We start from the raw sequence: 72089 nt of genomic DNA, 5'->3' as shown, positions 1-72089 counted from the left end.
ATTTTTGGTATCTAAGTCATATAGCTTTGTAGAAGAAATAGAAAATCTTCACATATTTTCTATGTTCTGTACCAGTCTAGCACACAAATTAATATGTTCTTTATACTTTAAAGGTTGTTTAAAACATAAAAAAAGGCCCTGGCCGGTTGGCTCAGCCTGGTGTGCGGGGGACCCGGGTTCGATTCCCGGCCAGGGCACATAGGAGAAGCGCCCATTTGCTTCTCTCCCCCCCCTCCTTCCTCTCTGTCTCTCTCTTCCCCTCCCGCAGCCAAGGCTCCATTGGAGCAGAGACGGCCCGGGCACTGGGGATGGCTCCTTGGCCTCTGCCCCAGGCGCTAGAGTGGCTCTGGTCGAGGTGGAGCGACGCCCCGGAGGGGCAGAGCATCGCCCCCTGGTGGGCAGAGCATGGCCCCTGGTGGGCGTGCCGGGTGGATCCCGGTTGGGTGAATGCGGGAGTCTGTCTGACTATCTCTCCCCGTTTCCAGCTTCAGAAAAATACAAAAAAAAAAAATACATAAAAAAAAATGTAGTGCTTAGCCAGACCCCGGGGCCAGGTGTTTTACTGAGGGGTGGGCGGTGGGAGGATCTGTGACTATCTTTTCCATTTTCTTTTCCTGTAGTTACTGGTTCCTTCAGCTTTCTGCTTCTTAGTGACTCATCTTAGTTTATACGTTCCTAGAAAATCATTTTATTTCTATGTTCAATTTTTCTTTTCAAGTTTATTGGAATTTGCATATGTTCTCTAATAATTTTGAAGTCACATCCACGCCTGTAGTTACAGCCTCTTTATTATTCCTAATTTTATTTATCTTTTTTTTTATTAGACTGTTCTCTTTTATTGGCCTTTAAACATCTTTTGGCTATAATGATCAAACTGACTTGTTTTTGTTGCATTCGTTCCTGTTGTTATCTTTACTGATACGCTTTCTTCGTCTTTTTAAAAAAATCTTTTTGAGATCATTGTTTACTGCACTTTCTGTCTTTGTCTTCCAAGTACACGTTGAACTTGGCGTCGCTCTTGGATGCACCCCGTAGGTTAGGAGCCAAGTGCGCTCATCATCACCCATTGCTTATACCGGCTCTAATTTCAGCTTTGGTTTTCTTTCATAAATTACTCTCGGGTCAGAGTTCCAAGTGACCTGTACTGTTTCTCTTTTGAGTGTTTTATTGAGGTTTTATCTGTGGCCACATACTTGCTCAAATTTTTTTTAAAGTGTTACTTGGAAATGAATTTAAATCTGAAATTCATCTAGCTTGATTATATATTCAAATGATCTATATTCTTACCTAGTTTTCTCTCTGTCAATTTCTGAGAAAGATGAGCTAAAATTTCCCACTATGACCATGAAGAGTTTCTGCTTGCATTTCTAACACTTGTTTTATTGTTTGTGTCGTTGTGGTGCAGTGAAATATAATTTGTGACTATTATCTTGTAGATTGTATCTTTAATCCAATATAAACTGTCCCCTTGCCTTTGGCCTTGAATTTCATGTTATTAATACTGCATTTTTTGCTTTCTTTTTGATAACTTACTAGGTTTAAGTTTTGTAGATACACAGCTCAGTTCTTTCCCATCCGAAAGTCTCTTTTTATAGGAGAATTAAACTGTCGGTATTTGTCATAAATATTGCTATGTTTGGACTTACCTCTGTCATTTATTTTCATTTTCTACCCTACATGGTCCTTATTTCTCTCCCTGGCTCCCTTTGCTTTAGTGCTGCACTCACGGGTTTTTCTCCCCTTTGCTGCTTTGGAAATGCTACATCCAGTTCATCTTTAGTTGTTAAAGCAAAGCATTCATTCTCATCGCTGACAGGGAAATCAGTCAACTTGGAATTTGTGACCTGTTCTCCCCACAAGACACACTTCCAGGACCTCGTTCTTGTTCTGTGAATGCGTCGTTTTCACAATAGCCCGGTCTTGCTTTCTCAGTGCAGTAACCCCCTGAAGATAGCAAGTGTGTGTGTCCGTGTGTAAGTTCTGGGCTCTGCACTGGGGTCCAGTTCGGGATGTTTTTATCTTTCTCGATTGTGCAGATTATTCCCCCAAACGTCTCCTCATCCTTGTGTGTCCACTTACATATTAAGATACAGACGTGTGTGGATTGGAGTCGGTGGCTGCCATGTGGTTCCCACTGCAGCCCTCTCTTCTGAATGGGACAGATAGATGGCCGAGAACCATGTCAGTTAGTGGGTGGCCTGACAGCAGATTTCCCTTCAGGCCTGCGGAGGACCCGCGGGGGGCCCCTCCCGGAGGGGAGCTCTGCCCTGAGCTGGAGCAGTCTGCCCTCCCCCCCCCTCCCTTCCTCTCTGTCTGTGGGGGCGCCTGTGCTCTGCTCTGAGGTTCTGTAGGAGCCACGCCCACAGCACTCCTGGCCCCAGGCATGGAGATTTATAACTGACCTCCCCTCACAAGTGCCCCATGGTTGCTCTCTCTGCAAGTTCGGGGTTTTTGCAGCACACCAGAGGGAAGACTCTCGGACCTCTGCCAAGCCCCCTGCCAGGCCAGCTCTGGTCGCAGTGTCCACTATCCCGGTGTTTCTGTCAAGCCGTCCCGCCTGCGTTCTGCCTCCCAGACATTCATCAGTATGATGGTGCTCTTTCAATGCTGTCAAGGATTTCTTTTCTTTCTTGGTGAGAAGAAAACACATGTGCTTGATCTGCCATCTTGAACCAGAAGTCAGAGAGAGGGTTTTAGGGTGTCCCAAACGGGTAGCTTTTTGAATGAGGAAAACAAATCACTACACTGTTTTTTCTATAAATAAATCCAAAAGAGACATCCCTTTTCCTGTGCATGGAAGCCGAATGAAATGGACGGGTATGAGACATGTTGTCTGCCGCTAGAGGGAAGTGGGCGCTCTGCTGCCCACAGAGGCTGGTGTTGGGCTGTGTCTGTGTGGCCTGCCCTGGTCATGCCCGTAGCTGCCTCTATTAAAATGTAACTATTAGCAAATGAAATTAAATTACTTCAGTTGCCTAGTAACTAATCCAATCTGAGAATGAAGCAAAAATAGAATCCATAAATTTAGAAGTTTTAGGCCACTTGCCAAACAAAAGATTCTTGCTTGTATCCTTTTGATTGTCTGCCATTCGAATGGAAGAAAGAGTATGACACCGTCAAAGAGGCAGCGTTTGTGTTGACACTGCTGGCTAAAAGGGAAGACCCCCTGATGACTGGGCATTATGAGGGATAAGCAGGCTGCCCAAGAGCCTCTAGCCACACCAACCCCCAAACTGCCAACTAGGGGCAGGGCCAGGAAGGGGCTCTGCTTAACTACTAGGAATTTATTTTTCTGACTTAATTAAAAAGACAAAGGGCATGATAGGATTTAAGCCATGTTATTCTTTTGGAAGAAAAGTATAAATCGTCTGTTTTACCCATTTTCATATAAAATAAAAAGTTTTCCCTTCCCAAAGCAGCTTTTCAGCAAGACTCAGAAAACTAGAGATCAGTTTAAGATTATGTAGCACACGAAGTTATTACTGGGATCACATAATATTGGAATTTAAAAGAAATACCACAATAAGTTGACATTAAATGTGATATCAGTTACTTCAAATATTACTTTTTCTACATACTTTTAAAAATGAGGAAAAAACACAATTGCATGTATCTACAATGACACATTTCAAAATAGAAAGTAAAAAAGAAATTATCCCCCTCCCCCCAATAAAATAATTTCAAACTTGGAAGATTTTTAAGACTAGCACAGTGGATGACTATACACTCTGGACCCAGATTAATTGCCTTATCACTTCTCTCCCTCTCTTTCATACAAACATATATATATACACACACACACACACACACACTCTAACACATTTTTTGCTGAGCCATTTGAGAGTTAATCTTTATTTCAGCTTGTATATCCAGAACACATAACCAAATGCAATTATCCAATTCAGGAGATTCAGCATTCTTATATTATATTGATACAATTATTAGTAGTGCTATGTTGACTGTATTGATACAGTATCACAATCCCTATTCAAATTTTGCCATTTGTCTCAGTGATACTTGAAAGTAAGTCCTTTCTCCCTCGGTCAGGGATGCAGCCCTGCAGTGCAGCATTGGCTGCATGAGGTTACATCGCTTTGATTCTCTGTAATCTGAAACAGTGCCTCCGCCTCTCTTGTCTTTCCTGACATTTACACTCTATAAGGGAACAGAGAATGTCCTTCGTGATTAGGTGAAGACACATTTTTCAGTCATTAATGACAATATCGTTTTGGGTGATATTTGTTCTTAGGATTGTCCAGCAGTGGGCAGCTAGCAGGCTCAGAGCCCTGTCACCCCAAAGTGTGTCTGGGTCAGGTGTGGCCCAGGTCCCGGGTGCCAAGGGCTCCGGCCTCCATTCCCACTTGACACAGAGTGGGCATTTTCTAACAAAGTACACAGTTACTCATTCCAAACAGGAAAGCAGCCATTTCAGCCTGAAACCCACTTTCCTCCTCCTCCCCCCTTTCAGTGTTTTAGATGTAAAAGCTCGTGAAAGAAAAGGCCACACACGTTAGCAGAAATATTTAGGCTCTCTAAATAATGAGGCTAAGAAATGCCTTTGTGGGAAACGTGTGTGCGTCAGAGTTTATGTTTACGTATGGTGGAATGTGGAAGAAGAAATATTCAAAGAGCTCTTTCTTGTCCTTGGAACTGAAGAGGTCCATGCCCGTCTTCCAGGGCCCCAGTCTTCCGCCGGCCGGGGCCAGTTCACCCACAGCGCAGCGCGTGCTCGTTACGAAGCCTGCACAGCGCTGCAGTTCTGCCACGTGTGTGAGCTGCTCCCTGCCCACCTTGGCTCCTCTCTGCAGCCCCTTCCTTCTCCCCTTCCTGCTTTTCTAGTGATTTCCAGTCTTAGACACGCAGACCAGAAACAGCCAGCAATTGTGTCCAGGCTATAATGCCAGGGTCTCGGGGCTTTTAATCACCTACTTAGTGCATCCTTCCGACTGATAGCTCCTACCGTAGCCAGACTTCTGAGCTTAGGTTCTCACGTGCGTGCCGTCATCTTCCATGAGACTCCTGAACTGCTTCCTCACTCCCCTGCTCTGTGCAAAGCCCGGGGCATCCCACAGAACAAGGGGAGGGTGGGCAACCCTCTGAGGAACAAAGATGTTGCTTCTCATTCACTCATTCGTTCAACAAGCAGGTGCTGAGCGTCTAGGACAGGCCAGAGCTAGAGCCACGGAGGTGGATGGGTCAGCCAGATGCCCCCGCCTCAAGAAGCTTTTGTAGAAAGCCTTGTGATATGTCAGTGAAGTAAAGCCAGAAGGACATAGTTCCAGGTGACAGTAAGCGTCATGAGGAGAATCAAGCAGGCTCAAGGGGGGGACAGTGGGAAATGGTTGGGACGCTCAGGCCGGCTCCCCCAGTTTGCCGTCTCAGCTGGCTGATGACCGGGACCGTGGGTTTTGCCCTGTTCCAGGATGTGCACGTGGGGAGATGGGAGCAGGCCCAGGAGCTCCTGGCTGATGGTCTATGTCGTTTGGGGTTTCTGGGAGAAAAAACAGGGTTGTGTCCCTCATACAGGCCAAACCTGGGGTCAAGGAACTGAAGGAGCGTCCGTATGATAATCTGAGAAATTATTTCCTAAAGAAATTTGTTTGTTCAAGGGGGAGCTTAATAGGACTTCAGCATTTGTTTAACCGAACTTTTATATGAAAAACATCTGAAGTATGTACAACCAATTTAGAATAGGTATCATCTTGCATATGCTTTCTAGACATGATGGGACTGGACCGTGCAGTTAATTCAAAATGATTTTCTGTAACTCTTGACAGGTCATTTCCATTCACCTTTGCCCCTAAAATCAGGCCACATGCAATTATCCCTTATAGACTGTATCTTTCCATTCAAACAGTACCAGATTGAAATTATTGCTTAACAGAACAGGGTAGGTGTTATCTTTTTTACATCTTTTCAAAAGGTCTTGGGGCTACAGGGTGTGATTTCCGGCTCGCACTAAGGGGGCCTGGTTGGGCTTGAGAGGCAGGAGGAGCCGGACCTGCCCAGGGCTCAGTTGGTCGTGAGCCCTCGTGCCGGCAGAACGCCGTCCTCCCCGGTGCGGGCCGGAGCGAGCTGCAGTGTGAGTCTGGTTGTGAGCAGTGTTGTGTCGTGTGCCTCAGCAACGTGTGCACACGCCCTCCAGTAAGTGTATACACTTCCACCAACACCTGACCTTGAGGCACTCCTAGAGGGTGAGGAAGGGGTGGGTCCGATGCCTGGGATGGGGACAGCCAGGCCACCAGCTGTCACTGATGGTGGAGGCTTCTCCCTCACTCTGAAGTAGGTTCCCCGAGGCCCTCCCCCACATGAACCTCAGGATTCCTGTGGCCTTTTCCCTGTCACAGGAATTGTGGGCAGCCCTGGCCAGATGCCCCCAGCGGGGGAGCCCCCCCCACCACCCTCGTGGGAGTGCTGGTCAGACTGATGTGGGCACCTCACTGGGGAGAAGACCCCAAGCACCTCTCTCTTTTCCTTCCCTCCACTCAGCTCGTTCCAGAACTCCTGGAAACAGCACAAAAGCCCACAGAAAGGACTGAAATGAACAGTTGTTTTGTATCTCCCGCCAAGGTGGGGGACAACAGAGGCCTTCCCAGAGAGGCTGTGGCCCATATGACCCTAACCAAGTTCAACAGAGCAAGGCCATATATTCAGACCTCCTACATTCTGGGGCTCATGATACTTGAAAGCCTAGAAAGAGAACGTTCACCAAGAAGCAGAACTCTTGAATGGCCCAGTGCACAGATTTTGTCACAACACAAGACCTGACAGGACTGCTCAACCCCACTCACACTCAGAGGCACCAGTGAGCAACATCAAAGGGTTCCTAAGCAAAGGAACCGCCAAACAAGCAAAGCCCAAGTGTCCCTGTGATGCCCCAGGGATCGGTAATCGCTTCCCTCCCCGTACTCTCCTCCCACAGCCCCCCCCCCCCCCCCCGCCACTCTCCTCCTCCATCGCCGTCCCCACACTTGGCCAGATGCAGCACAGACAGCGTGGCCCGTGCGCACTGTGCCTCCCTGCTCTCTGGGGCAGCCTCCTGATTCACCACAGACCGGGAGGCGAAAACAATCTCCCCTCTGTGATGAGCTCCTTCATCCGTTTTACTTTCTGAGACAATGCAAAAGTAACCTGAAAGGTAAAAGTATAAACTTGAAGATCCAAAGGAAAACAAAAAATCCTAGTGGTGACCACTGCATGTCCAGGATTGCACTCGGAGACTGTCAGAGTGCAGCAGCAGGCAGAGTCACTGTCCCTCGGTAATTATGTGCATTCATTAGCGTGGCATCCATTTTTTTTGTCAGAGCCTTTGGTGACAGTCTCTCTCTGGAGAAGCACACACTCACGTGGCCTGAACTTAAGTGGCCACCACGTACCTCTCCAAGGGAGACCCCACCAATAACACCAAAGTAAAGGCAGAGCTTACTGGGGGGGGGGGGGTGTTTCGTTTGGTTTTAGATCTCAGGTGCTGGTGCAGGGGCCCAGGGTGTTTATTACAGTATAATGTTATAGACGCTGCTGACAAAGCTTCACGCGGAGGAAAAGGCAGTGTTACTGAACTCCGTGGATGGTGGTGGGGGGGCATGGCTGGGAAGCTGCAGAAGGTTGGGAAGAAGAGGGAAAGTGTCATTTTCTTTCTTTAGGAAAGAAAAATATGGGGCAAGCCATAAACATAAGCCTTATTCCCAAGCCAGCAATTCTTACCCTTAATATGTTTTGTCAGGCAAGTCTTCAATACAGATTAAAATGAAATGCCAAGTAATTCCCACCTCTCAGCCGCTGGTGTCTGCGAACAATGGAGAGTGTTTTGATGAATGTCAGTTAATGGCACTCGCACGCTTGTAGACTTAGTCCTAGCCTCGAAGACTGAGGTGGGGGAGGCGGTATCCATGTGTGGAGAGGAGGGGTGGGGAGGGGAGATTGCTTCGTAATAACCCAAACTGAAAGCCAACCAGCAACAAAATCAGGATGGCAAGATAAAATGACCCTTTGTTGTTAATTAGGCTGAAAGCATATAACATGATTCCCAAGGGCTGAGTCCGCTGAGAGGAGGCGTTTTCTGTGTTTAAGCTGCGTTGCTGGGCAGATGCTATTTCTGTGGAAGGAAAGGGGGCAGCGCTGTTGCTGGGGTCCGAGCCTCTGGTTCAGCTGGGATGGTCCCAGCAAAGTCTCCACAGTTGCCGTCTGTCCCCTCTCCCCCGGTTCCATTCTGACAGACAGCAGACACTGTGGACCCCACGTGATCTCATTCCCCACACATCACTGCCTTTGCAACTTTGTATTAATCGAAGAGTATGATAACAACGGCTATGCCGGAGGAATCCTGCCACGCCAGGATTTAAATCCTCTCCTTCCCAGTACTGGCAGGTGCCCCGTCCTCATTTGCTCATCCTGTTCTGAAGCGTGGGTGGGGGAATGTGCTTTTCACTTACTCGCTGTATTGTTTGTAGGAGCTTTTACTGGGAGTTGCGGGCTAATTTTACGGTCGAGTAGGCAGCAGTTAACACTTCTGTGCAGGAATCATTGTGAAGGAAGTCGCCGTGTTTAAAGTCTAGTTGGTTAAATTGGTCTTCTCTTTAGAGTAGCAAGGATCGGCCTGTTAACTTGACTTTGGTGCTTATGTGGTTTTGTGTTTCGAGCCGGGGTTACCAGATTTTGTAGTGTCCAACTCGGTTTTCTTAGATGTTGAATCAGAAATTCTTGTACAAGTGCTTCGGACATGGAAAAAGTCTCTTCCTGTGACTAGAATGAGCGGTTTAAGGGTGAGGAGAATAAAACTGAGGTGTGTCAAGCTCAGCTGTCCTCACAATGGTTAATAGCATCTGTGCCTGTGATCATCTGATTGTGTGTGTGACAGAGAGGGGGACAGACAGGAAGGGAGAGAGATGAGAAGCATCAATTCTTCATTGCGGCTCCTTAGTTGTTCATTGATTGCTTTCTCATATGTGCCTTGACTGGTGGTCTACAGCAGAACAAGAGACCCCTTTGCTCAAGCCAGGGACCTTTGGGCTCAAGCCAGCACTGTGGAATCATGTCTATGATCCCACGCTCAAGCCAGCGACTTTGGGTTTCAAACCTGGGTCCTCTGTGTCCCAGTCCGACGCTCTATCTAATGTGCCACCACCTGGTCAGGCTGTGATCACCTGATTTGACCCCCACAGCGACTCTCAGAGGGGGTAACTGTCCCCGATTTGCCCTGAGGAGCCTGAGCCCACGTGGCTTTCCCAAGACCCCCCAGAGTCAGGAAGCTGTCCTAGAGGTCTTGAACTTTGCACACTCTGGGTCAGTCATTAGTCTCCGAGCACCAAACATGATTTCTAAGAGCTGAATCTATACGGCAGGAATGCTCTGCGTTTAGGAATCCTGCACTTTCTCACGTACCTTTCAGAAGCAGCGTGTTTGAATCCTCAGATAATCTGAAACATCCATTTTGCTGCCAATTCCAGGCTTTCTGATACTCAGGTTTAAGGAGATGCTAGAAGCATCTTTAGAAAAAGGGGAAAATGGAATGGCTTGGTTGGCCTCCCTTCTGCACCCAGGGGATTCGGGAAAGCAGTAGAGTGGGCAGCCTGCCACCCTGGGAAGAAAGGAAGGGCTCCCTGGTGATGCCTGTGGCCAGAGCTCGAGTCGCATCGCTGGTGACTGACTAGAGTCCCACTTTCCCTCCCCCCTCACAGCCCCTCCGTGACCCAGAGGCTGCCTCATCTCCTGTGTGGGGGAAAACAAAACCTCCCTTGTTACCACTCCCACGAGGGGCACACAGGTGAGGCTGAGTCTAGACTTCCTCACCCATAAAAGGGGCAGTGACACCCACCTCACTGAGGCTTGGAAAGAGGGTGCGGGGCACCTGGACCACTTTGCACAGTCAGGCTTGGTGAAAGGCGGTAACTGCAGTAGAGGTGTTCCAGAAGCTTCCAGCTTGTCCAGACATCTCTATCCCTCCTGAGCAGACCCCATCTCACAGTCTATCTTTGATAACAATTCAGACTTCTGGCAGTTGGAGGGGGTGTAAAGGTGGGAGTCCCCTGTCCAGGTGAATACAGCCCCTGCCTGCAAAGATGATTAGAGAGGCAGCGGGTCAGACCCCAGGGCATGTCCTCAGGCCCATTCTACGGGGACACTTGCCTGATCAGGATTCCTCAGTTTCAAAACCAAAGGAGAATCTCAGCAAAACCCCACAGCAGAGCTGAGCAGCTCTCAGCAAATTTCACTTCCCAAAGAATTGTTTCCACCAGTGAAATCACTGGAGGTAACTCGGGGGGAAAGATTTGGGGCCCTGAGTTCTGCCTTAGCCTGGACCCCTCCCCCTGGGTGGACTGGGTGGCAGCTAGTCCTCGGGTCCAGAAGTGGGGAGCGCCAGGAGGGGCATTACTCCAGAAGGATTGTAATGTCTTGCTAATTTATACTGGTCAAAACCTAAGGGATGCCTGTAAGAATGGGCGTGGAGAACATCAGTCCAAGGAAGATGAGCTAGATCTCAGCAGCTGGCAGAGGCTCTGAGAGACTGCTTTGCTGGTCGGCTGCAGCTGGGCTCAGCGGTCCTGCGTTCATAGACAGGGGTTCTAGGACTTCCCGGGCGTGAGGCGGAGGGAAGGAATCAGAGGCTTAGGGAGGCTGGGCTGCTGGAGCGGATTTATCACGTGCGCCCGCACACCTATGCCCTCACCCTGTCCCCAGAGCAGGCTCAGGACAGTCCCTGCTGAGACCCTGAGAAGTATGTCAGGGAGGGGGCAGCAGCCACCGTGAGGAGCTCTGGTGGCTGAACTCTGTAGCTGGGCATGCTGGGAGGACGGACTCTGCCATTAAGATGGGCTCACTGCATGGCGGAGCCAGGGACCGGGTGGTGGTGACAGGGTTACCTACTGGGCCTCAGAACGTTTTCCCGCTATTGCTGTCCAGCTCCCAGCAGAGCGGGTTGTATGTATCCTTTCGTCGTGGCTTTTTCTTGCTTTCACTGTGCACACCTAAACACTGTGCATCGACTTTTCTACTGTGACCCTCTGTTTCTTTCCCTAATCTCTGATACTGGAGAACACCGCTTCCGGTAACAGAGTGGGTTCCACCAACATGTCCTTTGGTAAAATGAAGTCTGAGCCCAGAGATGTTATTTAGAAGGAATGTTCCAAGTAGGTACCACTTCTCCAGGACTCCCGAGACACCCACTCTGGTATTTGGGGCACCTACTGGTGAGCCGCCAGTGGTGGCTGTGACTGTTGATTAAGCCCAGGGATTCTCTCTGTTACTCCCTGTAATAGCCAAGGAGGATACGAGGTGCTGTCTGTCCCCAGTGAGGGGACTGTCAGCTGGGCAGTGGCAGGCTGTCTCTCTGACCCTGACCCTCCCGCCGCAGGCACCCAGGCTGTCTCCGTGGGAGTCCGCTCAGACCTTCGCACAGAAAGCTCTTGCCAACTCCCTCTGGTGAGTACTAGGTGCTCAGACCCTCAGAACCAGCCACGAAAGGTGAGCAGTGTTTCACAGCTTGTCAGGGGGTGGGGAGAGCACGACAAAACCTTACAGGGACAGATCGTCCTGTTCAGTGAGAATAACCCAGGTCCCTGTTCTACGTGACGCAGCTGGAGGTTGGGGTAGATGAGTGAGTGGCCCTGTCACACAGGGCTCCCCAAGGAGAAGCCAGGTCATGCGCTCATGTACTTCCCTCAGCTGCCCTCGGTCCTGTGAACCGGGGGTTCAGACTGAACCAGGCAGCCGAGGTAGGGTTTGGAAGTGTCTCAGGGTACTCTGGGTACTGCTGTGATGAACCCTCCCTCCAAGTCCTCCTGGTCTGCAGCCTGCTCACCTGAGCTTTCTGCCAACTCAGTCTGAATAAACGTGGGCCAGCTGCCTCTTCCTTTATCACCTCTTCATCACATTGCTGGTCTGAACCCATTAGAGGAATAAAGAAAATGAAAGGCATTAACTAGGAAACATTCAAAACATTAAAGACCTTTGCAAAATACGTATGGCCCCTATCAGCCTGCGACTTTCATAAAGGTTAACAGGCCGCTCCCAGAATAGTTTGCTCTAAGCCCCACTGCCTCAATTTTTCCCGTCTGCAAAATGGGGACAAAACTGTGGCCTGTTCCCTATCTTCTCACATCCCATGCTAGTGCTTGTGAATGACAAGGGGGACAGAGGCCAGGTGTATCTTCAGCTGAGAAGATAAGCTTTGCAGGGGGTCTTCTCATGTCCCCCTCCCCTGCAAGTCCCCCCTTCTCCTGAGCCCCCGGATCTGAAGCTGTTGCCTCTGAGACTGAGGGGACAAAGGAGTGACATCAGCTAGGTTACAGGCTCAAGAGTACTGCATCTTTGTGCCACTTCGGGTATTTTTTTGTTTGTTTTCTTCCTTTCTGAGGCTGTGGAGTGGGGGTGAGGAGGGAGGGCGAGCGCACTCAACCCCAAAACAGGAAACGTCATTGTTTGGCCACCTGTGCTTAAGACCCATCAAAGCGTGTCACTAGAAGCACTGCGTCAAACAAGAGCGAAGAGGCACTGAAGGGTGCTGTGACGGTCTTAGCTGTGCCGGGTCACTCTGCACTACACAAGTGCAGGAGAGAATGCAGTGAGGGGCCCAGGCTGGGGGAACCCCCACCGAGCTGCCCCCCACCCCACCCCCACCAAAGACGTCCAGCCCAGAGTTAAAACAACACGTCACGGATAAGGTGGACCTCCTTTGAGCCAGAATGGCCTCATGAAATTCTGCTGAGTCTGAAATTAGAGTGACTGTTTTCCGGAACTTTCTCGCAGAATGAAGAATGAGGCTGCACGCTCTGCTTTGTGTCGAGAACACGGATGGAGAGGCTCTGCAGGACCCGCAGGTACAGTAGGCCCCTTTCTGCGCCATGTGTTCTGAGCTGGCTGCAGCGTGAGCAGGGCAGGGGACTTTAAGGCCCAAGGGTGGTGTTGTTTCCACTTCTGCAGTCAGGACACCGAGGCACAGAGTGACGGGAGCATGTGGACGGCTCTGCCAGGCTGGATGGGGATGGGGTTCCAGCCCTGGGGGTGGAGCTTGTCTGTCTCCGTGCTGGTCTCTGCCCTCCACAGCATCCACAGCCACCTGGGGTGTTTGTCTAAGGAGTCCTCATTTAATTTTATCAATAAAACATGACAGGCCCTGGCCGGTTGGCTCAGCGGTAGAGCGTCGGCCTAGCGTGCGGAGGACCCGGGTTCGATTCCCGGCCAGGGCACACAGGAGAAGCGCCCATTTGCTTCTCCACCCCTCCGCCGCGCTTTCCTCTCTGTCTCTCTCTTCCCCTCCCACAGCCAAGGCTCCATTGGAGCAAAGATGGCCCGGGCGCTGGGGATGGCTCTGTGGCCTCTGCCTCAGGCGCTAGAGTGGCTCTGGTCGCAACATGGCGACGCCCAGGATGGGCAGAGCATCGCCCCCTGGTGGGCAGAGCGTCGCCCCTGGTGGGCGTGCCAGGTGGATCCCGGTCGGGCGCATGCGGGAGTCTGTCTGACTGTCTCTCCCTGTTTCCAGCTTCAGAAAAATGAAAAAAAAAAATAAATAAATAAATAAATAAAATAAAAATAAAAATAAAACATGACAAAGAATTTCCCAAGAAACACAGTGTTTCCAAGGGAGTGGCATGGACCCCCGAATTCTCCTTTCTGCGTTGGTCCGTCCCACCTTCCTGGTCCTCCATCCACGCCGCTGACCAGCCCGCTGCCCCCAGGACTCAGGCACCGTCGAGGGGCACACAGAGCCAGGGCTCCAGAGGAGTCACTTGCTCCAGCTGACCCAGGTCTCCTTGGGGGCTAACCGCGGTGAATGCTGAGCTGCTCCATAAGGGTGTTCTGTAAGAGGCATGTCAGCGATGTGCCTACATCTCAAGACTGGGGAGAGTGCCCTCCATGAGCTGATGGCTCCCAGCCCCAGAAGCTGGTTCATAACCACAGAAAAGTGCAGACTTATGATCTGTCCCTCAGCCTTGCTAGGGATATCTAGTCGGCCATGAGGATGAGACCGCAGTAGGCCATGAGTACAGGAGTGTGACGGCCGGTATCTCCCCCAACACGGCGCCTCAAGAGTGAGAGGAGCGGTGATTCCTCCATTCTCGGATGCCTGCTCCCCATTACTTTTCTCTGAGGATTTTGTGGGGCAGTAACTTACGCTGTTCAGAAGCAGAGCCTCCCCTTGCTAATGTGCTAAATCATGTTTCTTTGATTTTCTTCCTCTAAGAGTACATTAGTGGCTTTTTTATTAAGGTAGTATTTTGGGAGAAATCCTGGAAAGAGGAGGGTGCAAACCTGTGGTGACAGGGGCCTTTGAACCTCACAGGGTAAATTCCCCAGGGCTCCACGCCAGGAATTGTGGGAGGGAGCAGACCTTTCCATAAAGAAAAAGTAGGTCTCTGCTGAGAACCCCAAATGCCCGGCCAGGCCTCTGTTGTTTGAAAACAACTTTTCTTCCCTGAGAAAAACTGCTTGGTCAGACTTCCCCAGTGAACATTTTGTCCTCTGGCAGCGGAAGCGCCAGGAACCAAAGTGGTGGAGGTATGCCTGTGGGAAGGGCGAGCGGCTCACCTGCCCTGGTGGTGGAGCGGGGGCTACGCCCGTGGGAAGGGCGAGCGGCTCACCTGCCCTGGTGGAGCGAGTGCTGTGCCCGTGGGAAGGGCGAGCGGCTCACCTGCCCTGGTGGAGCGAGTGCTGTGCCCGTAGGAAGGGCGAGCGGCTCACCTGCCCTGGTGGCGGAGCGGGGGCCGTGCCCGTAGGAAGGGCGAGCGGCTCACCTGCCCTGGTGGCGGAGCGGGGGCCGTGCCCGTAGGAAGGGCGAGCGGCTCGCCTGCCCCGGTGGCGGAGCGGGGGCCGTGCCCGTAGGAAGGGCGAGCGGCTCACCTGCCCTGGTGGCGGAGCGGGGGCCGTGCCCGTAGGAAGGGCGAGCCGCTCACCTGCCCTGGTGGCGGAGCGGGGGCCGTGCCCGTAGGAAGGGCGAGCGGCTCACCTGCCCTGGTGGCGGAGCGGGGGCCGTGCCCGTAGGAAGGGCGAGCGGCTCACCTGCCCTGGTGGTGGAGCGGGGGCCGTGCCCGTAGGAAGGGCGAGCCGCTCACCTGCCCTGGTGGTGGAGCGGGGGCTGTGCCCTTAGGAAGGACGAGCGGCTCACCTGCCCTGGTGGTGAAGCGGGGGCTGTGCCCTTAGGAAGGATGAGCGGCTCACCTGCCCTGGTGGTGGAGCGGGGTTTGTGCCCGTAGGAAGGACGAGCGGCTCACCTGCCCTGGTGGCGGAGCGGGGGCTGTGCCCGTAGGAAGGACGAGCGGCTCACCTGCCCTGGTGGTGGAGCGGGGCTTCTCCTAAGGCCCTGGGCAGGCCACCCGACAGGAGAGGTCAGTCACCTCAGGGACCCCTCCGTTCCATCAGTGGGCTTTCTGTTTGAGAGGAAAATGGAGACTGGACTATCTCATTCACTGGTCACACACCAAGTTATCAATCCTTCTGTTGTCACTGTGTCTTCTGGGGCTTGAGGGTTAAGACGGGGCTTTCTCAAAAGAAGTCCCTTTTCAGAGAGAAATGGAGAGGCGCCTCTATACAACGGGCACATCCCTGAAATGAAGTATGTCTCCTGTCATATTCAAGGTATTGAGCCAACTTGCTCCTTAACAGCGTCCTAGATCTCCTGACGAAGCCCTCCTTAGTTTGTATCAGCAGAGGCTCCCATGTATTGAATTTCTTTAAAGCAAGGTTTTCCTGCATCTTGTTTGGTTCTTAAAATAGTAACAGAATTATTCAGAAGCGGCAAGGAGCTGACAGCCCGTGAGAAAGCGCTTAGCGCCTCAGGTCTTAGCCACTGCCGATGAACACGGGTGGGATTTTTGCTTCCCTGTGATCACCCCTCCCACACACACCCCTCCCGCAAACCTAGTCACCGAGATGACCACAGTAAGAGAAAAAAGAAAATTCAACAAGCTTCAAGCATTTTCACATTCAGTAAAGAATCCGAGTACTGAGAGCAAAGTCAGAAGCAGGTCTCTCTCTTTCCACTGTATGAAACTGTCAGTCACATCCTTTTGAGAAACCCAAACACTTTCTGTCCCTCTGACAGGACACGAGTGCTGAGCACATACATCTCTAGAACCACCAAAGAGGCTGGATTTAGCCCACTTTGATTTGGCTGAAAAAGAACAGAGAGAAAACATAAAAAAAACTAAGGCATCCAATTCACACCATAGAAAAGACAAAATCATAAACTCCCTCCATGAGGATCAAGTAGCATTTGTGGCAAAAGCGCATTTTCTGACGGTGAATCAACCACTAGAAAAGCTCTCTGCAGCACCCGGCACAGAGCAGACTGTCAGACCCCCATGCCTGGGATTCTGCTCCCAGCCTTTCTCCTCCTCCCATCCACCCCCGAAGGCTGCACTCAGATCCAGCAATCCATGGCAAGGAGGAGCTTCGCCCGTGCGAGATTAATCACAGGCAGGGCCGAGCTCCAGGCTGGGCTGTGGGATTGAGCCTGCTGGAGGAAGTGCAGCGGAAGGCTAATGCCGCCTTTTATCCAGAAGGCAAAGTTCAGAGATGTTTGCATTCTGCTAGGTAAGCATGGATCTCTCAGGACCCAGCCTAGACAGATTGCCTCTCAGCAGGAATTCTCACCAAGCAGCACACAGGTGTGCCTCGGTGGACGCACCAGAGCCACGGAGGCCAGAGCATCGGAACTGCTCATTCGTCAAATAACTTGATTTTTATTTCATCCTTTTTTTTTTTTTTAAGTGAGAGCAGGATAGATAGAGAGACACACTCCCCACCCCGACCGAGATCCACTTGGCAACCTCCAACTAGGGAGGATGCTTGAATCAACCAAGCTCTCCTCAGTGCCTGGGGCTGATGCCTGAACCAATCGAGCTGCTGGCTGCAGGAGGGGCAGAGAAGCAGATGGCCGCTTCTTCTGTGTGCCCTGACCGGGAATTGAACCTGGAACATCCACACGCCAGGCTGATGCTCTGTCCACTGAGCAACCGGCCAGGGCCTTCAAGTCTTAATTAGCATGAAGTATTGGCTTCAGACCACACCAGAGCACCACCCAACGAGCTCCACAAACAACATACTTAAAGGGCACACTCGATTGGCACCAGAGCCCTGGTAAAAAGCAACTCATGCTCTGTGGGATCAGCTTGTCTGGTGTAGTCACAGCCAGTCAGTGGGTGAACCCCACCCACTGTCCTGCCAGCAGCAGTCAAGACTAATGCAACAAGGGGGCACATAGACCTGAACACTCAGCTCAGGTGACCAGAGAGACTGAACCTCTGGGCCCCACAGAGCACCTGTATTAGGTCATAGCAGACCTATCTGATACATAGAAACAAATACTGGAAGGCAGCCAAAACAAGGAAACAAAAAAGCATGTCCCAAATGAACAGGACAGAACCCCAGAAAAAAAACTAAACAAAATGGAGGCAAACAATCTACTAGATGCCAAAGTTCAAAACACTGGTTAGGCTGCTCAAAGAACTTATATAAAGAGATAGAAACCATAAAAAGAAAAGAAAGAAATGAAGAAGACAGTAACTGAAATGAAGAGCACCTTAATCAGGAATTTTCAGTTGAACCACACTGATGCTGTATGAAGATTATAGACCCAATGATTATAGACTCTGTAGTCTTCACTCAACATCAGGGAGGTTAACTCTTCTGTGACCAGCATGAAATTTCTGGTAGGCTGGCACCAGTGCCATGGACCAGCAGTTGAAAAACACTGCCTTAGATGGAATCAACAGCAGATTAGATGAAGCAGAGGATCAAGTCAGCGATTTGGTACATGAGGTGGTAGAAACACCCAAACAGAACAGGAAAAAAAAATTTTTTAATGAGGATAGTTTAAGGAGTCTCTGGGACAACATCAGGTATAACAACATTCACATCATAGCAGTACTGGAGGGCAAAGAGAGAGAGCAAGGGGTTGAAAACCTATCTGAAGAAATAATGACAAAATTTTCCTAGCCTGGTGAAGGAAATAGACATACAAATCCAGGAAATGCAAAGTCCCAAACAAGATGAGCCCAAAGAGGCCCACACCAAGACACATCATAATTAAAATGCCAAAGATTGCTTGACCTGTGGCGGCACAGTGGATCAAGTGTCGACCTGTAATGCTGAGGTTGCCAGTTCAACACCCTGGGTTTGCCTGGTCAAGGCACATATGGGAGTTGATGCTTCCTGCTTCTCCCTCTGTTCTCTCTATCTCTTTCCTCGCTCTCTCTCTAAAAATGAATAAATAAAATCTAAAAAAAAGTTAAAAAAATAATAATAAAATGCCAAAGGTTAAAGACAAAGAAGGAACCTTAAGAGCAGCCAGAGGAAAGCAGTTACAAGGAAGCTCTCATAAGACTGGCAGCTCGTTTCCCAACAGGAACTTTGCAGGCCAGAAAGGATTGGCATGAACTATTCAAAGGGATGAAAAGCAAGATCACTCTATTCAGCGAGGCTATCATTTAGAGTCAATGAAGAAATAGTTTCTCATACAAGAAAAACTAAAAGGAGTTCACCTCTAAACCAGTATAATAAGAAATCTTAAAGGGACTTCTATAAGAATAAAAGAAAAAAATCAAAAATAGGAATAAAAAATAAAGAAAAGAAACAAATTCTCACTGACAAAGGCAGACACTTAGTGAAAGCAGTGGATCCACCAACTATAAAGTTAGTGAAAAGGTTAAAAGGCCAAAGTAGGAGGATCCTGTGTCATTTACAACAATAAATTAAGGGATACACACAAAAGAAGTAAAAGAATGAGCAAAATATCAACATGGAGGGGGGGGTCAGTAAAAATTGTAGTGGTTTTAGATTGAAGGTCACTTAAGTTGAAACACAAACTAAAAGAGAGTGCAATGAGTATAGTTTACATGTGAAGCACATGGTAACCACAAACCAAAAATCTAGAAGAGATATATAAGAAATAAAGATAATGGAATCAGAACACTACAGAAAATCATCAACATGCAAGAAGAGAAAAAGAGAGCAAAAGAGAACTACAAAGACAAGCAGAAAACAATGAATAAAATGGCAACAACTACATATCGATCAATAATTAAATGTGAATGGATTAAATGTTCCAATCACAAGACATAGGGTGGCTGAATAGATCTTTAAAAAAAAAAAAAAAAAAGGCCCGTACATATGCTGCCTACAAGAGACCCACTAGGGTAGCAATACTATTTTCAGACAAAATAGACTTTAAAACAAAGGTTACAGCAAGAGACAAAGAAAGGTATTTCATAATGATCAAGGGCTCAATCCAACAGGAGGATGTAACTCTTGCAAACACTATGCACCAATAAGAGATTAATGTATAAAATATATAAGGAACTCATACAACTAAACATTAGAAAAACAATTCCATTAATAAATGGGCAGAGGAGCTAAATAGACATTTCTCCAAAGAGGACCTACAGATAGCCAATAGATGTATTTAAAAAAAAATGCTCAGCATCACTAATCATCAAGGAAATGCAAGTTAAAACTACAATGAGATATCACCTCACACCTGTCAGAATGGCACTCATCAATAAATCAACAGACAAGTGTTGCCTAGGATGTGGAGAAAAGGAAATCCTCGTGCTCTGTTGATGGGATAGTAAATTGGTGCAGCCACTATGGAAAACAATATGGAGCTTCCTCAAACTGTTAAAAATAGAACTACCATAGGATTCAGAAATTCCACTTCTGGGTATTTATCTAAGTAAATCCAAAACACTAACTCAAAAAGATATGTACACCCCTACGTTCATTGCAGCATTATTTACATAGCCAAGATACGGAAGCCACCCATGTGCCAAATCAATAAAGATGTGGTACGAACATACAATGGAATATTATTCAGCCATAAAAAGAATGAAATCTTACTATTTGCAACAGCATGGATGGACCTAGGAGGTTATTATGCTAAGTGAAATAAGGCACAGAGAAAGACAAATACCATATCATTTCACTTAAAGATCAGAGTGAACAGAACACACTCATAGACTCAGAACAAACTGATGGTTGACAGATGCGAAGGAGTGAGGGGGGACAGGTGAGAGAGGTGAAGGGATTAAGAAATACAAATTGCCAGTTGTAAAAATAGGGATATAAAGTGCAGCATAGGAAATATAGTCTATAATATTGTAATAACCAAGTATGTGTTCTGTGGGTACTAGAATTATTCGGGTGATCATAAGCTATATAAATGTCTAATAACTATGTTGTGTACCTGAAACTAATGCACTGTATGTCGACAGTAATTGAAAAAAAAAGTTAAAAGACAAGATCTAGCAGGATCCAGAAGTAGGTGGTGGTGGGTGGGTTGCCAGGGAAGCACACAGCTCTTCCCAGCAGCAAATATATTCTCCCTGCATCAAGGGCAAAAATCCTGTCCTGACACATCCAATACCAAATAGCTTGACTCCTCCACCATCAAGGTTATCAGTAAAAATGTCTAAGTGCTCAGGTCAGAATGTACATTCATGGCCCTGGCCGGTTGGCTCAGTGGTAGAGCGTCGGCCTGGCGTGCAGAAGTCCCGGGTTCGATTCCCAGCCAGGGCACACAGGAGAAGCGCCCATCTGCTTCTCCACCCCTCCCCCTCTCCTTCCTCTCTGTCTCTCTCTTCCCCTCCCGCAGCTGAGGCTCCAATGGAGCAAAGATGGCCCGGGCGCTGGGGATGGCTCCATGGCCTCTGCCTCAGGCACTAGAGTGGCTCTGGTCGCAACAGAGCAACACCCTGGATGGGCAGAGCATCACCCCCTGGTGGGCGTGCTGGGTGGATTCCAGTCGGGCGCATGCGGGAAGTCTGTCTGACTGCCTCCCAGTTTCCAGCTTCAGAAAAATACAAAAAAAAAAGTACATTCAGCTCATATTCAAACACAGGCACAGTTTCACATCTACACGTGCACAAGATCATTTAAAGACCACTCGCAGGTCTTAGCCGGGCTCAGACTTAGACGACGCTACTGCTCAGACTAATGCAAAGAGGATTGTATGACACTGAGGACGTCTGGGGTAGGAAATGAGCCAGGTGAATCATGGTTTAACAGCAGTGAGCATGGCTCCATCTCCGGAGCCTGTGCTGGACGCCAGGCCCTGTGCCAGTGGCTTCCCTACATGACCGCACATAACTCTCGCCATCTCCCGTCAAGCTGTGGGGAGATTAGGAGGCAGATGGATGGTGGATGGAGGATTGGCGAGGGAAGCCCTGGTACCTTACAGGAGATCCCATAGCCATAACAGCCATTACTTACCAGGCAATTCCTGTGCTCTCAGCAGCGTGCCAAGGTCCTCAGGTGTGCTTTTCCACTTATAACTCTCATCGATCCTGCAATGCGGAACCAAGTCCCATTTACAACGTCAGGATTCGAAGAGTCTCAGAGGTTGAGTACCTTGCCCAGAGTCAGGTAGTAAAGGCCCAAGACTCAGTCCTGGGCAATCAGGCCCACCCTGGAATGCTTCTCACACCCACAGAAGGCTGCCGGGGGTGACTCAAGATACCAGTGGTAGAGGGACCAGACAGGGCTCCTCAGAGCCACATTTCTATAATCAACAGGAAAAAGTGAAATTTACACTAAAAGATATGTCCATATGTCACTTTACCATGACTTTGCATATGTACTCGGGTAAGCTGCAAACGGCAGTGAGTTTTACGAGTTTCACAATCTGTGCTAATATTAGCCACATCTACCCAGGGCCTGCTATATGCGGACCAGCCCTGTTCCGAATGATTAACACACGCTAACTCACTGAATCCTCGCAGCAATCCCATGTGGTGGCAGGTGCTGTGGTTATGCCCATTTTACAGATGAGGAAAGCAAGGCCAGAGAGGTAAAGCAAGTTGCCTGAGGTCACAGAGGTAGAAAGTAGTCCAGCTGAGATTTGAACCTGGAGGTTCAAGGCTTATGCTTTTAACCCCGCCCGGCCACAAACTAGAAGAGCAGTACACTGTGGGTCCTGGAGACACTTTCCACCCAGTGTCTCGTAGATACCTGGCAAGGTGATTACAGAAAGAAACACTCCTCTTCCAATAACTCGGATTCATGAGTCTCCTAAACTGGAAGGAGATGGGCAGCAAAGATCAAGGGTGATACACATGCCACCCATTCCGTCATCATCAAGCCCTTAGTGTACGGAGAGCCTAAGAGAAAGAAGTTTAGTGGATTTTCCTGTTAACCCTTCCCACTTAAGCACATTTGACTGATGGCCGGTGAGGCTGTTGGAAAGGGTCTGGAGGCCTGCTGAGAGCCCTGACATTTTTTTTCTGAAAGATATTGGCATTGGCAGCTGTCCAAACACTGTGGCTGATTTTCAAACCACTTAATTGAAACCATACTGAAAAAGAAGAAGAAGGCATGGCACCAGAGTAGGAAGAAGAAGGTCTTGGCAAAAACCATACAGGCACTTTTCCGCCATCGGATTGACCAGACGGGGCCACAAAGCTGATACAACAGGATTAGCAAAATTGCATTGTTGGACATAGGCACAGCATGACACGTGCTACCGCGGAGGCGTCTGGCAGGATTAACCTGCCACGGATAAAGACGTAGCAGACAAGGGGCTGAATTAATGGGCTGGCATGAGCGAGGCGGGGAAATCTGTTTGCATGTGACGTTAACTGTGCTGATAAACTCTGGGCAGGGTCTGCCGAGCCAGGCCGCCCCGTCGGAACCAGGAGTGTTTATTTTAAAGCCTACCTGGAAGGGATCGGCCAAGATGGGATAAAGTGCCTTTGGGTTTATTTTGTCACCATCCTAGAGTTACATGTGACAGCACATGTGACTTACTGACTGTGCAGAATGATCCTAATATCTCCGTTTTGGTGCCAAAAGGTCTTCCATTTGGGGGGGAGATATTGTCTTGTGAAAAAGCAATGAAGAAACCGAGGTCAACACACTTTAGAACAGTGTTTTTCAACAGCTGGTCCGCAGACCAGTGCCAATCAGCCACAAATTTTGTGCTCTTCCACAAAAGGGTTAACCCGTCCTGATGTTGTAGGAAGATTATAGACCCACAGACCTGTAATTTTCATTCAACATCAGGGTGGTTGACTCTTTCATGACCAGCATGAAATTTCTGGACAAATGGTACCAGTCTGTGAGCCAGTAGTTGGAAAACACTGGTTTAGAAAATACTTCCTTGCCATCAATGGGTTGTTTTGCCTGAGTTGTGTATTCTGATTTCCCGAAAGTCAGGGCAGGACCAGCGTGAGCAAGCAAGACAGCCCAGAATGCAAAACTGCAGGAGGTGGTCACAGTCCTGCAGGTGCAAAAGCAGGTCACCATCTGAGAGTGAGGGGCTTGCTCCCCTCACCCAGGTCACCCCTACTGAAAGTGACCACAGGAACTTAAGACCCACCCATCCAAAGCATGGGTACACTTGAATACACTTAACACAGCCACTGCTGCACAGCTGAGCGTTAGAGCCGGGTCCAGAAGAAAGCACTGGGCGAAACTGGGGCAGGGACCCAATGATGATGGTGTTACCCACCAGCTCACTGCTGTGCGTGAGAGGGACCTCTGCGAGCCTATGTGGGGCCAGAGGGGGGTATTTGTCCACCAACTCCAGTGCGTCACTGGTGAGCGCTGCCCCAGGGTGTTAATTCCCTGGCCCCCAGTCTGACCACACTCCCGCTCCCAGTCCTGGTCCAGGGAAGCCCCGGGCTGAGGTTATCCTGTGCACCGGAACAGCGGTGCTGAACACCAACAGTGCCTGCCACACGGGCAGTATTTCATTTTCCTCTGAAGATGTTGAAGCCATATCAGACTCCCACTGTGCCGAGGCTCATTAGGAACCTGGGTTTTTAACACAGTCTAGATTTAGAGCAGCAGTTCCCAACTCAGAATCCTTGGGGGTGGGGGGTAGATTGCTGGCTTCACTTCCAAACCAACTGAAGCAGGATCTTGGAGTAGGGGTGGAGCCTGAATCCTCCCTTCCCTGTCCCCCTATCCTGAGCCAGACTGGGGCAGATGTCCAGCACCCAGTGGAATCTGCATTGACCCATGGTCGACCTGGGAGGTGGTCACTGAGGAAACCAACCTGCATCTCTGTTGCCGTCACCTTTTTCCAGAGGTAACCAGCAGAAAAACGGTTTGATTTGAGACCTCTAATGTTATAAACTCAGATAAATGCCATGTCCCTTGGGATTGCCTACACCAAGTGATCATTGTGACATTAAAAAAAAATAATAAAAGAAAGCCCTGGCTGGTTGGCTCAGCGGTAGAGCGTCAGCCTGGCGTGCGGGGGACCCAGGTTCGATTCCCGCCCAGGGCACATAGGAGAACCGCCCATGTGCTTCTCCACCCCCCCCCCCTCCTTCCTCTCTGTCTCTCTCTTCCCCTCCCGCAGCCAAGGCTCCATTGGAGCAAAGATGGCCCGGGCGCTGGGGATGGCTCCTTAGCCTCTGCCCCAGGCGCTAGAGTGGCTCTGGTCTCGGCAGAGCGACGCCCGGAGGGGCAGAGCATCGCCCCCTGGTGGGCGTGCCGGGTGGATCCTGGTCAGGCGCATGTGGGAGTCTGTCTGACTGTCTCTCCCTGTTTCCAGCTTCAGAAAAATACAAAAAAAAAAAAAAAAGAAAAACGCAGAATTAGCGAGCTGACCCTACTAAGCAAGTAGTGAAGAAGGACTAACATAAGCAGGGCAAAGTGAAAAATGAAGAGATGAAAGGCTTTGGTGAAAATTGGTGCAGAATTTTGGAACAGCGGAAATCTTACATTCTCTTTTTTTCCTTTTTATTAAGTGAGAGGCAGGGAGGCAGAGAAACAGACTCCTACATGCACCCTGACCGGGATCCACCCCCCACCCCACACCACTCTGGCAAGCCCACCAGGGGGCGATGCTTTGCCACAGCTCCACTGCTCAGCAACTGAGCCACTCTAGCGCCTGAGGCTGAGGGCTTGGAGCCATCCTCAGCACCCAGGGCCAACTCGCTGGAAGCAATCAAGCCATGGCTGTGGGAGAGGGGAGAGGGAGGGAGAAGCAGATGGTTGCTTCTCCTGTGTGCCCTGACTGGGAATCAAACCCAGGACTTCCACTTGCTGGGCCGAATGGCCAGAGCCTTACATTCTCTTACAATGACCCAGGGATAGCTATGGCCCTCAGGGAGGTAGCTGCCGTCTTAGGAAGGCAACAGCAGCTTAGAAGGCCCTGAAGTGGGAGGGAACAAGGTGTATTCTGGCAGGGCCACTCCATGTGGCTGACACTTCTACCTGCTTCCAAAGGCCCACTGCTCAACCACAGTGCCACACAACCACCCTCTGGTCCACAGCGCGTTCCAGAGAACCGGTTCCCTGCCTGCAGCACTGCAGGCACCTAGAGATGCCTAGAGACGGGCTGCGGGTCCCCACTTCCACCAATGAGGAGTCTGACTAGAGAGAGGCACCCAGACTCAGCTGAGTCCGCTCAGGGAAGTTGGCGGCTGAGCCAGAGCTGAAGCTGGGTGACCTCCACCCTGTCTCCTCCCCCTGTTCCTTGACCACACGAGTCCTTCATCTCACTGAACCTCATTGCTGCCAAGTGGCCACAGTGACAGATCATGACCCTCACAGTATGACATGCCTAGAACAGCGCCTGGCCCGGATGTCCGCATCCTTCATTCCCAGCATGCAGTGAGTGCACAGCTGGCCCGTGTCCTGCCTGGGAGGCAGCCACCCACACATGGCAGCAGTCCCCAGCTTGGCATGGCGGCGCTGTGGACCGCAGAGGCCCCAGTGCAGAGATTACGGCCTAATGTCCCTGCAGGGATTCATTGATTGTAGCTATAAAGAAACAAACAAACAGACGTTTCTGCACTCCAAGGCTGTGATGGATGAATTACTCAAAGTTTCTGCCTCCCCAGACTCCAGCAAGAACTTGGGCAGAACTTGTGCCACATCCAGTAAGAAGAGGAACTTGCCAGCTTTGCATCCTTAAAATAAAGCAGGTTCCAAGATAGATGGCAGAAAGTGGAAATACAGTTTTTCTTGATTGGGTAACTTAGATCAACACAGCAGGCGGGAGCCATTTGGGGCCAAAGAGCTGTTCATTTAAAACAGTTTATCGACCCCTGGAAATAGGGATTAAACGTCAAATGCTACATTCATGTCAGTTTGCATTATGTTATTTCATAATGGTGATAAAATCCAGGCAGACAGCAAGAGGACAGTTCCAGTGTCGTTTCAGTGCCGAGTTTCTCCAGCATAGACACTCCTTCCCTCCCAGCTGAAACTCGAAGAGGACGAGCCCAGCAGGTCCTGTGAAAGTCAGGCACGGTGACGTTTAATTGCTGACACACTGACCACCTTGTTTCTTTTCAGCAGAACTGTCTATGCTGGTGTGCGTGACTGCCCGGATCCTCAGTGACTGGCCGTGTTTTGTGATTGGAACGTGTTTCCAGCCTTTGGAGCGCCGTGCTCAGGAGCTCCTCTCCACCCTTGGAGGAGTCCATTTGGACTCAGGTTATCTTTAGTAGACATGGGAGCTACTCAACAGGGCCTCCAAGGTCTGGGGACCCTGGACAGGCTGACATCTTGAGAGGGAGGGGGTCTGGGCAGTTACTCAGAACAGGAGGTGAGAAGGGTGACAGAGGCCATAGGTGTCCTTGTGTTCCTGTTCCTGTCCCTCCCACACAAGTATCAGTGAGGAAATCCATATTAAGTGGGTCTTTGAAATCCTTGGTTATTATGACACCTGCCAGGGTAGGGATCTGGAAGCTGTAGAGGCTTGCCTTCCCCTGTGAGGACATGTTGAAGGCAGTAGACCCTTCCTAAAGAAGCATTAACACACAGGTAAGTTGTCCAGGGTCCCGGGCTCCTTGGAGCCACTGACACCCACCCATGACCCCAGGGATACAAAGGCTGGCAAAGGACACAACCAGAAAGAGAAGTCGATCGGATGGAAATAGGGAGATGAAATGTGGCATCTGCTTGCATTCGGTTCTAACCCATAGCGGCTCTCTCTCCCTCTCCACCTCCAGAACCAGCACCGAGGAAGTGAGCCCACGACCACCAGCCGCCCCGGGACCTCCCCAACACGGTGCGGTGGGGCAGCTGGTGTTGTGAATCAGGCCGTTGCCAATCAGAGAACGGCTACTTCACAACACCAGGGTCACACCCCACCACGGGCAGCGCTCCAGCCCAGCCCCCCACCACGGCTCATCGTCGCTGCGCCGCCACCACGCCCTCCGGAGCCCGGCAGGAGGTTTGTCCCACTGTGGGAGATCCACACAGGTGCCCCGAGGCGGAAGACCCCCAGCACAAACAGCCTCCCTATTAGTGGAAAAGCCACTCCTGGCAGCATTTAGAGAAACTGGTGCCACCAGCAAAATGGTGTTAGGGGCCCTCAGAAGGGTTAAGTGCCACTACCTTAAACACTTCCTCCGAGGTGCTGGGGCCTCTGCTTTGATGATTGGTGGTGGTAGCTTTGAATAGAGCAGAGTGGAGGGGAGGGAGGCCCTGGTGACAGGCTGGTGGCCAGGGGAGGACAGTCAGTCCTGGAGAGAGGACGGCCGTCGGCAGGCCGTAGACAGAGGACACTGTCTCCTGGGGTCCTGAGAGGAAACGCCTTTCTCTGAGTGTGGGAGTTCCACGGCTCTGCCTCAGTGTGTCCCGCCGGGTGCGGCCGAGAGGACCCTTCCTAGGCCCGTCTGTCACACTCCCAGGCCAGGCAATGCTGCCTGTCACCTGTGCTGACAGGTGGCTTCCTTTCCATGGGGCCTTCTAGCCAGGGCCCTGTCAGAGTTAGGAAACTAGCAGGTCTCAAGAGTCCAGATGTTTCCGTGCCTCACTTAACTCGTGTGTGACACTGCCACAGTGCAGAGCTGAGGGCGGGGTTTACAGACAGAGTGGCTGGGCTGACCAGTGTCCTTTCGGAGACACTGAGAAAAAGGGAGCTGTCCATCTGTCTGGCTTTCTGTGGGACAGAGAGACCCAGGGCCACTCTGATAACCCAGGTTCTGTTACCTCAGTGCTGTGCCACTGTCCCATTGAAAGACAGAGGGGTAGACAAAATCAAGTCTGGAGCAAACACTGCACATCAAGGTCACACAGAGGGAGGGAGCCTGGGTTAGACGGAGTGGCCCTGGTGCTCTGTCACCTTGGAGTTCCGGGAGGTGAATGTTCTTCTGTGAAGCTCTTCTCACCTCATCCCCAAATCGCTAAGGCATCTCTGAAATTTATACCAACTTATGCTTGGGGATAAATATCTTCAGGCTAAAGAGAGTTCCAGTTTTTCAGAAAGGTCAAAATGTATAAGCCGCACATTCCAGAATCCATCCACTTAATCAACTCCCCTGCCACCAACAGAGCCCACGCTAGTGGCACTAGTGTGGTCCGTGGTGGCAGCATCAGCGCGTTGGAAATGCAGGGTCCCGGGCCCCCCGCACTCCTGCCACATGGGGAGGGCTGAAGACCAGGCTGGTGGACTGGGTGTTAACAGGCTCTCCAGGAAAGTCTTCAGAATTTCAGCCCCACCCCATTGGTCTCCCCACCCCCTCTCCTGCTTCGTTCCAGCCCATCTCTTCTGCATGTAACAGCCAGAATGACTTTTTCCAAAATGCACACTAACATCATGTGAATCCCTCCACCACCCCCACAGTAAAAGCGCTTCAAGAGTCGGCCTCAGCCTGGCTGCCCTGGGAGGTGTCGCCAGCATGCCCAGCCACCTCTCTCAGTCTAGCCCTGAGCCACTGCCTGCTGCTGAGGAGCCGGGCGAAGGGAACCGAGCTGGAGTGGAAGCCTCCAGGGCTTGCTCCCCCGGACCCAGCACCCCTCTCCGCTGCTCCCCAAGCTGGGCCAGGCACTACAGCACTCCCCCTTATCCACAGTTCCGCTTCCTGCATGGGTTTCAGTTACCCACAGTCCAACAATATTAAGTAGAAAACTCCAGAAATCGACAATTCCTAAGTCTTCAGTTGCACACCAGTCTGAGGAGGGTGAGGTCTCGTGCTGTGCCCCTCCCCCATGCCACTTAGTTCTCAGACGGACCGGTGCAGGGCGTGTGTGCAGGGAACCCTCGCCGACTGAATACCACGTCCTTCACTCCCTGTCACCACGTGGGCACTGCATCACCTCACATCATCACGGGAGGGGTGAGTGAGAGACCGTATTTATATAACAACTCTTCTGTCTTATTATTACTACTGTTGATCTCTTACTGGGCCTGACTTATAAATTAAACTTTATCATAGGTACGTACAGAGAAAGCTAGTATTTGGGGTTCGGAACCACTGCGGTTTCAGGCATCCACAGGTGTCTTAAACGCTGTCCCGCATGAACAAGGGGACTACTGTGTTCTCCCTGTTTGTGCCTTCCTAAACGGCCAGATTTTTAAGCTTGCTTAAAACCCTTCATCATGGATTCTGATTAAAAACCTAATAAAATTTTTAAATGGGGTCACAACTCCAGAGAGAATGAGAGAGGAACTATTTAAGGACCCGAGGAAGTGCTACTTAATTTTGTTGTTAAGCTGGTGAATTCACTCGAGGTTTGCACAGTTCCCTTCAGAGGCCCAAGGCTGCAAGGGCAGACATGTACCCGCCCCCAGAACCGCGTGCTGCCGAGAGCCAGCCCGGCGAGCGTAGCTGTGCCTGCCTTCCCACTCCTTAACCACAGCCCTCCGCCTGGTCGGCACACCTCTGCCCACCGTGTGGCTGCTCTTCCAGAATGCACCCTGCCTCACTGAGGGCAGCCTCCCTCCTCCGGAACATTCTAGACTTGTTGCCACCTGACCAGAGAAATATTAGCGTGTCTACCCCCACCCCTTTTCCAAAACCTCGATTTAGCAAAGATTCCGAAGCTTTTAGACTGTGATTTCCCGGGGGTCCTGCATTGGCAGCCAGCCACACTCCAAGTTCCAGGACTCTCAGGAAGCCCCAGTGCAGACAGCCAGGAGCTGCAGGGACCTTGTCAGACCTCATGCTGTCTGTCCCACGCATCCACACTGTACTCTCCCACCCACTAGCCATCTGCCCCCCAGTCCTGGCAAACTGGTCCCCATCAGCTGGCTCCCCCAGGTCAGCCCCTCTGAGGAAAGCTGGCTTTGGAAAGGAAGTTTCCTGAGTAAACATTTAATATCAGCTAGAGCAGCGTTTCTCAGAGTGTGGTCCCCATACCGTCAGCATCACCTGGGAACTTATGAGAGAGGCAGAGCCTCCAGGTCACCCCCTGACGCTCAGTCAGAAACTCGGGGCCGAGACCCAGGAACCTGCATGCTGACAAGACCTGCAGAAGAGTCTGAGGTGCCTCAAGGGTGAGAACTACTGAAATAGAGAAAAAGATGGGAAACACCAAGAGCAGGTCCGGGCCCAGGAGAGCCCGCGCAGGGCGCCTGCTGGCCGTCCTCAGGGTCTCAGGTGAATGGAACCAAGGCGAGGGCACTGGGGATGGGAGAGCTGCTGTCGTGCTGTGAAGGACACTGTGACCTGCTGTGGGAATGCCTAGTCCCGGCCCTGACCCATTGCAACTCCATTCCCGGTTGAAGTTGCTGCTCGGGGAGACTGAGGAGCCTGCCCTGCACCTCCCGAGCCCTGGTCTCTGTGCTCCGGAAGGAAGACGGTAACCCCACCTCCCCGCTGGTATCTACCAAGTGCCAGGCGCTTGGCCTTACCGTCTCGTTTAGGCACAGAGCCACCCTGGGAAGGGAAGCAATGTTGTCATTCCCCCTTTTTAGATGGAGAGCAGGCTCTAAAGATGTCTGCTTCTGGCCCGCTGAGTGGCTTCAGCCTCCCTCCTCCCGCGCAGCTCTCCCCACACCCACCAGTGGGCAACACGGGTGTGACTGACACCTGCCTTTGGCTTGAAACAGTCACTTGTGAGAGAAACACCAAAAGTGGGGGGAGGGGACAGCCATTTTCTCATGGAGCGTGAGAGTGAGGACCGGAGGGTGTGAGTGTGTCATTTATGACAGTGAAACTCGGTCAGTTCTCTTCTGCCTCTGCCCGCTCAGTTTCTTGTCCATTGCCTAGAGGAGTACCTGCAGTCTTTAGAAGCACAAAACAACAAACACTGTCCAAGGACCAAACTGTTCAAGTCAAAAGGACTACAGATGTGTAGGACAGAATGTGAAAGTACCTTATTATCCTATCCCAGGGATAACCGCTCTTCAATGATAGGGTTTTTGTACGTGTGATAACAAAGGCCATACACCTTTTATACATCAGAACAAATTGAAAGAAAATAAGTGTTTCCTTGGCAGGCACAGGGTCTGAGACCATGTCCATCAGTGCAGCTCGCCGTGTGGGTTACAGGCCTCCTGACCACTGACCCCGTGGTTTTTGATTCGGATTAAACAGAATGGGTAAGGGCTGACCTGCCATCCTTTTGAAACACAAGTCAGATTATAGGGCTCTGGCTTCCCTCCCCGTGGCCCCCCGGGATCCAGCCCTGCCCCCAGCCACACCTCACCTTCCTGCTGATCCTCACCGGGATCCAGCCCTGCCCCAGCCACACCTCACCTTCCTGCTGATCCTCACCGGGATCCGGGCCTGCCCCAGCCACACCTCACCTTCCTGCTGATCCTCACCGGGATCCAGCCCTGCTCCAGCCACACCTCACCTTCCTGCTGATCCTCACCGGGATCCAGCCCTGCCCCAGCCACACCTCACCTTCCTGCTGATCCTCACCGGGATCCAGCCCTGCCCCAGCCACACCCCACCTTCCTGCTGATCCTCACCGGGATCCAGCCCTGCCCCAGCCACACCCCACCTTCCTGCTGATCCTCACCGGATCCGGGCCTGCCCCAGCCACTCCTCACCTTCCTGCTGATCCTCACCGGGATCCAGCCCTGCCCCCAGCCACACCTCACCTTCCTGCTGATCCTCACCGGGATCCAGCCCTGCCCCCAGCCACACCTCACCTTCCTGCTGATCCTCACCGGGATCCAGCCCTGCCCCAGCCACACCTCACCTTCCTGCTGATCCTCACCGGGATCCGGGCCTGCCCCAGCCACTCCTCACCTTCCTGCTGATCCTCACCGGGATCCAGCCCTGCCCCCAGCCACACCTCACCTTCCTGCTGACCCTCACCAGGCCTGCTCCAGCTGCCTTCACACACACTGTCCCCTGCAGAGACTTCCCAGGTGTCAGCTCAGCTCCCTCCCTCCCCTCAGTGAGAGCCACCCCGACCTCACTGTGTGCCACTGTCCACAGCACCAGCCCCCCTGCCCTGGTCAGCCTTGTGTTCACGGCACGCACCACCTTGAGACTGCTCCATAATTTACCTGTGAGCTGGTCTTCTCCCACTAGGCCATGGCCCCCAAGGGGAGGGATCACCGTCCGCTTTGATCACCAATACCTCCCCAGTACCCAGGAGAATGTTTGGCACACAGTATTCCATACATGTTTGTTGAATGATCACAAGATGGACCCATCTTGGCCAAGGCTGGGCAGGAAACCCTATGAGCTCCCAGCGTCAGCACGCCAGCCTGCGTCCCCACTGTTCTTGAGGGTAGCTTTCTCTCAGCTGCGTTTGTGTCATGTAAGCTCTGGGAGGCTAAAAGTCTGAGTCCAGTCTCCTCATTTGACTGATTCAGACAGTAAAGCCCCCAGGCAAGGGCTTCTGCCAAAGGGAAGAATGCCTTCCGTGGGGCACCATCGCCAGAGGCTGTCACAGACATGCCCAGGAATTCTGGATGCATCTTGCCGAGCTCAAGGACACAGAACAGTGCCTGACCTGTGGTGGCACAGTGGATAAAGTGTCGACCTGGAAATGCTGAGGTCGCAGGTTCGAAACCCTGGGCTTGCCTGGTCAAGGCACATATGGGAGTTGATGCTTCCTGCTCCTCCCCCCTTCTCTCTCTATCTCTCTCTTCTCTCTCTCTCTCCCTCTCTCTCTCCTTTGTAAAATGAATAAATAAAATTAAAATAAAATTTAAAAAAAAAAAAAAAGACAGAACAGAGCTGCCTTCCCTGAGCTCCGGACCAGGTCAGGATCCCCATTACTTCAAGTACCCTGTACTCTCTCAGAATTGAGCAAAGAACGGACTATGTCTTTGCAGTGCCCTATTTCTCCCTCCAGCAACAGGCCTCGGAAGCACGGGGCCGGGTGTGTTTGGCTCGTTGGCCTTGCAGCACCTGGCAGAGTGCCTAGCACATAGGCCTTGTTTTGAGGGAGAGCTGACTTGCTGCCTCATACAGTGCCCTGCTCCCTTCTGGCACACGGGGATACTTAACATTCCCCGTCCTGCAAAAGACTCGGTGCCCCTCTTCCAGAGCATCAGAACAAATTCAGAGACTAATGCCAAACAGTTGGCACCACCAGCTTGGGAAGAGAATGTCTTGGTGAAAGTGCCCCCTCTTTCAATCCACAGGGTCAGTGTGGAGTGGCAAGAGTGATCTGGGGTCTAGAGGAAAGCCCAAAACATGGATAACTAGACTAACCAGGATTACTATATATCTGAAGTATTACCCCTAACAGGAAGCCTGGTAGTGGGGATTCCAGGATTGCTGCAGTCCAAAAAACCAGGCTTTACCTTTCTGCTCCCCCATCTCTATGACCTCACGCTCACAAGAGGGCTGCTGCTGTTCAAGCCATCGCCTCTACATTCCAGGAAGAAGAGAGGCCAGTAAGATTCTCTCCTTTTATCAAGAAACAGGGCTTTCCCAGAAAACTCCATCTCTACCCGGGCAGTCAGGGAAGCTAGAAAGGTGAGGATTCAACCATGTAGTGAAGAAAGTTGAAGCAGCAAGGGAGGAGTGGATCAGTAACAGCTGTAGAATTAGCCGGCAGCATCTGCCAACACTGTGCAAGGTATTGTTCAATATCACCATCTTTCATGGGTTTTCTTATTATGAACACAATGAATATACATTGTTCCTTTAGAAAATACGGATTTTTAAAATCCTTATAACCCCATCATATAGACGTCACCACTGTTCATTCCTGGTTCATTACCCTTCCAGATCTTTGTATTTTTAGCATGAATGAAACCACAGTGTGGGTTGCTGTGTAATTAGCCTTTTCACTTGATACAGTAAAAAAATCATTCCAAGTCATTAAAGGTTCTTTACAGAATCCCATTTTATGTCTGTATTCCATTGAATAAGGTACCATGATTTGTTTATTGTTTGTTTGTGTTTGGTGTTTTAATGTTTATTAGAGAAGAATGTGAGAACCCAGCACTAGCGACTCCTCGTAGCTAAGCCTTTGGCCGGCAGTTTCCCTTCTTGGAATGCGTCACAAAGAAATAATCTTGGATACACACATTCTTTTGGAAATATCCTACCAAGTCGGTTGCCCGACTGTGCCATGTACAATCCTTCAGGAGACACCAGTGCTCATTTACCCCCAAATTTTCACCAACACTTAAAAAAAAAAGACTGGGGAACGAGAATGGTAGCTCAACCCAGCCCCTTATTTCCAAGAACAGGGGACAGAAGGAAGCCCTTGCACAAGGACACACCCCTGGATCAGCGCTGGAACCCAGGCCTCTGGACTGCAGGCAGGGCCTCTCGGCACTGTGTCATGTCACCTCCTGGAGCAACAATAGGGTAGAAGCCCCAGGAAGCAGGAGAGTGTGGGGCCTCAGAAGGCTGCAATGCTGCCAGAGATTCCCAAGAAGCAAGGAGCAAGCCCAGGAGACCCTGGGGACATCCTGCCTGATTGGCCATGAGTGTGGGCAGTCCCGGGTCTGGGAGTCACCCTGGGCAGATAGATTTGCTTCTGACTTGGCACTGCATTGCCACTCAACCCGTGGGTCCATAGCTTCTCACTTCTTCATTTCTAGGACAGTAAAGTGAGGAAATAAGGCTCAGATCCATCCAGGTCCTCCTGTCACCCGTTCGTGCCAGTTAGGGACTGAACTGTGCCCCCCCCCTAAAATTCATGTTGCAGTCCTAACCTCCAGTGCCTTAGAATGTGACTACATTTGGAGAAAAGACCTTGAAGGAGGTGACTGGGTTAAATGAGGTCATAAGGGCAGGGCCCTAATCTGATAGGATTGGGGTCCTTATAAGAGAAACCTGGAAAGTACACACACAAAGGGAAGGCCGTATGAGGACTCGGCAAGAAGCAGCCATTTGCAAACTTTAGCCCTCAGAAGTTCCAGACTCCAGAACTATGAGAACATAAACGTCTGTTGTTTCTGCCACCCAGCCTGTGGCATTGTTATGGCAGATCTAGCTGACCAATGGGATGCCCAGCAGGTGTGGGGGCCGCTGCTGCTGCTCCTGCATCCTGAGCCACAAGTATCCAACACCCTGAACTGGAGGCAGGTCTTTGCCACAAGCCTTGAACACTTGGAGTGCAGGCCCAAGCTGGGATGTTGGGACATCCAGGCGGTCTCTGGGTCCCCGTGGCCCTGACAGACGGTTTCCTGCGTGTGACTGCACCCCTCTCAACCTCTGCACCTGATGCCTTTCTGCGGCTCAGCCTGTGCACACCTGCCCAGAAGTGCCAGGGAGGCAGTGCCCCTGGGGTTGCCTTCCACCAAAGAACGGAAGTCAAAACTGTCCCAACCTTTTGCATGGCTCCTCAGATGGGTCCCCAGCATGTTCGAGCCCCACTTGCCCATGTTGACCGGCTCCCTGATGCCCCTTGATTGGCTCATGCTCCTCCCCTCACTGATTCCACCCCAACTCCTGCTTCCTGGGATCTCCTCTCAAATAAACTGCCCCAATACCTGCCTTTTAAGGTACCGGGGAAAGAGAGCTGTGCTCTGAACCTGACAGATGAGGCCCAGGGGCTGATGCATACCAGAGATAAAATGTGCTCTGGGGCCTGACCAGGCGGTGGCACAGTGGATAGAGCCTCGGACTGGGATGCGGAAGACCCAGGTTCGAGAGCCTGAGGTCGCCAGCTTGAGCGAGGGCTCATCTGATTTGAGCAAAAGCTCACCAACTTGAGTCAAACGTCGCTGGCTCAAGCAAGGGGTTCCTTGGTCTGCTGAAGGCCCGCGGTCAAGGCACATTAAAAAAAAAAAATGTGCTCTGGGGACAGGAGGTGGCCAGGCCACCGAAGGTGCAGAGCCCAAGGCCTTATCACAGAGGTGATGGCTGCTAATAGCCCGAGTTCAAATCTCGGCTCTGCAGAGCCGGTCACCAGCAGGGCAATCTCAGGGGGTAACTTGCTAGGTCTCCATTTCATCAGCTGTGGGAGTGGAAATAACACCAACCTCACAGGATCAGTGAGAGGCTCAAGCAGGATCAGATGGAGAAAGCGCCCGGCCCTCAGTGTGAGCTCTGCAGAGGCAGCACCCTGTGTGTGGGAGGCAGGACTGGACAGGAAGAGCTTAATGTGCTGGCAGCAGCCTCCAGCTGCAGCTTCGTAGCTGGGCCTCCGCTCTCGAGCAGCGAGCAGCGGCCACGCTCTCTGCAGGCAGTCCCCAGCTCGGGAGCTCCCCCTGCACCAGCTGAGACTTCCCCACACCCACACGACCCTCTGGGTGCTCCTGCCCAACCCTGCGCCCTCCTCTTTTCACCTTTCACAGGCATCCCAACCCTCCACTTCCCTACCGCCTGCCCCCAAAATAGACCTCTTTCACTTAGACCTCTGAAAAGATGTTGCTAAGAAAAGATGTTGCTAAGACATCTTTTCCTCTCTCTTATTTCTGAATAGACCTACTGCACGAAATGGCAACAACAGAGAGAGGTTTCCAGAGGGCTTCATTTGAGCATCTCTATGCTTTTAGTTCCAGTGGGATCCCTCCAGAGGAATCAGGATCAGTCGGGGCTCTTCCATTGCAAACAACAGAAATAGACTTCAGTTCATTTACAGGGAAAGGAACAAGAATTTAGTGGCATGCTATGGCACACTCAGAGAATGTAAGGGAAAGCTGAAGAACCAGGCTCGTAAAAGATAGGGACCCAGCAGCTCTCAGCCTCCTGGAGTTCAGCCAGCTCCTTTGTTTTGATTTGTTTTGTTCAGGACACCACCGTGAACATCAATAATTCAAATCTTAGTCCTTGTAACATCCCACTCGGGGTTCAAATTCCAGGAAGAAGGTGTCTAATTGGCCCAGGAGGTAGGGCACTTCGGGAAATAACTCTTCTTCTTCTGATGGACAGAATCACTGACTGCATCCAAACCAAGACCAAGGTGCTGCCATTAGAAGTGAATGGGTCGCCAGGTGGAAAAATGCCCACCCTGCCCAGTGTGTGCCAAGAGCTCAAAGCGCCATATCCCCAATGCATTTCCACCTGTCTGCTCCCGCCGAAGCCACCGTCCCTTCCTCCCCTAAATGTTCCATTTGAGTTTCTTGGGTTCAATATGCTAGTGCCTAATCTTAATGTTTTTCATCTCCCAAAGTACCAGATATTGAGTCAAGAAGGACACATTCAAAAACACTTGATGGAGGGACAGGAACCTGCCTCCCTGTCCTCCACCCCCCACTCCCCCACCCCCCACCCCCGCCTTGCCTCACGCCCACTGTGATGGGGAACAGTGGGCCTCGGTAGTGCAAGTTCATCATCGGGCTTGGGAATTTGGGCAACCTTTCCACATTCCTTTACCTTTTCAGATTAAGTTCCTCATTCCAATGCTAAAACACTTTTGATAGTTGGAGAAATTCATTATCATGCGGCAGGCCGACAGCTTGACCAGGAGGCCCTCCGCAGGCGGTGTGGTGCCCTGCCCATATCCTCTAGGTAGGCGTTCAGCTTCAGATGTGGAAGGCGGAAGGCTTCCGCCTGCCAACACCTGCAACTCGGCCTGAGGACTCTGTGTGGTTCTGTTTGTTTTCTGATTCCTCACAAGCTGGGAGTGTAGGGAGTTAATGCCTCAGGGAGGAGGAGCCCTCACCCGGAGGTGGGGGAGGGGGGTTGCTAGATAAATCCACCAGCATCCTGGCCCCCTGGAGGGATAACACGGTCTCTCTCAGGGCTCCTCCCAGCCACAGCATCACTTCTGAAAACTCAGCTGCCCTCCCTGTCCTGCCTCCCTCCCCTGCTCTACCTGTGTTCCCTTGGGCCACTCCCAAATAAATGACTTGCACAGAAGTCCTTGGTTCGCTGTGTCTTCCTCTAGAAGCAGACTTCAAGACAACGCCCATTTTAAGTCAGGTCAAGCTTCTCCCCAGAAAGACTGAGGACAGCAGCCGCTCTGCAGCGGGAAGGGCCAGGCAGAATCCCCTGGCCGGCTGGGGAAACCCGCCTGGGCCTCTCCCTGCAGGCTGCCCTCACCCACGCGGGAGCCCTGCCCTCTGCAGAGCGCAGGCTCTGCCCTCTGGGCCTGGAGGGTGCCACGAGGCTGCTGCCGGGAGGGAGTCGGAGGGATGCAGATGCCAACAGCCTTTCACTGCCTATAGGCACATTTCACACTGACAGGCTACTGGGGGTGTAGGTCTATTTTTATTTAAAACACCAGTTGCCATAGTAACATCCACATGACCCAATACTTATTCTAAGTCACACGTAAAATACCCTTGGGAAGAGAGAGAGGGAGAGAAGCCCGTGAGTGTGCGGTGCGGCCCAGACCAGCGAGGGCAGCTCCTGGGAAAGAGAGGCCACGCCAGGTCCACGTCCGAGCTCCTGCTGGAGTCTTGCAGGGGGTTCACTTTGCAATCAATGAAAACGGTTCAAGGCCTGTGGAGAGGGCTCCGATTTCTGCCAGGCACGGACTTGTGAGTCTAGCTGCTCCTAGGAGGCCGGAAGAGTCCTCTGGAGTGACTAAGATGGGTTGCCAAGAGCTTGGCCCTGGGCACAGGCTGGTGAAGTGCCACGAGGGCCTGCTCCCGCTCCTGCCAGCTCTCCCCAGTGTGCTCGGGATGCAGGGAGGGTATGGGCCCGGATACAGGCCTCATCCCCTGATCCCTCGGCCCTGCAGCTGAGCTCGAACCAGGGCTCAGGGAGGGCGGGGCCAGACCTCCCCACCGAGTGTACCCCAAAGGAGCAGCAGAAGGAAACGAAGAAACGAGAGCCTCCACCTTGCACGCCCTCCATGACCCCGGCCGGCTCCAGTGTGTGCACACCTGTAACGGTGTCTTCGCTTACCCACTGGCATACAGCCCAGGGCTGGTAATGTTTCCATCTGAGGACCTCAGAGGACCCCTGAGTGTCCCCACGAGACCTGTGGGGGACTTGGACAGAGGCCATGGGGCTGTGCTAGTTCAGTATAATCAGCAATTAGTGTGATTAGTAATTAGTAAATTTTAACTTTATTGTGGGGGATGGAGCACCCTTGGGAGCCCCAACTGGACAAATCACACCATACCTTTCCTCTTCCCCCGGGTAATTCAATAATAATAATTATAACAATAACAACAGCTCACATTACTGAATGCAATATATGTGAGTACCTGAGTCATCTGATCCTCACACTGATCCTGCAAGAGGCCCTTTTCCTGCACAATCTATAAATGACAGACTCCAGTTTCCCGTCACTGAGGTTAGGTAACCCGCATAAGCAGCAGGTCTGCCGTGGAGCTGTGACACGAACCCAGGCCTTTCTAGCTCCTGAATATGTGCTTTGAGGCATCATGCTATGAAAGGGATCGGCTAGGACTGCCTTGCCCAGGGAGATAGTGACCAAAGAGCTGATGGAGGTGAGTGTGGAAACAGGGAAGGACCAGTTCTGGCTTGGGGGCTGAGATAGGACTGGAGGGTATTAAGGTGGGCTGTTAGTCTCAGGTCTTTGTCTGCTCTTGTTACTGCCTCTTCGCCCACGTCCCCAGGCCTGGTTTGGCAGCCATAACAACCCCTCCAGATTATCTATGCTTTGAGACCTAGAGAAGGGAGAACAGAAGGTGGGACTATGTTTTGAGGCAGCCAAGACATCTGTCACTGAGGCCCGGACCAGGACTGAGGCCCGGTCTGAGTCCCGGACCCCTGACCCTGCTTAGACCAACAGATCTGAGCTGTGTGATTTGGAGAGTTCCTTAAAATCTATTTTCTCATCTTTTAAATGGAAGTGGTATATACCTATAGCAGGTGCTGTTGGGATCTCACAGCCACTTGACTTCCTCAGGAGGTTGCCTAGGGACAGTTCCATAAAGTCCATAGCTTCCTCTGCCCACAGCCCGCGAGCTCACCTGCATGTGTGGGGCAGTCACAAGTGCCCAAGAGTTAACACGCTGAAACCAGGCTCAGCCACCGTGGGTGGGAGCTGGTTGAGAGAAGCTTCCCTGCCCCAGGTCAGAGGATTCTGAGGAGTGTTCCACAAGTTCTTCCAGGGGGTCCCCCATCAGCAGGAGCCCCGGGTGCCCACTGTGTCACTCGCACAGTCATGCGCTGTGCACTGGCTTTCCTCCCTTCTCTTTCTCACTATCCCTCACCATCACCAGGCCTCTGGGGATCACCTCCCAAATCTGTCACCTGGGTCTTTGTCTCAGGATCTGCTTTGGAGCGGACACCATCTCAAAGGGTTCAGAGAAGATTGCACGAGGATGCGTATCAGGTGCTCGGCACAGTGAACATTTTAACGTTAGTAACACCTAATCTCTCCTGTCATAGATAAGACACACTTGGCAGCGGCGTGGGGTTTGACTGCGGGGTTACTTTGTACGTTTGAGAGCTCTACAGTCCCTGAGCTGGGAAGCTTCTAACCTGGGGTTTAATTTGGTCGTAGATGATCATCCACCAAATTCTCGAACTTCGAACGGATCATTGAGAAAGACTACCTTCTAGATCACATTTTTTTTTCCTAGTTAAATTCCCCTGCAGCCCGTAAGAAAGACTGCATGGAGCAGGTAATGCCTCGGACAAAAGCATGCAGTTGGCGCCCAGTCCCCACCCTTCAGGCTCCCGGGGCCTTCCTGTCGCCCCGAGAGACCCACCCTCACACCGAGAGACCCACCCCCACACCGGAGAGACCCACCCCCACACCGAGAGACCCACCCCCACACCGAGAGACCCACCCCCACACCGGAGAGACCCACCCCCACACCGAGAGACCCACCCCCACACCGGAGAGACCCACCCCCACACCGAGAGACCCACCCCCACACCGGAGAGACCCACCCCCACACCGAGAGACCCACCCCCACACCGGAGAGACCCACCCTCACACCGGAGAGACCCACCCTCACACCGGAGAGCCCCTGTGCTCAATAAATCTGATTTACCCCAGCGACAAAAAATAAACAGATTGTACTAAAGTGTGACTGACGTTCCCCCTGCAGTAGGAACCGTGAACCGTGGACCCGAGGGAGCATGCCCGCTGCTGTCTAAGAGAAGCAGGTCACCCCTTCCCACTCACACTTCCACCAGGTCTAACACTTCTTTTAAATGTCCTGTTTCAGCTGAAACTGTTATATGTGTTTTTAATTCTGCTCCATAATGTGTCTCTATCTTAGAAAAATAGAACTGGGTCACATGCCTGCCAACATGTTAAATATGAGTCACATTTTCAGACCTCTAATAGGAACCCCCTGATTTTGTTTAATCTGTTGGCTTTTGTGCCCTCTAATTCCACAGGCTGCTTTGTGCATTTTCAGAAAAGAAGAAAAAAAAAAAAAAAAAAAAAAAAATATATATATATATATATATATATATATATATATCAGAACACATATGACAGAGTATTTATTTGAATTATAAAATCAGAGGTTTGCCTCCTTCACCTACAGTACCCTCTCCTATTTCGAACAGAGCTTGGGTGAGCTATACCTTATTTTGGGTTCTGTCAGAAACAGATCCTGGGATAAGAATGAGTACAAAAAATTTCACTTGGGAAGTGACCTTAGGCAACATTGTTAGGGGAATGGAAAAGTGGGACAGGGAAGAATTCCTTATCAAGCTAGTTACTTCTGGGGGCTACTGGAGCCCAGTGCCACCCCTAGGGACATCCGGGAGCTAATGGAGAACACCCACCACAAAGAACTGGGGTATTCATTAGCCGAAGCCCATTTCCAGGAGCTGTTAATTCCTTGGAGCATCAGGCCTGCTTGTGTTTAGGAAAAGTATCTTCTGCTGCCAGAATAAGCCCTCAGGTGACAACATGCGGACGCCTGAAAGTCTGACGGCAGGGTGGTAAGGGCAAGGGGGTAAAATACCGGCAGAGGGAGCTACAGCTTCTCAGGGTGATAAAACCCTCTGCCTTGGTTTTGTCTGTCTGACCACTTTCTATCCGTGGTTAGACTAAGGGAAGGGAGGGAGTGAAGGGGAGAAAAGACTCTCATCATGTATTTCTAATGTAGCAGCTCTCAAGATAAAGCTTCAGGAAGGGGAAGCGTGACCTCCAAGGGAAGACAGCAGGTATGTAAACACTAATATAATTGCCCACAGGGCTGGAGGGGACCACTTTTATAAAATGCAAATATAGAAAGAAAAGTTCCAGGAGATCTCACTGTTTGCTACACATAGAAAACAGAGCAGTGATCTCCAAGCTGATATGCCTTATGCAACAGGTCGTTAGGACAGGCAGCCTATCCTGAGCGGTCTGGTCGTGAGCAAGGAGCAGCAGCATGGGTTTTACAAGGTCAGGAAATACTGTCAGCATGAGCAAGGCCAACAGGCTAAATACACACTATGTGACCTGGGACCTGGGGAAGTAGAGGAGAGCCGCCTGTGAGTTAAAAAGATGAGGCACTTGAAAATTGTAGAATGTGTTGAGCAACCCTTAGAAAAACAAGTGCGGCACTCTACGAGTTCCCACCTGGAGGGAACCTCAGCTGTGTGCCTGGAGTGTCACCCCCTCTCAGGATGCTCTCGCTCTGAGCACTGCCACGGCCCCCAGGAGTGTTCAGCTTCTCAGATCTGTTCTTCTGAGCTACCCCCCAAGCAGACATGAAATAAGGTCTGTGTAAGGGTAGTTTATCTGTACTCATGAAGCAGGAGGGAGGTAGTGGGGAAGGGGGGAAATGACAATAGAGGGTACGTTAATGAGCAGGTTGCTATGTGGGCAACTGGTCTCAGTCCTGCTGGGGACCTTCTGAGGCACCATGTGAACCTGCCTCAGACGAGAAGCTGTGCATTTGTCCGTAGGTCCTGGTCTCCCAGAGGCACGGAGTGCTCCGTTGCACTTCTGGGTTGAACGTGTGAAAGTCCAATGGGCCCCCTCAGCCTGGAGAAAGCCCCAGGCAGGAAAGCAGAGAGTGGCTGTGGGGCCCACTCGTGGCAGCCACGGAGGTTCCCTGCTCAGATCTTCAGCAGAACCTGCTGCACAACATCTCCTGGTGCTGCGCCCTTGGATCTGTCACAGCGCTCCCCCTAAAGCCACCCTTTCCCAGGCTGCCCCAGCCAGGGCGAGCTTGACAGGGCTCCTGGAGCCAGACCACTCCTGCCCAGGGAAGGACTCCTTTTAAAGGCAGACTGCTCAGGCACTCCCCACTGGCCCGGCCAAGACCATCTCAGAACTACCGTGGTCTGAAGCTTTTCCTGTCTACTTTTCCTTCCTCCTCTTTATCATTTGCTGTTTTCCCCTATAAACCTCTCACTCATCTAATCCTGCATTAGCTTCTGCCTCTAGAACAGGGGTCAGGAACCTATGGCTCGCGAGCCAGATGTGGTTCTTTTGATGGCTGCATCTGGCTTGCAGACAAATCTTAATAAATAATAATAATAATGTTAAAAATATAAAATGCCTGACCAGGCAGTGGCGCAGTGGATGGAGCATCGGATTGGGATGTGGAGGACCCAGGTTCGAGACCCCGAGGCTGCCAGCTTGAGCGCGAGCTCATCTGATTTGAGCAAAAGCTCACCAGCTTGAGCCCAAGGTCGCTGGCTCCAGCAAGGGGTCACTCGGTCTGCTGTAGCTCCCCGGTCAGGGCACATATGAGAAATCAATCAATGAACAACTAAGGAGCTGCAACGAAGAATTGATGTTTCTCATCTCTCTCCCTTCCTGTCTGTCTCTATCTATCCCTCTCTCTGACTCTCTCTGTCTCTCCCACAAGAAAAAAATTTAAAAAAAAATTTTTTAATATAAAACATTCTCATGTATTACAATCCATTCATTTCCTACTGCTCATGTTCATGGTTGCAGGTGGCTGGAGCCAATCACAGCTGTCCTCCAGGACAACACCAAATTTTTATTGGATAATGCATAACGTACACGGGTCATTGTATGGCTCTCATGGCATTACATTTTAAAATATGTGGCGTTCGTGGCTCTCTCAGCCAAAAAGGTTCCCGGCCCCTGCTCTAGAAGGATCTGACCCTGCTCTAAAAGGACCCGAAATGACACAAAGCTTGCAGGAGATCATCTGTTGGTTTGGAGCTGTCCACCAACGTGGTTCTGAAATCAGAAATGGGCCAAGGAGAGGCAATACAGAAACAAAATGTATCTGTGTTCTCCCTCCCTGATTGGGTAACCATTAAATGTGCAACACATTCCCTTGGGTCTCCTTAGCCAGGGGAAGTAGCTGGTATTTCAAAGGACTTCTTTAAATGCCATGGGGGGAAAATGAAGAGATTGTCAGCCACAACACCACACAGTAGTTTGCATGGGTGCTGCTCAAATCTGCAGTCACCTCAGTTGTTCACAGCTCCAGAACCAGGAGCAGCACCCCTGGGTTCTACCCCTCCTACTTTCCAGCCTCTTGCAAATGCCTTACAATAGCAAAGCCTGACAGGCACGCAATTGGCAAGATTAACTAGAGATGCAGCCCCACACTTTCAGCCTTCACAGTGCAGATTGCAAAGTGAGCACAAAAGAATATGAATGAGGTGATGATGCACAGACTGCCCCTGTTATGGAGAGCAGTGTACCCTTTAGTGGCATCAGATGGTGGCTATCTCAGATGGGGTTGGGTGTCTAGGCCCCTTGGAGGTGGTGACGTAGAGCGAGTACTAAGCTTGGATTCTGTTACAAGGCTTAAAGTGCCACACCAGTCAGAGACCGACTGTGTGGCCCTGGGCAAGGCACGGGGCCTCTCTGAGCTCAGCAACCTCTGCTGTTAAGCAGAGGAAGGACTAGACCAGAGCATTTTTTAAGCAGTGCTCCAAGGAACCCTCGAGTGCCACAGACTCTGCAGGAGTTGTTTGGACGGGAAGAGGAGGCCAGGTCCACCTGAATTAGAGTAACCCTGCCTTTACCTGATGCCAACTTTGGGGTTTTCCAGGATTTTCTTTACACTCAGGTGGTCATTAAAGTCCTTTTTATCCTTATCTTTCATAAGTCTCTGAAGCAGAATCTGGGTCCTGCCTCATATAAGTGTATGACCTTGAGAATCCACCTAACACTCACTCTTCTCGTCTCTAAACTAATGAAGTCTTCACTAAATGGATACCTGTGATGTTTCCCTTGGTTTGCAGACATCCTTATTCCACTCCCATCCCTCCAGGAAAGCTACCGTCAATATCCATTCTGCATCTGGAGCAGCTGAGGGTCAGAGAGGCTGAGCAACACCCATCACCCAGCCGGCAAATGGCTCGATACCTATCAGGCTCCAATATCTATGTTTCAACTCTGCTGCCTGCCTATTTTAGAGTGGTAGAAGGGAGAAATCAAACTATTAAGGCAAGATTATTTTACAGAAATATAAATCACGATGTAAACCAAAAGAATTGTTATTCTATTTTAGAGTCAGAATTACTTTTGCACAAGTCAACTTAATTCTGTACCACAGTGTATCATGTTAAAAATCTCTCTGGTTATAACCCACTTTCAACAGAATTTACAATCTTTGTCCCTCATTTGTTGTGAACTCAGTTCCTGAACCACTCCTGACCAGCTAAGCCCTGCCTCCTCTTGCACCACAGGCCTTGGCCACTTTCCTGATGCAAGTGTGACACTGGTTAAGGACCGATTTAGTTCTAAAGCTATATGGCCTGGGTTTGAATGGGCTCCTCCTTTGATCATCTAGAGTCAGGTTACTCATCTTCTTGGCCTCAGTTTGTTCATCTGGCAAATGGAGATGCAATGAGTGTAGCTAGCTAAACAGTTTGAGGAAACAATCCTCCATACAAGACTTCCCTTACTTCTGACACCAATTGCAAGTCGAAATCCCCCAAAGCAATATCAGGTTCAGTAATTCACTGGAAGGACTCAGAACTCACTGAAAGCTATTACACTCTCAGTGCACTACAGGGAGAAGATCTGGGTTAAATTAGCCAAAGGAAGAGACTCGTAGGGCAGAGTCTAGGGGGGGGGGGGAGGGGTCTCAATGTGGAGCTGCCAGTTGTTCTGTCACAATGGAGTCTTTGATGGCATTACCTTTCTTAGTCACAATGTGTGACAATATATATTGGGAAGGTCATCCAAGCTTTTGGTGTCCAGTATTGACTGGGACTTGATTACATACTGCTTGGTCAAGCTAACAGCTTTAGTCCCCAGTTCATCCGGAAGTCAGAACTGATCATGGATGGCCCCAAACCCCCATCATAAAGCACGCTGGTTGACTGTCCGGTGGCCAAAGCCCCCAGGCAAATGAAGACACACTTGTCAGGTAGGACAAGCCAGGGAGCTGGAGGTCAGCTTCCAGAAGCCAAGATGAGGCCAGACCACTGTTTGGGTAAAGTGAATTCTTCACCACACAGAGGATAATAACAGTTCCTCTTTCATGGTGTCACGGAGGGGACTGAGATAAAACAAGCCTACCATCCCTTGTATGCAATTCCAAAATCCCAAATGCTCTGAAAACTGGAATATTCTCATAAATCATTTAGTGGGAAAACTTACATATGGTTGTTTTGGGGGCGGGTGCTACAAGCTTCTCTGAGAATGTAACAATACAATTAGCATCTACTCTACTTGGCTTTCTAAAACCCAAAAAATGCATCTAGACTCCAGAGAGTTGGATAGGGAGTTGTGGGCTTTAACTATAGGTACTAAAAGCAGTTCCTAGCATATAATAACTGCTCTAATAAATACAAACTATTATTTTCTCCTGAGATAAAGATAATGTAGTAAAAAAGGAAAACAGCCCCCAAAAGTAATTAAGGCCACTGATTTCATATCCCTTTGGCAAATTTTACCCCAACTTAAATTTTCACAAGAAAACTCTGGGAGGACATATGGTGAAAATAAATTCTGTGGATTTGTTTTGTTAGGTTTATTATCGTGCATATTATATATTATATATTTTGACATAGCGAGTGAAGATTAAACAGTGTCACGGCATGGTTGAGCCAGGACTGCTGAGGGTGTGAGGAGCAGAAAGAGACCCATGTTAGTGTTGGGGTTTGCCTCGGGCTTCCAGTCCCTCGTGTGTATTGACAAACTCTTGCTGTATATTTAGCTCTGAGCTTACTGCAACTTGCCATGTAAAGAATTTCTTAGAACTTTCTACCAGTTTTTAGACAATTAGGTGTACTGCTTAGTGAGCCTATGAATTAAGTGTTTGCATTATTGTTTTCCCTTCTCTAGAAATTTCTTTTAAAAGCATATCATCTTCTATTCATGTCAAAAGGGTAGAGCTCTGTCTGGAATCAAACCCCAGAGAGAAGCAAATCAGGATTAAAAATGTCAAAGAAGGAAGGAAAGTTCACAAGAGCCCCCCCACACACACATCATAAGCAGGGAAGAGAACAGAAGCATTTGGGGAGACAGGCTTTCCACATGCATCACTGCACTGCCCTCAGACCTTTCTGGAACCACTTGTGAAATGGATGGGCAGACACAGAGACTGTCTCATCACAGGACCGCAGTCCCTAATCCCCAGCCCCCTAATCCAAGGAGCTCTGAAAATGGAAAGACTTATTTGTAACTCAGTTACAAACCTGCCCTGGACTGATGAGAGGCTATTTATAGTCTTTATGCTACTTGGTGTGAATATTCATGAATTTGGCTATGGACATACTAATGTGTTTAATTATGGGGTACTTCCCTAAGACCCACTGGGGTTGCTAAATAATATATTTATACTGAATTGCCTTCCTAAAAATTAAAAAGAAAAGCACACCTGAATTCTAAAATACATCAAGGGTTTTAGATAAGGGAGTACAGGTTAATATTGTGTGAAATCCCAAGGGGTAGGTGTTATTTTCATTTTAAGGATAATAAAACAGATTTAGAGATGTTAAGGAGCTTGTCTGAAGTTACATAATGGGCAGCAAAACATTAATCATTTTGCTAGAATGACTCTATTGATTGTGACTTGCAATGAACAAGACTTTGCATGGCACAGTCAGGGTGCTGATGATCCCTGAAGGTAGACTGAAAATTATGAAGAGAGGCTTTGCTCCTGGAAAAATCATGCTGGTAAGATTTTAGACCAGTTCCCACAAAGGCCTCCCATTTCCAATTTCAAGGAAACTGTGCCCTCTGACTTTAAGGGGATATATTTCTTCTCATCCCTTGAAAGCAGAGAAATTTGATAAAGGAGCTGCCTGGTGAAGAAAAAAAATCTCCACTAGACTGAAATCAAAACAAATCATTTTTTGCATATTAATCAGCCTCCTGATTGAAACTGTGCTAGCTGCTCGAGAGAGGAATATTAAAAGTAAAGCGCTGCTAATTTAAGCACAACTAATTTTAAAAGATGTACCTAAAACAGCCACATGGGAGAATCACTTAAGATGCATCAGCCACTCGCTCCATTTGATGGGCGATGCCTGGCTTGGGAGCCTCCATGTCATGACATTTGCTTCATCCCTGTGGGTAGAGAATGAAGTCAGCCGTTCCCTGTCATCTCTGGGGCTCTGAGTTTCACCAAGCCATCCCAATTTACTTCCTCCAGGTAACCAAGCAAGGGGGCTCCAGGGGGAGGACCCTGATCTGGGGCCAAAACAACTATCTAGGAGCTGCCACAGCTGGAGCCCCATCCCCATGATGCTGGGGGCAGTCCCACAGAAGCAGCTGCAGGGCTCCCTGGTACACCTTGCCTGGAACTCTCTGGGAAAGATTGTGCTGGGGCCACAGGAGCAGTTTGCCTGCAGGCACTGAGAGCTGGTCCCCTGAGGCCACCCTGAGCCAGTGCGAGGATATGGAAGCTCAGTTCCCTCGCCTCCGATCCAAACATCACGTGCCCTATTCCCCAGTGCCTCTGCGCAATCAGGTCAAAGCTGTGACTTTGCCTGAAATTGCTTTTTTCTGAGCTGCTGATGCTGCTTTGTCAACTCTTTCTCTGCCGCCTGATTTCTCCCGGGAGCTCATCATTTTTAAAAAATCACTTCTGGGTTATCCCATCTAAGACCATCTACCCAAGATCTCAGTATAGAAGATATATGTATACCCTGAGGTGAAGAGTGAGCCTCAAGTAAACCCTTCTAGACATCTGGAAAGGACCTGCTTGAGGTTCAACTATTCCACAGGTGTAGGGGCGGGGCCAAAGACCAGCTGGAACCAGAACAGAGAGTATGACCCGGCATTCTCCCACACCACCAAGCAGTTCTTCTCTACCAGCTGGGTATCCTATGATTCAACTCAAGTCTGACACAGCCTTCGCTCCTGACCAACCAGCTAGAGATTGGAGGTTCCAAAGACCCTCCTCTCGAGTTTGATTAATTTACTAAAGCAGCTCACAGAACTCAGAGAAAGATTTTACTTACTAGATTACTAGTTTATTATACAAGGACAACTCAAAAATAGCCAGATGGAAGAGATGCATTGGGCAAAGTATGGGAAGGATGTTTACAGAGGTTTCATTACATAGACATAACTGATGAACTTGGCCACTGATGACTGAACTCAATCTCTAGCCCCTATCTCTTCCCAGGACGGGGCAGGGGACTGACTGAAAGTTCTAACCCTCCAATGGCAAGGTTGGTTCTCCTGGCAACCAGCCTCTTTCCTGTGGTGCTTTGCAAAAGTCATCACATTAACATCACGGAAGACACTATCATGGCTGTCAACACAGAAATTTCTAGAGTTTTAGGAGCTTTATACTAGGAATAGGAAAGAAAACCAAACATGTATTTCTTATTATAAATCACAATATCACACCTTCTTGATTCGTTGAGAATTGTCATCAGTAAGAGATGCTGGAATTTGTCAAAAGCTTTTCCTGTACTTATTAATATGATAATGTGGGGATTTTTAAATTTAAGACTGTTAGCCCTGGCCGGTTGGCTCAGCGGTAGAGCGTCGTCCTGGCGTGCGGGGGAACCGAGTTCGATTCCCGGCCAGGGCACATAGGAGAGGCGCCCATTTGCTTCTCCACCCCCACCCCCTCCTTTCTCTGTCTCTCTCTTCCCCTCCCGTAGCCAAGGCTCCATTGGAGCAAAGATGGCCCAGGCGCTGGGAATGGCTCCTTGGCCTCTGCCCCAGGCGCTAGAGTGGCTCTGGTCGCAGCAGAGCGAGGCCCCGGTGGGCAGAGCATCGCCCCTGGTGGGCGTGCTGGGTGGATCCCGGTCAGGCGCATGCGGGAGTCTGTCTGACTGTCTCTCCCCGTTTCCAGCTTCAGAAAAATACAAAAAAAATTTAAGACTGTTAAAATGGGTGAGCTACATGGATCAATTTCTGAATAGTGAATCAGCTAGCATTCCCAAGCTAAACCCAAAGTATAGTATCCTCTTTAGATACCGATGTTTATAATTTGCTAATATTTTCTGGAGTATTTTTACATCTATACTCATGAACAATATTGAAATGCACTTTTCATTTTTTTTTTCTATCTTTGTCTGGTTTTGGTATTGGTAATGCTGGACTCATGAGTTGAGAATTATTTCCTTCTCTTTTATTTTCTGAAAGAAAGTGTTCAAAATTGGCATTAAGTAGAATTTTCCCATGAAACCATCTGGGACTGAAGGCTTATTTTTAAACTACAGATTCAATCTCTTTAATAGAGCACAATGGAGGCTCTCTATTTTATCTCAGGTGAAGTTTGATCATTTGTAGATTTTGAAGAAGTGGTCCATTTCATCTAAGTACTCCAATATGTGTGTGATTTGTAGTATTCCTTTTAAAGCCTGTGAAGTCTGTAGTGATGGTATCCCTTCTATTGTTCATTCCTTATACAGGTAATTTGTGTCTTCTCTCTTCTTTGCTTTCTCAGTCTCCCTACAGGTTTATAATTTTATTAATCTTTTCAAAATACAAACCTTGGCCCTGGCCGGTTGGCTCCGCGGTAGAGCGTCGGCCTGGCGTGCGGGGGACCTGGGTTCGATTCCCGGCCAGGGCACATAGGAGAAGCGCCCATTTGCTTCTCCACCCCCACCCCCTCCTTCCTCTCTCTCTCTTCCCCTCCCGAAGCCAAGGCTCCATTGGAGCAAGGATGGCCCGGGCGCTGGGGCAGAGCATCGCCCCCTGGTGGGCAGAGCATCGCCCCTGGCGGGCGTGCTGGGTGGATCCCAGTTGGGCGCATGCGGGAGTCTGTCTGACTATCTCTCCCCGTTTCCAGCTTCAGAAAAATACCAAAAAAAAAAAAAAAAAAAAAAAATACAAACCTTTGGTTTCATTCATTTTTCTATTGTTTTTCTGTTCCAGTTTCATTAACTTCTTTCTGGTGGCCTTTCGTTATTCTTTCACAGGTTCCTGAGGTTAACTTTTTTTTTTTCCAATCTTTTTTTTCTCTTCTTCAGATTGGATAAATTCTCTTGATCTATGTCATAGTTTTGAGTCCATTCAGTGACTTTTTTTAGTTGTTATAATTTTCAGTTCTGATATTTAATTCTCTAATTCCTTGTTGAATTTGTATTTTTAATATTTGTTTCTGAAGTGTTAACAATTGCTTGTTTGAGCATTTTTATAACAGCTGACAAAGACTTTGTCAGGTAATTCTGTCAACTGTATTGGCATCTGTTGATTTCCCCTTCATACACAAGTTGAAATTTTTGTAGTTCATAGAAATAAATTAAATATTAATAATTTGGATTATATAATGACATTTTAAGTATTATATTATGAAACTCTGCATCTTGTTTAAATGCTATGGAGATACTGATATTTTTGTTTTTGCAGGCAATGGACCTGGTTGAGTTTAAGTTAAAAGTTCCAACTAGGAGGCTATGTTTTCAACATCGGTGACACCTCTACAATGTTCTTCATGTCTGTCACAGGTGTGTGCCACTCAGTCTGAAACCCAGGGTTGTGGGGGTCATCTATCCATTATTTTAGCTCTCAAAATCTTCTATCTGCTACTTATATCATGCACACTGCACGGCTCAGGAGTGAGCCCTGTGCTCATAGACAGCTGTGCGTAAACATTGCCAGTTATTATTAACAGTTAGTTCCTGAGCTGCTCCTCCTCTGCAGTCTCCCGGGGACTGTCTGACTTCTTAGATTCCCCCTTTTCAGCCTTCTGGCCAGAAACTTGGGACTGTAGTTATGCCATTCTGCCACGTACTTCAGTGACTGGGTTTGTATTCTCAATGACTGAATTTGTATTCAAGCCAGGTGTTGGCCCCACCCACTGCCCCCACTCTACGGGATTGCTTGGGGACTGGGGTTTGAGAGAACAGATTAAAGCCATGAAAACCCTGTGTGCGCGTGTGTGCGCATGTTAGGAGTCCACTTTCTAATTCCTGCGCCAGGACTGAGGGTTCTCCGGGAACTCCTTGCTCATCTCCGAGGTCCTGGCTGCCTGAAGTTAGACTGGGAGATACTACAGGAAAAAAGAAGGTAAACTCCCTGTCCGTTTGATGGTACTTTGGTGTCTGTGTTCCTCCCCAATCTGCCTGCCAGTAACTTTTCAAAGTCCTCAAATAGCTGCTCCATGCATCTGTCCAGGTTTTTTTTTTTTTTTTTTAAAAAAACCTTCCATCTTTTTTACTTTTTTATAAATGACTGATCAGTTTTTAATTATTTTTATTTATTCATTTTAGAGAAGAGAGACAGAGAGAGAGAGAGAGAGAAGGGGGGAAGGAGCAGGAAGCATCAACTCCCATATGTGCCTTGACTGGGCAAGCCCAGGGTTTTGAACCGGCGACCTCAGCATTCCAGGTTGACGCTTGATCCACTGCGCCACCACAGGTCAGGCCTGTCCAGGTTTTTAAGTCACATTCCCTGGGAGTGATGGGTAGTGTGCTTACCCCCTCTTACCAAGAACCTGGAAACCAAATTGAGGAATCTATGCTAGGCGATCCATCAAAGATGGGTGCCGAGAACGTGTATTCAAGGATTTGCATCACAGCAGTGTTTACGGCAGTTATATAGCCTGTGTTATTCTTTGGAAGCAACAAAAGCTGGTTTTAACTAAAATCTGGCTGGCTTAAGCAGGAAAAAAAAAACACTTATAAAGGGATATTGAGTGGCTTAAGAACTGTCCAGAAGGATGAGAAACTAGTCTCAGAGGTTAGGTGACCTGAAACAACGCACAAACTCAAGCCACTAGTGTCCACCTCAAAGCAGCATTGTCCAGCTTTGGACATCGAATTGGACTGGACTCAGATCACCAGAAAATTCATCTTTCTGCCTCTGCCACTATCACCAAAGACAGTTACTTCTCTGCTTTCTCCCACAAGTGTGTCTCTTTTCTATAATGTTCCACAAGGCCCCGGAGGCTTTGTGTTTTTTAATTACTTTTTTACTAACACAAGATGTTAACTTTAAGCCCTACATTATGTACCAAAGGTGATAAAGGAAGTAAAATTTTCGAGGAGAGGGACACCATTGAGAACATGAGTTGCAGGAGGGAAGGCTTTTTACAGAGCAGGGTCTCGAAGTATGGTCTCAGGAGGAGGGCTGGACAAGTCAGCCACTGCCACCCAGCTGAGGCACCAAACCATCCTCCAACGATACTTCTCACACGCGAACTTGGCGCAGCTGGGGAAGTTCTGCTTCTGGTTTTAATGGTGCCCTCCCCACAGTTTCTGGGGCGCCTGTGGTTCGCACGCTCGCGTTTCTCACAGCTTTCAACCGGGCAGCGTAAGTCAACCCGTCTGCACTGCAACAACCTGGCATCACCACCAGTTCACACAGGACTCAACTCACGCCAAGTATTTTGTGATTAAACTGCACTGTACCAAGGATCTGAGGGACCCTGTGAAAGGGTCACATCTTGGAAGGGTCACAAATGGCCTCCAGCCACCGTGGTGCCTATTCCCTCTGTCTGTCTCTCTCTCTCTCTCTTTCATTCATCTCCACTTGCCCCTTCTCCAAACCCAAACCAACCCGCAAATCCCTTCTTTTTCTTTCACATTCTGTTCTCCCCCCAGCCCTTCTGGGTATCATTTGCTTTCCAACAGCTTAACAAACACATCCAAGGCCCTCTAAGAGAACATTTGGTAAATAATATCCTCTCTCAAAGAAACCACAGCTATGTCTTTTTCTTCTTATCCCTCCAGTCAGCCATTCTTATTCAAGTTATTCTTATTTAAGAATAACTAGACGAGCAACAAGCAAATGATCTGTGGAGGTTTAACCTACTTAAAAGGGGAGAAATGAGATGTGGCTACCTGTGTATTATCCCTTGAAGAAGCTTATGAAAGTGGAGCCCCAGTAGCCGGGGCACTCTGAAGGGAACCCCATTGGGGCGAACAATGACTAAAAATAGTACTTGACCTTGGGTATCTGAAAGGAAAATGATGAAAAGTGTTGACCAAAGAGTTTAAAGTGTCTTTGAAGAAAAAAAGAAAACTAAAAGCATACTGACTTTTTAAAACTTCGTGGGAGTCACCTTCTGCACTTTCTGGACCGGAAAAGCTACTGGCCAAGGTGTAGACTGTCAGGCATGACTTTCAAAACAGGCGAGGGGCAGCGCTCCAGACACCAAGGAGATGGTGGAGGCAGAAAAGGAGGGTGATAGATGCCCCCAACACTGGAGAGTCCAGAAAGTAAGCGGCCAGATCGGGAAGCAGAGCCATCACCATGGGATCAAAACCAAAAGGGGCTGCTTCCGCTGTCAGCAAAGAGGCAGAAAGTTGCACAGAAACACCTAACAAGTCCTATGCCCCATTCTCCCAATTTCCCCCAACATAAAAATCTGCCATAACCACAGCACAACATCAAAACCAGGATATAGACATTGGTACAATCTTCAGAACTCATTCAAATTTTACCAGTGTTACATCCACTTATTGTGTGTGTCTAGTTCTGTGCTGTTTTGCCACATGTGTAGCTTCACAGAACCACCCCCACCACCAACATACAAAACTTTCATCACCACAGGGCTTCCTTATACTACACTTCCCCTGTATAGCCACATGCATCCCCCTTTTCACCCGACTCTTGGCAACCTATAATCTCTTCCCCATCTTTACAACATTATTATTTCAAGAATGCGGCCCTGACCAGTTGGCTCAGTGGTAGAGCGTCAGCCTGGCATGTGGAAGTCCCAGGTTCAGTTCCCAGTCAGAGCACACAGGAGAAGCGACCATCTGCTTCTCCACCCTTCCCCCTCCCCCATCTCTCTCTCTCTCTCTCTCTTCCCCTTCGGCAGCCATGGCTCCAATGGTTTGAGCAAAGTTGGCCCCCTGCACTGAGGATGGCTCTATGGCCTCACCTCAGGTACTAAAATAGCTCTGTTGCCAAGCAACAGAGCAGCTGCCCAGACAGAGCATCACCTGGTGGGTGGATCCCAGTCAAGGTGCATACAGGAGTCTGTCTCTGCCTCCCTGCCTCTTAAAAAAAAGAATGCTATATAATGGAAACATATAGTATGCAACTTGATGATACTGGCTTTTTTTTACTCAGTGTAATACCCTCAAAATCCATCCAACTTGTTTCTAATATCAACAGTCAATTCCTTTTTATTGCTGACTGGGATTCCATAATATAAATGTACCACAAATTGATTAGCCATTCAGCTACTGAATGACATTTTGGTCATTTCTAATTTTTGCCTTTTACAAATAAAGCTTCTATGAACATTTGTGTATGGGTTTTTGTGTGAACATAGGACTTTTGTATGAATGTAAGAGTGCCTGCACCATTTTACATTACTAAGAGCAACATGAGTGATCCAGTTTTCTCCACATCTTCACCAGCATTTGGTGTTATCACTGCTTTTATTTTAGCTATTCTGGTATGTGTAGTGATAGCTCATTGTGGATTTACTTTGCATTTCCCTAAGGGCTAATGATGCTGAACATCTTTGCATGGGCTTACTGCCATCTGCTTACCCTCTCTGATGAAATGTCTGCTCGTGCCCTTTGCCCGCTTTCTAATTGAATTGTTTTCCTACTGTTGACTTTTTGAGTGTGCTTCATATATTCTATATATAAATCCTTTGCTAGCAATGTGCTTTGAAAATATTTTTTCCAGTCTGTAGCTTGTATTTTCATCCTCTTAACAAGGTCTTCCACAGAGCAAAAGTTTTCATTTTCATGAGCTCCGATTTATGTTTTTCCTTTTTTCAGCTGTGGGTATCAAGTCAACTCTTTATCTAGCCCTGAGTCCTAAAGATTTTCTCTTATATTTTTCCTAGAAGCTTTATAACTTCCCTTTTCATATTTAAGTTCGTGATCCCTTTGAAGTTACTTTTTATATAAGCTGAGAGATTGAGCTTGGTCTGGGACCTTTTTTTTTTTTTTTTGGCTGGTGCTCCCTCCATCCCGCTACTATATTGCTTCTGCACCTTTGTCAAAATGAGATGGACGTATTTTTGTGGTTCTCTTTCTTTGTTCAATATTCTGTTCCATTGTTCTGGTATCTATTCCTCCGCAATACCACACTGTCTTGATTACCGTAGGTATACGTCTCAGATAGACTGACTTCTCCCACTTTATTCTCTGTCATCACTGTTTTAGCTATTCTAGTTCTTTCATCATTTCATGTAAAATTTTAAAGTAAGCTTGTATATGACTATAAAAAATAAAAACTTACTGCAATTTTGAAAGGAATTGCATTAAACCTATAGGTTAATTCAGGCAGGACTGATGTCTTTACTGTGCTGAGTCTTCTAAGCCATGAACACAGCATGTCTGTCCATTTATTTAGCTCGTCTCTGATTTCTTGCATCAGCTTTTTGTAATTTTCAGCATACAGATTCTGTACATGTTTTGCCAGATTACTACCTAAGTACTTCATTTTCTTTGGAGTGATTATAAATACTGTGGGGTTTTTTGTTTGTTTGTTTGGGGTTTTTTTTTTGTATTTTTCTGAAGTTGGAAACAGGGAGATAGACAGACTCCCGCATACGCCCGACAGGGATCCACCCGGCATGCCCACCAGGGGGCGATGCTCTGCCTATCTGGGGCGTGGCTCTGCCGCAATCAGAGCCATCCTCAGCGCCCGGGCAAACTTTGCTCCATTGGAGCCTTGGCTGCAGGAGGGGAAGAGAGAGACAGAGAGGAAGGAGAGGGGGAGGGGTGGAGAAGCAGATGGGCGCTTCTCCTGTGTGCCCTGGCCGGAAATCGAACCTGGGACTCCCGCACACTAGGCCGACGCTCTACCACTGAGCTAACCGGCCAGGGCCTAAATACTGTGGGTTTTAATTTTACTTTCTACATGGTTGTTGTTAGTATATAGAAACAATTAATTTCTGGATGCTTCTCTCACACCCTATAGCCTTGCTGAAATCACTTATCACAGTTCTGGAAGTTTTATAGATACCTTGGGATTTTTTCCATAGAAAAACATGTCATCTGATAATAGTTTTATTTCTTCATTTCCATTTGTATACCTTTTAAATCTTTAAAATATTTCCCTGCTTCTTAACAAGCAGGTTGTAGAAGGATGACTGGTTTGTGGATCTAGGAAGTGGGTGGACAGTGGAGACACTTGCTGAGACTGGAAAGACTAAGGGAGAAGAAGGTCGAGGTGAGTAAAATCAAGAGTCCTGCTTGCTGACATCTAAGCAGAAATGGTGCGTGGGTGATGGGAGATTTGAGAAAAAGTCAAAGGCAGAGATAAAATTCGTAAACAGTCAACAATTAGTATTGAAATCCAGGGAAGAGAGCCGACAGAGCCAGGAGCGGACCCAGCACAGAACCCAAAAGACAGTAGATATTTTCGAGGTTTACCGGAGGGGGAGCCAGCAAAGAGGAGGGAGGACATCCAATGTCTTCAGACAAATCATCCCATTGCTTTACATTTCCGTCTGGGTGAGAGCACGGCCATCCCTCTCAGAGGCCTTCAGGGGTAACGTTCTTTCAGTCTGGGTGAGAGCACGGTCATCCCTCTCAGAGGCCTTCAGGAGTAACGTTCTTTCAGTCTGGGGGCCTCGGATCAGCAAAGTGCTGGGTGGCAGAGGGTTGGGCAGTGTAAGAGCTGGTGCTCTGGGAGTAGGAAGGATACGATTCCTTGGACTGACAGACTCTCTCCTGATTAAGGAGATATCTATGGAGCACCTCTCTTGCCAGGCTCTTTGGCCAACCATTAGGATAAATCAATCCCCCCAAGTCAACGGCTTCCTCAGTCACAGAGCAAAGCATTTTGCTCACCGGGAAGGCGCATCAGGGTCTCGCGATGCCCCGCAGGTGCCGTCAGTCCCGACCGCACCACAGCTCAGAGGCTGGCGTTCCCGTCTCCCCTGCGCTGCCTTCGGTTTCCTTTCTTTCTTTTTTTATACCTCTTATCACCTTTAATATAATAAACACGATAAATAGGTAAATCTGATCACGTCTATTGTTTGTCTCCAACTAGAAATTTAACTCGTATTCAGAGAGGTCCAAAAGCCTCGGCATGAGGCCAGCACTAATAGGGGTTCCAACACGTGACAAATTCTGAAATAATGTAAATCACCTTCAAATTTTAAGTTCCTCAAGAATCATGGTCCAAAGCTGGTGGGCTGACTATTAGTGGTATTTGTTATAATACAGAGAAAAAACACTTGAGTATTCCTGTTTGTGAAAAAAAGAGTCCTGAATTATGCAAAGCTTGAATTATGCATCCTTCATGTAAAATGTAACCAGTTTATAATTTATTACATATTCATGTAATACTATACAATCATTGAGCAAGTTTCAAAATATATTTACTGATACATGAAAAATAACATGTTACAGTTTTGAGTTTAAATAATGGGATATAAAACTACATATATAATGTGATGAGCATATTTTTGAAAGGGGAAAAAATGAATCAGAAACACACACACACAAATCCAGTATATACACCAAAATAGTTGAATGCTAAGACTACAAGTAATTTTTTTGTATCCTTTTTGTTGTCCTCTACGGTTAACACGTAAAAACTTGTGCAATCAGAAATCACAAACCACCAATAAGGGGAGAGTGCTTGGGAGACAATGTCTTTTCAGAACTGAAGGTACTTTCAGGACCACCAAAGATACCACTGATCTGACCCGTGAGGTCCCAAGGCCTCCTGGAAATCAGCCGAGGAATGCACTAGTTTTGTCTGGAGTATTTCTCAGCTGAATTGGGTCCTCTGCATTTTATTTATTTATTTACTTACTTACTTATTTAATGAGAGATGGGAGGCAGAGACAGACTCTCGTATGCACCTCGACCCACCGGGATCCACCCAGCAAGCCCCGTACAGGGCGATGCTCTGCCCCTCTGGGGCCACTGCACTGTTGCTCAACAACTGAGCTATTTCAGTGCCTGAGACAAGGCCACGGAACCACCCTCAGCGCCCAGGGCCAAACTGCTCAAACCATTTGAACCATGGCTGCAGGAGGGGAAAGGAGAAAAGATAGAGGGAGAGAGAAAAACAGAGGGTGATGGGTGGAGAAGCAGATGGTTGTTTCTCCTGTGTGCTCTCAACAGGAATCAAACCCAGGACTTCCACACGCCGGGCTGACACTCTATCACTGAGCCAACCAGCCAGGGCCTGACCCTCTGCATTTTAAAGCTTTGAGTTTGTCCCAAGATGCCTCCAAAACACCAGAGATTTACTCTCACCTACTCTCCCAAGTAGAACAGCTTAAGCCATAGGTAACAGAAAACCAACTCAACTTGCATCAACTACAAGGAAATGATTTCATATAGAAGAATCCAAAATGAGCAGGGCAGCGCCTGGATGGCTCAGAGATGACAGGGTCATGGTTTGCCTTTCTGGTTGTTCCAGCTCATTCCAGCTACCTCTGATTCTCATCCTGCAGCTGCCATGGCCATCCCAGGCATCACAAGCAGGCAGATGGCCAGAGCTTTGTCTTTCTTGCAATTAAAGAATGAGGCTACCTTTCAAGAAAGACCCCAAGCTGTCTTTTTCTTATATTCATTATGTCACCCCACCCTTGCCTAATCCAATTACCTGCAAAGGAACAGGAATTCTCTGATAACACCCATCAAACCCACCCTTGGGGACAGAGTGAGTCAGCCTCCTCTGAAACCCAGGATGTATGAACATTAAGAGGTATTTGGAAATAGAGGAACAGTGTGTGGGAGGCAATGGGGTGAATGTGGAGCTGGCAGCCGCAGCACCTGCTGTAGCTACTGGATTCTTCCTGCTGGCCAACAGGCTTTCCTATTCCAATGGAAAGAAGTGACAGGCAGGTCTCTTCAGACCAGTTGTCCCTAAAAACATGAGTCCTTCCCAGAGATCCATAACAGTTCCTTCAAAATACAGTCGAAAACCTGACATCCCGTGTGGAGGACTTCCTTCCATCTCGGCACCGTAATGTCTAGTTCACGTGCACTTCCTACCTCAGACAGTACTCTTTCGTTAACTGAGCTAAGCTACAGATTGCCAAGTTTGTCGTCTGCTCAGAGTTAAACCACAGCCACATCTCCCAGAAAATCAAGACCTACATCTTTGCTTGGAAGAACCGAAGTGCTCACACTGCCAGGTGTGGACTACAGTGAGGCAGCACAGGTGTGGAGCGAAAAATTCATGGATTTTTATCAGAAAGTTCTGGGTTCGAACTCTGCCTTTGTTAACCAGTGGCTGAGTGCTTTTAGGCAAGATGTTTTAACTTCTTTTTTTCTTAATTATTTTTATTTATTTATTCATTTTAGAGGAGAGAGAGAGAGAGAGAGAAGGAGGGAGGAGCAGGAAGCATCAACTCCCATATGTGCCTTGACCAGACAGGCCCAGGGTTTTGAACTGGCGACCTCAGCATTTCCAGGTCGAGGCTTTATCCACTGCGCCACCACAGGTCAGGCAAGATGTTTTAACTTCTGAGAAACTCCTTTCTCATCATAAAATGGGAACACTACTGCCCACCCACAGTGCTGTCGGTCTGACTGAATGACTGCCAACCTTTTCTCTCTCCGTGCCCCGAGATAAGTCTGCTTAGGGACTTATCAGGCCATAGGAGTGGCCACCAACATATGGGCTGATCTTTTCCTTTGTAATTTTCAACATTTGGCTTAAAATCATGTCAAAGTGAACCAGAAAAACACAAAACAAGTGGCTTGGCTTACCATCATTACACTGCAGAAAATGGGGCTGCACTGCCCACATGCCCACTAAGCCTGGCCTTTTGATTTTCCTACAGATAAGGAGTCACAACGTTTTCCAATATTTTCAGAGGCATCTGTGAAACGCAAAGCGTGTGAGCAACAGGGCTGAGCAACGTCAAGACTGAATGTTATCAGTGAGGTGGATAATTTATGCCACTGCCACTTAAATTATTGCATCCCAAACACAGGCAGAGTGTGCTGCAAACTAAATTATCTAAAATGTGTAGGATGGGAATAAATGTTTCCATCAATATTCCAAGAGCATTAATTTCTAGCCAACTTGTTTTGATCTACATTGAAATCCCAAATGGAAATTTCTGAAAGTCCATAATATCTTAACTATCTCTCCTTCAAAGTTAAATTTTAAAAAGCAGTTCATTTTTCATGAATTTCTTTTTGAATAGGTCTGTGTGCTTGATTTTTATTATTTTACAGTTTCTCCTTTGCTATCAACTCTGCCAGCCTGCCCTGGAGCCTAACGACTTTCCTACAGTACTGAGAATTTTATCTGCCCTCCGTTTGCGCAAACCCTGAGTTGTCTCACGGAAAGAAAGTGGAATTCCCTCAAGGGAGCCTCCGTCACCACGCCTGCCAGCGAAGGTCCAGCCAGAGCCAGGCGTGTTCCTGCTCAGCTGGCCTCACCCCATTGATCTCAGCACATTTGCAGCTGAGGACCAACCAGGTCAGTTCCACACGAAGGGTCACATAGAACAGCTACAAGATAATCCACAGCTGAGAGACAGGGGATGAATGAAACGATGACATCCAATTTCCTAGAATAATGAATGTTGTATTCTCTTTCAAAAGGTATTTTCGAAACATCTCTAAGTCCTTCAATTCACTTACTGAAATGCTGGCACCATACTGCCAACCATTTACTATGTTGTGGGACTGAGATTTTTACAGTCCCCTACAGGAAAGCATGAATCTCTCTTCCTGTGCCTGAACAAGGGGACCAAGGGCTCTCCTGCCTGGCACACTCGCACAGATGCAGGCACAGAAGCTTTTAGACTCCCGGCTCATGTCACCCTGATGCAAATGCTGGTCACATCACTCCTCCCAATTTATCGTCATTTCCTGAGTCTATCCCCACACACACACACACACTGTTCAGAAAATAGATGTTCAGAAAGCCATCTATTTTCAACAAATAACATATGACCTTTCATTTATGTTTATTGCTGAAGACAGTTGGAAAGGATAGAATTTTATTGTAAGCCCTTGAATTAACAGAAAAGCTGGCCCCTTGCAAGGACAGGGCTTCTCAGTGGTCATGTCAGTGCTCTGTCCAGTCTTCCATTGTGTCTGTGTATCCGTGTCACAGGGAGGAATGACAGGAATGGAGAACAGTGAGTATCCAGTGTTCCAACATCAGCTTTGGAGACCACACTCTGAAGAAAGAGTTCAGAAGCACCAATAGCTGGTAATAGTAGCTATCATTTAAGGAGTGTGCTGTATAATCTAAATACCGTGCATACAAGTTTGCATGTATCGTATCATTGTTTTCTCCAACAGCCCTGTGAGCCATTGTTCTACTTTAGAGGTTGGGTGTCTTGTTCAACATTCAAGCGTCAGGGCACATACATAGACTAGTTTTCCTTATAGGAAGCACGCATCACTTAGCAAAAAATTCCAAAAGGCGAATGTGTTTTCCAAGCTTTAAAAAAAAATCAGCTTTAGAATTTTGCACGGTAATGTGCAACGCAGCAAAACTACCTACAAGTAAACTATTCAGTTATTTATTTCTACTTCAGTGTTTTGTTTTTTATATTGATTTTCCCTTTAATAAGAAATGATGTAACCAACCTAAGCTCTTTGTTTTCAGCAGGTGAGACATACTTTGGGCCCCCATGTCACATTCCATGTTTGGTTACATGTTTGCTGCCTTCCCGTAGGAAGGCTTTGTGAGGGTGTACACCTTGTCCATCTCGTTCACCGCTGGACCCAAGCCTCAGACCTGTGCCTGTCACCAAGGGGCCTCTGTATTTACGAATAACTGAATTCTAGTTCCCTAGAGCGGTGGCCCCTGGCTCCCATGATGACAATGCACATATCATGAAGGAAGCTGTCTCCATCGTTGACTGAACATGTCCTTTAAGTTCTGCTTCTCCTCGGCCACGACAAGGCTGGCCAAGAGGGCAGAGCAGCCCAATGTGAGGCTCTAATGCCCTGTGGTTAGATGTCTGGTCGCACAGAGGTGTTGGCAATGGCAAATTCCACAAGGCAAAATAAATACACTCGGTTGTGTTTTGTCAGTTTGAGTGCTCAGCAAACATCTGTTGCTACCACAATTTTTGACTGAGGAAAAGCAGGCACTCTGCAGTTCTTGTTTCAGAGGCAGGAAAGCACACAACACCAAGAATAAAACAAGTAACCAACTAACTGCCTCACCTCTAGCCTGTGAATGCCTCAGATTCATCTCCGTGGCACAGTGTCTGGTCCCCAGTGGGTCCTTAACAAGCCTATGTTGAGTGCAGCACAACAGATGGCCATCGAACACAGGTGGAACTTACCTGCATTAAACTGCACTGTCTGAAGAGCTCAAATACTTTCACGTGTGGCTTTGAGTGTGAGAAGTGCACACGAGATAGTGGAAAGCACAGAGGGGCAGGAGGAGGGCCTCGCCCCTATGCAAATGTATACACTGTCTCCCTATCACCCAAATGAGAGACGGCAAGAGAGGAACCAAAAAATCAAGCAGCAGCTTTTCAGGTTCTGCCTGACCACGTGCATGTGGAAGACGGGCCAGCCCTGCAGGCCAGGAGAAGGGTGCTTTGTGGGATTGGCTCAGCAACGTCTCCGCCCAATGACTGTGATGTGTACGTAACCAATTCCACCCTCATCTGCATCAACACTTTAGCATTGGTTTATTAACATTAGGAGTGATTTTAATTGGTGGCATCAGTGATATATTAAAATGGAATGGACTTTAATAAAAATAATTTTTGCCTGACCTGTGGTGGTGCAGTGGATAAAGTGTTGACCTGGAACACTGAGGTTGCCAGTTCGAAACCCTAGGCTGGCCTGGTCAGGGCACGTACAAGAAGCAACTACGAAGAGTCGATGCTTCCCACTCCTTCCCCTGCCTTTCCTGCTCTCTATCCTCTCTTTGAAATCAATAAATAAAATCTTTTTAAAAATTTTTTTAAATAAATTTAATAAATAAAATGGACTGGATTAAGAGGAGTCTAAGAGACTCTTGCACTTTCCATGGAAATAGCATTTAAAATCAGAAAGCCCAACTGCCCGTGCCACCAGCACCCTGCTTTAGGAAGGGTACTGCCACCTCCCAGCCTTAGGATGCCCCATCTGCTTGGGAGTGTTCCTTCCATGCAAGTGCTGGTGGTAGACCCACCAGAGAGCAAGAAAGGAAGGAGCAACGTCCCATTCCAGACAGGCTGGGAGACATCTGTCAGCATAGCCAGCACACGTGGTCAAATATGGTGTGAGACTTAGGAAGCCATGAGGCTGCCCCCCACACACACACCCCTGACCTTCACCAACCAATCAGGTTGGCTCAGGACAGTGATTGACACTGGCTCACTCTCTTCAAATACTCCTTTTCTCCCTGTTCCTAACTCTGCCTGACCAGGGACTTGTCATGGCCCCTGTTCAACTTGACAGCATCTTTTCACATCTTTACGCCTTCTACTGTCCACCTTGGTCTCTGCTGGCTAACTCTACATTGCCCCAAAGGGAATATGATTGGCTCTACTGATGCTTTCAAATCAGGCCACTTGGGGCACTAATTAGTGTCTAGTTGGACTTGTCTTGTGTCAGATACTTTAGCCAGTGTCCAGAAAGCCATGGCTAGAGAGGTGCGGTCAGATGGAACAGATATGGCAAACACATACATTCTCCTATGCAGGTTATAGTAGTAATCTTCCCATCAACAGGATGAAGAGCAGAAAGACCCAAATCCAACATGGACACATATCTCTGTATAAATACTTGGCAGACTCCCTAAGAAAAAGTCGATTGGCTAGGCTTTATTTTCAAGGTCAGGTTATAATGACCAGTTATAAACTCTGGGCTAAGGATAATGAAAAACAATCTATTAACTAATTTTCAGCTGAAGTGCTTTTATACATTTTTAATTTTTGAAGAGATGCCAACTGGGGGTGAAAATATTGGAAGCTGATACAGCCTTCGGCACCCACAAGTGATTGAGATACCTTTGCAAAGTAACAGAAATGAAATCAGGGACAGAGTCAGGACTGAGCCTACAGACACCTGAGTTCACATTTCAAAGCAGAAATCAAAACATACCAAATCTATAATCATTTCACAATATATACATGTATCAAATCATCATGTTGTATATCTTAGACTTATATATGTCAATAATATTTCAATATAGATGGGGAAAATAAAAAACAATGAAGTAAAAAAACACATATATATACCAAATGTTGGCCAAGTACAGCTCTAATCAAACGCAGTCAATCTTCACCATCTTTGTGTGCAGGTGTCCCCAAACTACGGCCCGCGGGCCGCATGTGGCCCCCTGAGGCCATTTATCCGGCCCCCGCCGCACTCCCGGTAGGGGCACCTCTTTCATTTGTGGTCAGTGAGAGGAGCACTGTATGTGGCGGCCCTCCAACGGTCTGAGGGACAGTGAACTGGACCCCTGTGTAAAAAGTTTAGGGACCTCTGAAAAGGATGCTTGTGTCTCAGAGAATGTGGCAAAACTAGGAAACGCCCAGCAGCGTTTTCATTTCACCAGCACCAAATGCATAGTTAAAGTGGAAGACTGGTTTTCTCTCTGCTCAAGGTCATTGCCCACACCCTGTCCGTGGGAGGTCTGTTCTGATCTAACATGTTTCCCAGGATTCTCAACACTTTCCAAGTGACCGTGGTTGTCGGTGCTTTGTGAGGCCAGGCTTGGGTCCACTGTGTTCACTGTACGGCACGAGTGCCCATCAGCCTGACAAATGAATTAGAAAATACCCAATCCTGTGCCAGGTTCTGTGAAAGATGCAAAGGAACCCACCACACCCAATGAGAGAGCTTACAATAAAAACGGATCATTCTGTCACCTGAGTGTGTGTCAGTTTCTCTCTAATAGTTCTATCCTTTAGCTGTCACCCACATTTCATCCCTATTTCCCGGGCAACATTTAATCTACTTTCTGTATCTATAGCTTTACCTATTCTGAACATTTCATATAAATGGAATCATGTAATATGTGGTCTTTTGTAACTGCCTTCTTTCGGTTATCATAATGCTTTCAGGGTCCGTCCGTGCTAGAGCAGGTATGAGCACTTCAGTCTTTCTACGACTGAATCAAATTCTAGTGTGTGGATCCACATATTCTTTACCCATTCATCTGTCATTGAACGTTTGGGGTGTTTCTACTTTTTAGCTGTTATAAATAATGCTGCTATAAATATTGTGTACAGCTTTGTGTGGACACATGTTTTCAGTTCTCTTGGGTAGATCCCCAGGAGTAGAACTAGTGAGTCACATGGTAACTCTGCGTGTAACATATTCCTGCTGGCTAATTTTGGTTTTTCTTTCCTGAGCTCTTTGTTTCTTATACCAGTACTGCCACCTACCCACCTTTTTCTTGTATTTGGTTGAATTGAGTCTTAGTTACTGTTTTCTCTTCTATTAGTTAGAAAGTTATATGCTATGTATTGATTCTTTTAGTGACTTAGCCTTAAACAGTTAACCTTAATTTTAAGATTTAAATGTTTAGCCTGACCAGGTGGTGGCGCAGTGGATAGAGCGTCCAACTGTGACATGGAGGACCCAGGTTCGAAACCCCAAGGTTGCCAGCTTGAGTGCAGGCTCACCAGTTTGAACGTGGGGTCGTTGGCTTGAGTGTGGAGTCATAGACATGACCCCATGGTTGCTGGCTTGAGCACAAGGTTGCTGCCTTGAGGAAGGGGTCACTCGGTCTGCTGTAGTCCTCCCCCCCCCCATGAAGGCACATATGAGAAAACAATCAATGAACAACTAAGGTGCTACAATAAGAACTGATGCTTCTCATCTCTTGCCCTTCCTGCCTGTCCCTATCTGTCCCTCTGTCTTTCTCTCTGTCTCTGTCACACACACACACACACACACACACACACACACACACAAAGATTTAAATGTTTAATTCACATGCATTTTCTAATAAGGTCCCTCTCTATATTTCCAAAAAAAACAGGGCAAGAAACATAAAGCTCTTTTATCCTCTTTACTCCCCCCTCCCCAACTGCTACCTTACCTCCATACTGCAATCATTTGGAAGTCTAGTTCCAGATCATTCTTTTAGAACATTCCCTTAATCAGTACTTATTTAGATAGCTCTAATCAGGGGTTGGGAACCTATGACTCACGAGTCAGATGTGGCTCTTTTGATGGCTGCATCTGGCTCACAGACAAATCTTTAATAAAAAAAATAATGTTAAAAATATAAAACATTCTCATGAATTACAATCCATTCATTTTCTACCACTCATGTTCATGGTTGCAGGTGGCTGGAGCCAATCACAGCTATCCTCCGGAACAACACCAACTTTTTATTGGATAATGCGAAACATGCACGGGTCGTTGTATGGCTCTCACGGAATTGCATTTTAAAATATGTGGCGTTCATGGCTCTCTCAGCCAAAAAGGTTCCCGACCCCTGCTCTAGATCTTACTCAGGATCACACCTCTCCACACTCTCCTGAACTAATATTTCTTCTTGCTGAATTACGGCTCTAGTATTTTCAGAGACAGTCTGTGGGTGGAATGCTTTAAATCCATGTTTGGAAAAGTCTGCATTTAAACCATGTATTCAAAAGTCCCTCCTCTGATTAGAACCATGCGATGGTTCCTGACTTACTCAGAGTAAAAGTCACACATCTTAAACGCTGGCAGGACCCGGCTCCCATTCCTCCCGGGCCACAGCCCTGGCCACTATCCCTTCATGGTGCTCCGGCTACCTTCCTCATCCCTCTAACAGGAGCAGGCAGGCAGCAGGCAGGCGCCGGCTCATTCTGTGCCTTTGTCCTCGCTCTTTTCTCTCTGTAATACTGTATTCTTCCTCCAGACAATCATTTAGCCAATTCCCTCATCTCGATTCTCTACTTGGATGTCACCTTCTCAGTATGGTCCCCCCATCTTCACTGCTTCCTTCCACTCTTGGAACCCCAGTTCCCTTTATTTTACTCTACAATTTTTTTCCATAAGGAAAAAACCTTGAACTTTTCACCTTATAAATACAGAATGTTGATCAATGGTGGTTTGCTTCAGATCAGTCCCCACCATTCTGCGGTCCTGCTCTGTATCTCAGATCAGTCCCCACCATTCTGCGGCCCTGCTCTGCATCTCAGATCAGTCCCCACCATTCTGCGGCCCTGCTCGGTATCTCAGATCAGTCCCCACCATTCTGCGGCCCTGCTCTGTATCTCAGATCAGTCCCCACCATTCTGCGGCCCTGCTCGGTATCTCAGATCAGTCCCCACCATTCTGCGGCCCTGCTCTGCATCTCAGATCAGTCCCCACCATTCTGCGGCCCTGCTCCGTATCACAGATCAGTCCCCACCATTCTGTGGCCCTGCTCGGTATCTCAGATCAGTCCCCACCATTCTGCGGCCCTGCTCGGTATCTCAGATCAGTCCCCACCATTCTGCGGCCCTGCTCGGTATCTCAGATCAGTCTCCACCATTCTGCGGCCCTGCTCTGCATCTCAGATCAGTCCCCACCATTCTGCGGCCCTGCTCTGTATCTCAGATCAGTCCCCACCATTCTGCGGCCCTGCTCTGCATCTCAGATCAGTCCCCACCATTCTGCGGCCCTGCTCAGTATCACAGATCAGTCCCCACCATTCTGCGGCCCTGCTCAGTATCACAGATCAGTCCCCACCATTCTGCGGCCCTGCTCGGTATCTCAGATCAGTCCCCACCATTCTGCGGCCCTGCTCTGTATCTCAGATCAGTCCCCACCATTCTGCGGCCCTGCTCTGCATCTCAGATCAGTCCCCACCATTCTGCGGCCCTGCTCTGCATCTCAGATCAGTCCCCACCATTCTGCGGCCCTGCTCTGCATCTCAGATCAGTCCCCACCATTCTGCGGCCCTGCTCTGCATCTCAGATCAGTCCCCACCATTCTGCGGCCCTGCTCCGCATCTCAGATCAGTCCCCACCATTCTGCGGCCCTGCTCCGTATCTCAGATCAGTCCCCACCATCCTGCGGCCCTGCTCCGTATCACAGATCAGTCCCCACCATCCTGCGGCCCTGCTCTGCATCTCAGATCAGTCCCCACCATTCTGCGGCCCTGCTCTGCATCTCAGATCAGTCCCCACCATCCTGCGGCCCTGCTCGGTATCTCAGATCAGTCCCCACCATTCTGCGGCCCTGCTCGGTATCTCAGATCAGTCCCCACCATTCTGCGACCCTGCTCTGCATCTCAGATCAGTCCCCACCATTCTGCGGCCCTGCTCGGTATCTCAGATCAGTCCCCACCATTCTGCGGCCCTGCTCTGCATCTCAGATCAGTCCCCACCATTCTGCGGCCCTGCTCGGTATCACAGATCAGTCCCCACCATTCTGCGGCCCTGCTCAGTATCACAGATCAGTCCCCACCATCCTGCGGCCCTGCTCAGTATCACAGATCAGTCCCCACCATTCTGCGGCCCTGCTCGGTATCTCAGATCAGTCCCCACCATTCTGCGGCCCTGCTCAGTATCACAGATCAGTCCCCACCATTCTGCGGCCCTGCTCAGTATCACAGGGAACCACAGGAGCTACTCTCCCTGCTTCCTGTGGCATTTCTATCAGTGTCTTTGACCCCTTTGTAGCTCTGTCTCCCTCCATATCTTCCCTTCCTCTGTGATCCAACGCCTTTGAGGTTGGCTCCATGGGACCTCCAGCCCCAACCTATAGCCTCAACTTCCAGGTTTTGGTTCATTGGTCTCTTCTGGGAAACGTAAATTTTGGTACAGTCATTAGGAAAACAATATGGCAGTTCCTCAAAAAATTAAGAATAGAGCTACCATATGACTTAGCAACCCCTCTCCTGGGTACCTGCCCCAAATTTTTGAAAACACTCATAAAGACATATGTACCCCTGTATTCATTGCAGCATTATTTTCAGTAGCTAAGACACAAAAAAAACAAACTAAGTGTCCTCTGATGGATGATTAGTTTAAAAAGATGTGGCAAATATACACAACGGAATACTACTCGGCCATAAAAAGATGAAATACTTCCATTTGTGAGGACATCGATGAATCCTGAAAGTGTGATGCTAAGTGAAATAAGTCAGAAAAGGCCAAGAACTATATGATTTCAATATAAAACAAAAAGCAACAAAACAAACAAAAGAAAAGTAATCATAGATACAAACAGTATGGTGGTTACCAGAAAGGGAGGCGAGGAGGGTGAAGAGGGTAAAGGGGACATATAAATAGTGATGGAAGAGAACTAGACTTCGGGTGGTGAGCCCACGATGGAGTATACAGATATTGCAGTGTAATGTATACCTGAAATTTATATGATGCTATTAACCAACGTTACCCCAATAAAGTTAATAAAAAATGAAAGTGCAATTAAACATACAAAAATAAAACTGCCTCTTGCCTTTGTCCCTCTGCAGTACTGTGGTAAGATGGAAGACCCTGATTCGGAGGGGGGAAAATACCAACGGAACGAGCCCCGGGAAGACCCCTGAAGAGGTGACGATTAGGCTGGGATTCAAATGAAATTGCTTTTGCTAACTCAAAATGCTTCATAGCTTCTGTTCAATGATTCAAGTGCCTTTGGGTAGTCTTGATTAGGGAAAAATAGAAGTCAATATATTAGATGGTTAGACTTGTTGTATTCTGAGATAAAAATAAACTAGCTTCTTCGTAATTTTTTTTAAATGCCAGAATTAGAAAGTTTCATGCTGCTATTTGCAAGCATTTCTCTGCAAATAACACATTACAGATGTGGGCAGTGTTTATTCCCAATAAGTAGGAGGCCGGACTGGAGTAATTTTTACCGCCCTTTCCCTTTAGCACTGCTTGCTCAAGTAGGAGAGACATGCTCTGCTATATAAAGACCTCAAGCAAGTAAGCGCAACTTATAGATCTGAGAAGACCGTCTGGAGGCGGATTTGAGGAATGATCGTCTATCTTTTCAAGCATATATTTCAACACCAATGCTTCTCATGCTTCCTACTCTCTATCAAGTGTAGTTTTCTTATGGCTGTGAATTAAACACTGACTAGAATAAAACAATTTAAACCAGAGGGTGGGCAAACGTAGGTTGACAGTTTTTGCTCACCCCTGTATATAGTGACTGAGGTTGCTGCAATGTCCACTCTGCTCTACTAGCCACAGGGGACTTGGGCTCAGATAGACAGCCAAACTCGGGGGACACACGGACACTATGGGCCCCCCCCAACACCAAGGTCACATAGCATTACTAAAGGGTAGAGGACATGCAGTATCCCGGCATGTATGGCAATGGCACAGCAGAGGGCCATTCTGAATGTAGGACATGTGTGCACACCAAGAGACAAAACAGAGTGCAGATGACCTCACCTCAGAAGCCACCAGCTCCGAGCCCCTGCAGCTCTCTGCCAGCTGGCCGTGTACCCCTCAGGCATGTGAGCACCCCCTCATTCTGCAGGGCAGCTGCATGTGTCAATTGCTCGTTACTCAATAACCACTTTTGACAATGTGCACATATGGACTAAGTGCCTGTACATAATCCTCATCCTGATTTTCTTTAATCGAATAGCACCGCATCCCAACAATGAATGTTGCCAAAAGACAAGACCAGGAGTCAAATCATCAGATATCCCTGAGGCTAGAATAAAGGCCTCCGAACAAGCAGTTAACCCTTTCCTTTTAGTTCACCTTCTGATCCTCATTAAAATCTTCTTGATGCATATCTGAGGAACTTGATTATTTCTTAGTACAGCAACTTCTACAATATTTGTTGTACAAAAAACAAATATACTAAAACAGGGGTAGTCAATCTTTTTATACCTACCACCACCCACTTTTGTATCTCTGTTAGTAGTAAAATTTTCTAACCGCCCACCAGTTCCACAGTAATGGTGATTTATAAAGTAGGGAAGTAACTTTACTTTATAAAATTTATAAAGCAGAGTTACAGCAAGTTAAAGCATATAATAATAATTACTTACCAAGTACTTTATGTCGGATTTTCGCTAAGTTTGGCAGAATAAATCTTTATAAAACAACTTACTATAGTTAAATCTATCTTTTTATTTATACTTTGGTTGCTCCGCTACTGCCC

Source organism: Saccopteryx leptura, chromosome 10, assembly GCF_036850995.1.
Source record: "Saccopteryx leptura isolate mSacLep1 chromosome 10, mSacLep1_pri_phased_curated, whole genome shotgun sequence".
Lineage (NCBI taxonomy): Eukaryota > Metazoa > Chordata > Mammalia > Chiroptera > Emballonuridae > Saccopteryx > Saccopteryx leptura.
The sequence above is the reverse complement of the archived record's forward strand: the minus strand, read 5'-3'. Positions refer to the sequence as shown.